Raw genomic sequence first — 72,089 nt, 5'->3', positions numbered from 1 at the left:
CAGGGAGACCTGTATTCTGTAATACCACAAATTTGTCCATAAATCTGTTTACCTCGGTCTGCATGTCTTGGGTCCTTCTCTCCAATGTTTGCACTAAGTTTCTTAGTGTAAGGACCCTTTTTACCAACATAATAGTCTCAGTCCTGTTAGGAATTCCCATGGTTGCTAACTGAGAACTTGTTCTGTTATTGAGCACATTGATCATCCTGGTGGCAATTTCAGGCATATTGCCTAGAGCTGCCCTTGATCTCTGAATCTCCTTCTGTGCCTTTGCAATGAGCTCCAGCTGCTCATGGATTGTGTCAATATACTGCCATTGGTCAGTAATAGACTGGCCAATATTGGCCCATAGCACTGTCTTGATCTCAGCCACCACTTTATCCAGTTGGAGCTCCTTTTCTAGCTCCTTTATCCTGTCTTTGAGGGCTTTTATTTCCCTGCCCTTTTCTGCCACAGTCTACTTGGACTTGTCATATCTTTCATTGACTTTGGCTAGTTTTTCCCTGGCCTCATTCAATTCTGTCATTTGTGCTTCCAAGGCCTGAATCTCATTTCTCAGCTTTTGCATGTCCAGGCTTGGGGCCTGTTCTGTTGTTGCTGGTGGTGCTGAGGTGGATGGTGCTGTCTGTCCTGTTTGTTGAGGAGGAGGAACAGTAGTTGGAGCAGTTTCCTCAAGGTTTATTATTTCAGGAGGAGGCTGGGAGGTCTGACCTTCTTCTTTTTGCTTCAAAGCTGCCTGTAATGCTGCCTGTGCAGCCTCTGATTCTCCCAGCTTTTCTTGAGTCTGGATTAGCTGCTTATATAGAGACACCAGCAAAGCTGTGGCATCTTGATCATGCCTCTGCTGGACAATTTCATCTGTTTGAGGGTGAATTGTGGCTGGAATTTTGATCTTTCTCCTCAAAGCTGCCATGTCTGCATCCCTCAACTTCAATATCTCTTGTATGCCCTTGATATCCTTGGGATCATGCCCAATTTCTATGATTATATCTTCTAAGGACCTAATTCTGTTGTCCTTAGCTTGAGAGGATGCCCTTTCCAACTCAAGTTGGGCAGCTGTATTATGAAGGCTATTCTCTAGCCTATAATTATCCAATGTTTTGTCTGCCAAGGAGGCATACACCATCTCACCCGTTTGTTTGTGTAATTCAATTTTGTCCATAGGGTGGATGTCCTTGGCAAGGACCTCAAGATTGGTCCTTATATAATCTACAGGAGATTGGGGCTGTGCTACAGCTGGCAAAAAATGACTCATGATCATTTTGCCTTCACTAACATCATACGCAGACATCAGTCTTTGCTGGTTAGTGGGAGCCATTTTCAACAGATGATTGTATAGTTGTATCTTTATTGGCTCATTCCTCCTCTTTATGTCTATGAACTGCTGTTTGATGCTCAGTTCACCTTCTCTCTGCTGGCTTGAGGAGCTGACTTCTCCTCCCACTGTTCTGTCCTGTTCCTGTTGGAAGGAACTTGCGGATGCTTCCCTGCTAGGTGGGCCCATGCCCAAAGACTGTCCCATTGGCATTTCCTCCTCAGAGAAAGGATTCATTCTCTGTCTTTTCTCACCATGACTTATTGAGGTGGTCAAGGGAGTTTCTCTGTCTCTTTTCCTGCTAGTATCCTCCTTTTGTGGAGTTTGGAGGATTGATGCTTCAGCTGATGTTTCTTGCCTTGGAGGCACAGTTTGTTGTGGCTGTTGCTCAGTGGATTTTGGGGCTTCCACTGTCTGCTCTTGCTGTACAGGCTGCTCCTGTCTTTGTTCTTCTTGTTGTTGTTGTTGCTGCTGTTGATGTACTTCCTGTTGTTCCACCTCTTTTTCTGTTTGCTCTTCAGTCATGGGAGGTGGCTGCTCTTGTTCCACCTGCTTTTCTTTGCCTTTGCTGGTAGTCTGTTGAGTGTCCATGGCAGCTTGCTGATGTGTTGTTGAAGAAGAGGCAGATGCTCCAAGTTGCCTTTGATATGATAAGGAAACCTGTCCACAAGTTTCCAAGTCAGCCTCTTTTTGCAAATTCCTAGCCTCTTTCTCTAGCATCTGCTCTCTAGTAGTTGGCTCTTCTAGAGTGCCCTCTTTCCAGCTCAAAGAATTTGCATACTGTTCAACATGAGGCAGCCTAACATGTGAATAGTTACCCAATTTGTATTTTATCCTTCTGAGGGAGATAAAATGATTAGGGTCATAAGGTATCCATTTGAAACTGGTTTGCAATTTGAAACCCTCTAAGATCATATCTGCCTCCTTCCATCCCTCCTCTCTTTTATTGTATAGAAAAGGGCCTAGCTGGTTCCTTACCTTCAGCTGCACCTTCTTATTCCTACTTTGGAAATGGAAGCAGTCTGCATTTCCAAACTGCCTGAAGTATTCTAGGGCAAAAAGTCTCATAGGGACATACCTTGGCAGTATGTAAGGGTCCCATTCACAGCCATATATTCTGATTACTGTGTGGTGTTGGTAAAAATACCAATCACCAATGCTGTAGGATTTGGAGAGATGGAGAACTCTCTGCATGTCATCGGTCAACCTTGGAGGAGGGACACCATACAGCAATGTCATAGCTGGGTGAATGAACAGGTCTATAAATTCACAGTATGTGTATGGTGATTGAGAAACATTATGGAAAACTGAAGTCCAAAACACAACTGACCTTGGATTCCCCTGGGCATTAAGTTTCTTGAGGGGAATGGAGAAACTGTCTGGTTGATAAAACAAGAACAGGTGGTAGATGTATGAGGTGTATCTGAACACCCTTTCTCTTTGTAGATTCATTAGCTGTTCATGGATCTTTTCTGCAATATAGGTGGCATAGTCATAGTGTATAGCTGGAGGCTTTCCAGGAGAAAATATGGATAGCATTGCCATTATAGTGTCATCAACATCCTCGATTCCCCTGTACCCCAGAACGTAGCTGATCAAATCCACCAGCATTATGCCCAAGTCATTCAAGTAGTGATATCCAATGGGAGGAGTCCTCATAGTTTCAGAGCTTGGCTATACGAATAACTGATTAATTTTAATGATCTGGGCACTTGACAAATTACTCCCCTTCTTTACTAAGTCCAGCATGGAGAGAGGGGTCAATGGCCTTGCAGAGTGGAAATGCAGCATCTCATTTATGGTTTCTGGGGTGATATGGAATAAGATTGAGCCTGTAGGACTGAGAACAGCTCTTTGGCATGGATCATAGCATTCCTGGCACTTGTGGATCAAGTCTGGAAGGGCATTGACTTGAGGGAGGTTGTAAATGGGCAAATTTGAGTCCCAAATCCCTAAAATATCAGCTCCACCAAGGTTTTTGGCTTTCAATTCATTTAGCATGTGAATATTAAACTTAGAACCCATTGGGAACCAGTCTATCATCTGATAATCTACATCTCCCAGGGCTTTCCATTCTAACTCCCTTTGAGGGGCATTCAGAGGCTGGATATTCAAGGCTATTGGTGTTTCCATGGCTGGTAAGGCTTCTGAATTGTATGTAAACTGTTTTAAGTGAGCAGAAGAACGCAGAGGAGTTTCCTTATAATGTAACTGTGAATTGTAGGGAACGGAGGGTGAATTGAGCAAACAACAATTGAAATACCGTTTATAGGATTGATTAAAACAGTAGCAGGACTGACTAGAGTATCTCTATGGTGAATTTATGTAATGGAGGTTTCTAGTTCACGACTACGCGAACTACCTGTGAATTCAAGTCAATTTTTTCAAATGCAGGCTTGGCAGAAGGTTTATTTCCTTACTAGTCGGAAATGAGTGCAGGTCACTGGATGCTTAATGGTGATTTCGGTGTTTTACACTCTCTTATACAGTTTGCTTGCAGAAATATGGATAAAACTAGGTGCAGGGAACAATTTTGAGAAATACCTTGCGAATTGTCGATAACAGTTGCGAATGCAGGTACGACGGAGGCGCCCACGGTTTCAGAGTCGAATTGTGCAGGTTGGCGCTAAATTGGTCGTAAAATGCATGCAGGAAAATCAATAGTTGTTTTGGAAAAAGTGAGAAAAAACACGCATTTTTGGCTAAAATATGGATTTTTGGCATATTGGCGCGTTTTTGAGATGACGTCAGCATGACGTCATTAGGTGGGGTCAAGGTCGGATGACGTCAGCATGACGTCACCGGGTGAGGTGGCAAGCTGTGATTGGTCCACGGGATAATGAGGTGGCAGACATATCAGCGCAGGGGTGGACCAGAGTGCTGACGCGACGGCGGGGTGGCACTGACGTGGGTCCGACGTGGTGATGACGCAGGCATAACAGAACCGGCGGTAAATGATAAGCGGTAATGGTTTTTCTCGGACCGCCTTAGATACGGTCAGGGTTTTGTCAGAGGGCGACCCGAGAAATTGTGAGGGCGACGCGTGGCAAAGGCCTGACGTCACCCTCTGACAGTTTCTCGGGCGCTAATCTTCGGACGTCGGGCCCAACCCGATATGCATAATGGTCGTCCGATCAAAGGCGCCCGATCGGACGGTTGACGGGTCGCCGAACAGTGCGGACGATATGGCAGCGGGGAGGTAATAAAATAGTATTTTCTTTTGAACAACGTGCCCAGCGGGACTTTGGGTTTCAGCGGGTTTATATGGTTTTTCAATGTAAAATAGCAAAAAGTATTACCGCGCCGATACTTTGGATAAAATGGCAAAGTGGGTTTTTGGGCGCTTTTTGCAAATGAAGCGGGTTATGGGTAAAAAAAGTTTTTTCATATGTTTTTCTTAGCAAATGGAGGTGTAATGGGTCAAAATGGATTCAGAAGGGGGAAGGGGGTTAGGCTTAGGTTTCTCAAACTGACCAGATGTCAATTTGATCCCTGACAGAGAACATATGGCTATAATGCCAAGGGGAGGGATATTTATAGAATGCTTGGGGGTTTATACACCATGGTGTTATAATAGTAGGGAAAGGGTAACATAGGGGAATTATATAATAGAGGTTAGAAATTAATGTGGATGAAAGAGTGGATGAGGGGTGATATTACTAAGTTTATTTGAAAATAACTTAGCTTAGGGAGTAGATCAAAAATGAAAAGAGTTTTAGACAAGAAATGTGGCTTTTAAAGAACTAAGAACCACCATAAAACCACCAATTCTTTCATAAATCTCAACTGATGAGGGGTTGTTAGTGATGAATGGAAAAGGGGAAATTGTGAAGTTAGACATGCTTCTTTGCTTTGCTGCGACCTGATAGAGAAGAAGGACTTCTCAATCCATTGATTTTGCTTTGTGAAACAGGTTAGCACACTTTCAATTGTTAGAAATGACACTTCTGCAACCCCATCTACCTACCCATCTATTTGCCTAGCATTTTTTGTTTCTTCTTGGAGGGTGCACTTAGACTTGCAGACCCTTATTTGCCTTTTCTTTTCTCTGGCTTTTTCCTTTTGATTTTCTATCTAATGCTACCCTTATTGCTTCCAAGGTCCCAGATTAAGCAGTTGGGAGCCTTACTTCTCTACCTAAGCTACTTGTCTGCCAAGATTAAACAGTTTGGACAGACTTCTTTCTCTATTCTACAACTGAAAATTTAAAACATGGCATGATCCAGATTAGGCTGTTGGACCATCCATCAAAATTGAGTCCACATCAAGCTATATACAAACCTTGTCTCCTCATGGAAATATGGGATCTTTGCATCATCAAAGCAGAGCATATTTGGACCTTTCTTTGCCAATCATGAAATATGAAACCTATTGGTATAGGTAGCTAACAGGTTGAACCGATGACTGGTTTTCCTCGCGCTGCCCATACTTTATAAGAGTTATAGAAATCGAAATTCTTTTTGTTTATGTCTATCCAGGCTTGGATTCGGTGGCGCATATACCTCTGTCTATTCCCTGAGTGCTAGCGGTGTATATTTAATGGCTGTAGCGGATTAAGAGTCTATTACCATATGCTCTCAACATCGTGGCTATGATATATACTGGCATAGGAGATTAGGAATCGTTGGTGGCATGCTCTGTTCATAAAACTTGTAGCGAATAGAGGATAGCGTAATAACAAAGGCGAGTTCCAATTTGGAACCGAAACAATATAAAATTGTGTATATATAATTCGGGGGATCCGGCATCGCATGGACAACCAAGTTACCAACTGCATCGAATGCGAATTACGGAACCAGCGAAGTATAGAACCTTGTTTATAGTTGCATCGGGTCCGTTCTAAAGACCTTTGTCCGCAGCGGAACTGGCGAAGTCTTAATCGAGGATCTTAAGTGCATCGGGTCCGTTTCAAGACTTTTGTTTGGGCGATTCCGATTTGTATACGCACCGGTCATAACCCAATATAAAGGCGTAAAGGTATGGCGATATACCTATTGAATCAAACCGTTATGAGGTGCTGAGATTTATAAAGCGACAGTCCGTGGCTTATAAGCCATTGTTTATGGCAAAGGTCAGTTTATAGTTATCGTTGATAGATAAGGAGGTAAGCACTTCCCACGGTTTTATATAACGTAACATATGTCGCGTGGCATATAAACATATGTGTTGTATATGTCGGCCCACCAAAGGAGGTATCGCTCTTAAGCTTTCAGCCACGTTTAATTAATAAAACACGATATTGGGATTTCTGAAATGACCCATCAATGTAATGACTGATGCATTCAATCCTGAAGAAAAGGATATTGACGAAGGCATAGAAGACCTCGCTGACCGATTTGAAAAATTGACTCTAACGCCTGCACCCTCGCCATCAGCGTGCCCCCCTCAGGTTGGTACCCTTTCAACGAACTTCGCAGTCAAATCCATAGTAATAGAGCATATGTTGCGCGCACGGATCACGAACACAATAGTGCTACCGAAAGGGGCACTAGTGACATCAAATGAGGCTGACAAGCCTTCAATTAGTGCACTGAAAGGTCTCGGTGTTAATCTAGATGCCCTCCCGCGCAAGACATTATATGTGTTGCAGGATGGGATAACTGCAGAGCTGCGAGCTAGGGAGAGCCACGTGCTCCAAGTCCTCAGTGAGCAGAAAATAAATATGGAACAACTAAGCTTGCAGTGCGACGAATTGGTGTCGCAAAATCAACAACTGGTACAGGTGATAGATGATGCTTGCCAAAGCATCCCGGAGCTGACCATCCCAGTAGATATACCAGCAGAGGCGTGGATCCACAAGTTAGCAGCAAGGATCTGCGAGGCCAGGGAGGAAATGCTCAAGGTTCAGCTGGAGTTGAATCTTCAGATCGCTGAGGTGCGGTCAAAGGCGTAGCCATCCACTCCCCCAAAAGTCAGAGAATAGTGCGCTAGTGCTATCACAGCAGGAGTGGAGGAAATCGGAGGTGCAGTGTGAGACTGCACCATACATGTTGGAAGAATCACTTGGGGTCCTCACAACTCTGTAGTAGGACCCCAACATCTAGCGCTTAAAGACAGAGGCGTGAGAACTCCAACATCAGTATGATATTGTCCAAGGAACTGCCAGATGATGATCCTCACCCAGAGGCTTGCATGGATGCAATAGGCTAAGGCACTGAAGGAGCAGGTGGATGTAGCATGACATAAGGAAGTAGTCCTAAAAGCGCGCGTCTAGCCTTGGATCGACGAGGCCTTCACCATCACGATAGACATCGAAGGCAAGCTTGCACACATGTAAGGGATGCACAAATTGATGTAGAGAAGCAATCTTGACATAGAGGTCTTGGAATAGCGTATGCAGCAGATCCAGCAAGCAGCAGCTCAATGCGCTACTGACCTCCGCGCAGTTCGAGAACAGTTGGAGGGACTCCGCGCAAAGATCACCGCATTGACAAAGTGACTTGAGGGCGAGTCACGATGTTTGTGTTGGGGGCTCGTTGGGCATGGAATCCCCCTAAGGCATGTTTTGGGGCTCAAAGCCCAAGTTTTGACCGAATCTTATTGTAAAGCTCCGCAAATTGCGGGCGCAGGGCATGAAAGTATGATAGAGTCACAGGGTTGTCCGCCCTAGCTTTGTAATGTAATGTTAGTTGGATAGACCTACCCATGGTCTGGGAACCATGGGATTGTATAAGTAGAGAAGAAAGAAGTAGGAAAAAGTCTAAGTGATTGAGTCACAAGTTGAAGTGTGTATTTGGGTCATAGGGTAGGAGACGGCTCTGCAACTGAGTGCGCAGAGGCCTAGCAGTCTGCATCTGAGTGCATGGACCCCTGCAGCTGAGTGCGCAGGGCGAGTCGAGTCTGTAACCGAGGAAGAAATTAATAAAGAGAAGTTTTGTCATAATTCTGTGTAACTATTCTTTGGTTAATGCATGTTTGATATAATTTGAAAATATATTGTTTATTTACTGCGCACACCTGTATGAATGGTTTATGGTGTTAATTATAACTTAAAGCACAATAGTAGGCTAAGATAATCAACTAACATTGGAGTACCGGTAAGGTCTTGGGTAATAACAAAGAGCGCAGTGTTTAGCCCCTGGGTAGGGCTACGTGAAGGCAGTATATCAGGCTGCGAGGCATGGGAAAGTGCGCAAAGCAACCTACGCGTAGGATCAAACCGCGGACCACTTGAACTCATCAAACATCTCTAGGGTGCGGAAACCTGGTTCTGGCACCCTCCCATACTACTTCGGGTGAGACCTTAGTCCGCGCTCTACAGACTGTTGCCGAAAGGGCCAGTAGTACCAGGATTTGTTTGGCTAACTTAACTCTGAACCTAGGTCAGGCCCCTATAAGCCAAGACCTTATTACCCTTCTTATTTCCAAACCAATTTGGTCTTAGTTCTAGATGAAGTTTCCAACATTTGGCATCAACATGTCATTCCTTTTTGCAATGTGAACATGAATGCTTCACATCTTCTTTCTTCATTGTAGTTGTTTGTTTCATTTTACCCATTTTTGTGTGCTTTCCTTCAACTAGATGAATTGATTTCTTTGATAACTTATCCTTCACATTATTTCCTTTGGCTCAACATGAGTGTCTTGGACACAAACTTCATCAAGATTGGTTGGATTAAACATGAGAATCATTTGTCTCAAATAGCTACACAACCCACCAATATACTTCAAATTAATTTATTGCATACAAAGAGGAATGTCAAATGCTTAAACTCCTGAATGTATCTCTACACATTCTACCCTCTATTTTCCTTAGATTTTACAAATCAATTATTTCTTCTTGTATATACCCTAAATGATAAAATTTATTCTTTAATGTAGTTGTGAATTCATACTAAGAATATATCATTTTACCTTGCTTAAAAATATTTTCTTGTTGATTATTCTCTCACTAGATCAAAGTCTTGCTTCCTAGTTGGAGAGTAGCTAGCTAGACTTTTTGTTCTTCATTCACAATTCTTTGAACCCTACAATATACTTTAATTTTCTCGCTCCAATGATCTAATTTCTATGCATTAATATCTCTATCATACATTGGTGAATCAAATTTCATGTCTAATTTCAACCAAGACTTGGGAAAATTCAAATAAGTTTTCTCTGTTTTTCTTTTCTATGGAAATGAAGAGGAACTTGAACTCTAAGGAGAGGATGGATATGGATGAGGTTTAGAAGGGTCACCACCCCTTCCTTCTCTTTTACTTTAACTTGAGCATTCTTTGTTCATATTTTTGTTCCTTATATAATTCTCCCACTGTGGATTTCAGCTCCAAAGACGCTTTTCAAAACATTACCTTACATGTGAATGGATTTTCTTCCCTGGAAGATTCTATTGCTTTCCCTTGGAATGCATGTATCACACCACTCTCATGATCGTGTTCTTCAATCAAACCTTATCCCACATTGAGGTTAGACCTGGTTATCATTCAACACCGATATTTTTTCAAATTCAAATAAACATATTCCTAATCAACAACTTTGACACCAAACTTGATCCAAAATTAGTTTTATAGGATTTATTAAAAAAAGAACTCACTATTTCATATTCTTGTAATTAGCATCTCAATTTCCCACTATTGTGTTTAAAATTGGCTTAATTTATTGTCAATTGGGTTTATTTTGGATGGTTGAGAGGAATGATTATTATCTTCACCATCCAAGTTTAATTCCTACAATTGACATGATGGGATTTATTGCAATGGCTTCAAGTCGTTTTATCGAGTCTAAGCAATCCCTCAATGACTTAACCATGTATATTCCTCATATGGAATATAAATATATTTCTCATGAAAAATGGCTTAATTCGTTAAAAATTACCATTTATAAATTGAAAACACAAGAAATACTCAATATATAGATAATAGAGTCCACCCATATGGGCTATGTCTATGGGTTCACTTTAATTGATGCTCTGATTAATTAAAAAGATGAAAAGTACAATTTTACATGAGAAAATGGCCTCAATTTGAAAACTCTCTAATGTTCTCTATATTATGGAATTAAAGAAGATCACTAGCTTTGATGACTTTGGTGAAGATTTCTTAGTCAATCCTTCTTACAACACCAACTTGACTTCATCCTCAATTCTTGGTTCACACCATTTTCAACATTGTGTCCATCCACTTCTAATTTTTTTGTTTGTATGGCTCCATTCAACCATGTCTATAGATAGAGAATCATGGCCAAGGGCTTTGAGGATGTCATGGGTAGGAAATCAATTGTCGATGGTGATAACTTGTCTATTCACAACTCCAGGATTTCAGTTGATGTGTGGGGAAGAGAGACCGAGGCTCCAAGGAACTCGATTAAGAATCTCACCATGTTTTCTCTCAGTATGCAACGATGATTATCGTTGGACGCCTTGGATTATTCCCTATTATCATTGAATATGGGTTTGAGCAATTTACTATTGGAAAAAATTGAACATCTCTTATTCATGTCTCTAAAAAACATTTTGAAAAGATCAAAGAGAAGAATCAATTACCTATGGTGTGCTTTGCTTGATCTTCTTTAACATGGATTCCACAATTTCATGGTCGAAAAGACAACACATCCCTTCTAATTCGATAATAGATTAGTTCCCGACTATCTCCTTCTCATCCAGCGAATCGACTTTCAAGAGACCAAATTATTTGGATGCTTTTGGAACCCAATTATTGTAGCAATTTCTGATTTAAAATTGATCTAGGCATTGATTTTGTTGCAAATATTGAGGTGATTAGATTGGTGGAGATCCTCTTGGAATAGGTGCTTTGTTGGGATATATTAAATGGGTTTCTTTTTTATTGTAGTCTTTATCATTGTAAAATATTATATTGTCAATTAAATATATAGATTTTATGCATTATTACAAATAAATAGAAGTTCAATTGACTATTTTATTTATTTAAATGATAAAATACATTAACAAAATGATTATCAAAACATATAATTTGAAATATTAAAAATCAATATTATCGAATAAAGAATGTATTTGATTTATTTGATAAATTGAAATTTTATAAAATTATAAAAAAATGTTGCATTCATTTAAATGTAACGATGTGTCTTATACAAGGGGTGAAGGAGACGCGGTGCTCTGCAACTCGTATTAGGGTTTCATAAAATACCTGCTATGGCAGGTCCTCCTGACAGCGCTCACCATTTGCAGAACGCGGAAGAGAAGTAGGTATCAATCTGTGGGTTTTGGCCGACGGAAATCATGAACCCCCCTCAGGGGGAAGGAGGGGCGCCTCCTCCAACAAACGACAACCAGCAGAGACATATCGAGGACTCAGACAGGGAAAAGGGGCACAAGGACGAAAATGCAGACAGAAGCCAGCAGACGCATACTGAACAAGCACAGAAAGATAAGCCTAAAGTCAGCTCTTCCACATGCAAGCCAGTCGCCACGCATAGGCCAAAAGTAGAGCTACCAAGCCATCGCATCAATGCCAGAATTCAGTACATGAGAGATCATGCCCTCATAGGCAAATTCATTGGAATATGGCCAAATGAGAAAGCGCTGAGAGCCTGGATAAATGTTAAATGGCATCCAAAAGGACACATCACCTTGCATCTGGGGCCTAAGGGGTTTTTTACTGCAGTCTTCAACTGTCTGGAGGACAGAAACAGAGTTTTAGATGGAGGGCCTTATTTCTTTAACTCTGCCGAACTATTTCTCAAAGAATGGATCAAACGTTTTAATCCCGATAAGGAAGATCTAAGTTGCGCACCGGTATGGATCAGGCTGTACTCTCTGCCATTGGAATACTGGGAAGAGGAGTCTCTCAAGGCGATTGGTAATGTTCTGGGCGACTTCGTCAAGGTAGCAGAAGAAACAAAGACGCATAGATACACCTCATATGCATGGATCTGTGTCTACATGGACCTTAAACAAGCTCTGCCTGATACGGTAAGTCTCTTTCATGAAGATGTTGAATGGATACAGTTGATTGATTATGACCATGTACCCTTTAGGTGCAGGAAATGTCATGATTTAGGACATCTCTATAGAGACTGCCCGTTGAATAGCACACCCTCGGTTCAAACAGATCCGGAAAACCCAACGCCGGATGGCTTCACTAAGGTGCTAAATCGCAGAAGAGGAAATAAAAAATCAGCAGTCTCTACAAAGATTCCTCCAGCGGATCAATCAAAACCCTCGACAAGCAATAGCTTTGAAGCTTTAGCCAATGAAGACATGCAGGATCCAGACAATACACCCTCCAATGAAAAAGGAATCAGTCAGGAAAAGATTGAAGGATCTCAATCGAAAACAGGGGAAAAGGGTGTAGAACAAGAGGGCAATCATCTCAAGACTGCTTCAAACACTTGGAGCTTCCCTGAGATGGATATAGATGGTACCAATCCCAACAGAGAAGACGAGAAGGAAAGCGAGGGAAGCTATCAAGAACCTCAAATCAGGGAGGAGGACACGGAATCTATAGATATTGACGAGCTGGATATTTTAGGCTTAGAACAGGCTTGTAAAACAGGAAACTTCGACAAAATACCTGATCGACAAGTGGATAATCTAGTGGCAGTCCTCAACAAAGCCCAAAAAAAATACTCATTGGGGGTTCAAATTGGTAGCCAATGGGATGGGAAATTCATCACCAAAGATAGCAAAAAACGAGGAAGGAAAACCACTCTGGAGAGAACCATCAAGATAGGAGAAGTATTGGTAGAATCAGGCAGATATGCTAAGTTAACCAGGTATTTCAATGCCAACCCCAAACCTTCCCAATAAAGTTGATCTCATGGAATATCAGAGGGCTCAATAGCCCAAGGAAAGGAAGACTACTAAAAAATATGCTAATGGAGGAAAAACCCACAATTCTCTTTTTGCAAGAAACAAAATGTAATTCGACAGTCTTGGAAAAAATAGCAGCAAAGGCCTGGCCAAGAGGGTTAGTAACAATTGTTGATGCTCAGGGAGCGTCAGGAGGACTTGCAGTGCTCTGGGATGCACGAATAATTCAACTAAACAACATACATGCAAATAAAAATTTCATTCAAGCCATCTTTCACATAATTGGCACCAATATCTATGGTCATATGACAAATGTGTATTTTCCTCAAGAAACCCAGCACAAAGTTGAAATCCTGGATGCCTTGACGCAGCTCAATACAGAAAGGATGTACCCGTTATGGATATCTGGAGGAGACTACAACATGATCGCAACAATGGAGGAAAAAAAGGGAGGCCGTTGCAGAATAAATAGAGATGGATCCATATTAAAAGACTTCATTCATAATAATTGGCTGATAGATCTCCCTTCAAATAACGGCCTATTCACTTGGAACAACAAAAGGGCAGAACCAATGCAAATAGCCTCTCGTCTTGATCGATTTTTGATCTCAGATAATGCAGTTCATCTAGGAGGAGAATTCATTTCATCTATCCTTCTTATCTCAGGCTCTGATCATTGGCCAATCGCCATCCATTGGAATCGTCCTGGTTGCAATATTAGGTGACCCTTCCGGTTTGAGGCTTTCTGGTTATCTCATCCGGACTTCTATGAATTTGTTAGAGAATCTTGGTTAAAATTTAATCCAACGGATGACACTAAAATGTCCATATTCCAAAGGAAGTTGAAATATCTCAAGGGGGAAATTAAGTGCTGGAATCAATCCATCTTCGGCAACATCTTCAAAGCTAAGGAAACCCTCAATCAAGAAATGAAAACCATTCAGCAAAGAATGATCACTGAAGGACGCTCTGAAGAGCTAGCCAAGAAAGAGCAGTCCATAGAAAATCAAATCCTTGAAAGAGACTTACAGGAGGAAACTCTCTGGAGGCAAAAATCAAGAGTTAGATGGATGAAGGATGGTGAAAAGAATACGAAATTCTTTCACAAAACTACAGTGCAAAGAAGAATGAACAATCAAATCTCCCATATTAACAATGAGCAAGGAAGCAAAATTGAAACCCATGAAGGTATTGAACAAGAATTCCTCAATTATTTCAAAAAGATGAATCAAGAACCCAACATAAATAGAACAGAGGCTATTGATAAAGTCATCAGACATATTCCCAGATTAATCACTGAAGATCATAATCTTCTCCTTCTCAAGCCCATAAGCCTTCAAGAGGTTGAGACTGCTGTGCATCAGCTAAAAGCAGGGAAAGCGCCAGGACCAGACGGATTCACCTCAAACTTTTTTCAGCATTTCTGGGATCTAGTTAAATGGGAAGTCTGGCAGGTCGTGGAAGAATCGCGTACTTTAAGATGGATGTATCCAGGTCTGAACGCAACATTCATTGCACTAATCCCCAAAGCAGAGGAATCCAACACTCTGGACAAATACAGACCGATTGCTTTGTGCAACATTATATACAAAATTGTCTCCAAGGTTATAGTTTCCAGATTGAAGCCTTTGCTTCCCGTCATTATCTCTCCAGAACAATCTGGATATGTAGAAGGAAGGCAGATCACGGATGGAATTATTTTAACCCATGAAATAATCCACTCTCTCAAGCATTCAAAAAAACTAGGTATGCTGCTCAAAATTGACTTATCTAAGGCTTTTGATAGTATAAGTTGGAACTATATGCAAAAAATCCTTAACACATTTGGGTTCGCCCCTTCCTGGATCAGATGGGTTAGTAATCTCTTATCCTCCTCGTTCTTCTCTATTCTCATTAATGGCATCCCGTCACCCACATTCCGTCCTTCTAGGGGTATCAGACAGGGTGACCCACTCTCGCCCTTTCTGTTTGTCATCTTAGCTGAAGGGCTAGGCCGCAGCATCAAATCGGCTATCCTCTCTCAAAGCCTAAAAGGTCTAGCATTCCACCATGCTCCCTCCTTTTCTCACCAGCAATTCGTAGACGATAATATGTTATTCGGTCATCCATCTGTTCAAGAAGCTCGATCTTTCAAATCAATACTTGCAAACTTCTCGGATGCTTCAGGAGCTCTCATTAACAAAGTTAAATCTCAGATATTCTTCTTTAATACGCCTCCCACCACCCAAAGAGCCATTGCCCGTATCCTAGGCTTCACCATTGCTTCCCTTCCTTCTAAATATTTGGGTGCGCCTTTAATTGCCTCGGCTCTCAAGCATTCCTCCTGGAAAGACCTTTTAGAAAAACTTGAAGCCAGATTGTTCCTATGGACCCACAGAGCTCTTAATATGGCTAGTAGGTTAGTGCTAATTAAAGCGGTTCTACAGTCCATGCCTCTTTACCTTTTTTCCATATTGGCAGCACCTAAGTGGGTTCTCAAAGCAATAAAACAGCTTCAGCGCAATTTCTTATGGGGAAATTCGGGTCCAAACCGAAAGTGGGCTCTTGTTAAATGGGAGAAGGTATGTCTACCAAAAAAAGCTGGAGGCATTGGGCTAAGAGACCCAAAACATAGCAATATGGTAATGGGAGCCAAAATCTGGTGGAGATGGCTCTCAAATCCCAACACTCCTTGGGCCTCCCTATGGACAGCGAAATATGCAAGAAATACGCCCATAGAGGAGAGAATTAGAATGTCAGAAGTTAGTAAAGGATCAGTCATCTGGAACTCGGCCATTCAACATCGAAATCTAATACAACAGCATAGCTTTTGGGATGTGAAGGATGGCCACACAGCACGGTTTTGGGAAGACTCATGGCAGCAGCTTCCAAACCTCAGAGACATTATCCCGGACCTCCCAGATCAAGATATAAATCAGTATGATAAGGTGAGTCAATTTTGGGACTCACAAACTGCTCAAGAACACAGAAAGTGGAAAGAAGCTAGCCATATAATAACTCACAACCCGGAGCAAACTCAACTTTCTCTTTCCTCAGAACTTCAGAAAAGAAAAATCCTATCTTCGGCAGGTATGGACATTCTTAGGTGGGGATACGAGGAAAAGGGCACTTTCACCACCAGAGAAGCTTACAAAATCATCATCAAAGACAGGGTAATCAGAGATAATTTATGGGATAAGATATGGAATTCTTCTATATGGCTGAAGGTTTCTACTTTTTTGTGGCTTCTGTCTCACAACAGGATTCTCACATGGGACAACCTCAGGAAAAGGAACTTCTCTGGGCCATCCATATGTCCCAACTGCAAACAGGAAGAGGAATCAACATTACATCTTATGCAAACCTGTCAGCTAGGAAGGAAATTGTGGGAAAAGGTCACATTCCGCTGTCAAAAGGAAGGCAGAGTGTATGGGGACATTAAAGGCACCCTTCACACCTGGAGCCAAGAGCCATATCAAAGCAAACTTTTAAACACACTATGGCAACTCATACCGGGACTACTAATGTGGAATATATGGAAGGAGAGAAACAGAAGGATCTTTAAAGATCAATCACTGTCGATTGAGCAGATATGGACTGGATTGCACCAAAATATTAAAGAAACTTTGTCTATCAAAGCTTGGTCCCAAGAGGATTTCCCATCAATCCCGCAGGAACAAACTATATGGGACAACTGGCAGATTCAATTAATGCATCCGCTCTCTTCCAATTATAACTCCTCAAAGCATCAGGATCCTCCAGCAAGATGGACTCCACCGCCAATCAATGTGTTTCAACTTAACTTTGACGGAGCTTCGAGGGGTAATCCTGGGAAAACAGGATTTGGTGGAGCCATCAGAAATTACCAGGGTACTCCCCTTCAAACTTTTTTTGGCTCAATTGGATGGAACACCAACAATGCAGCGGAACTGGAAGGATTATGGAGAGGGCTTAATCTGGCGCAAGAACGAGGTTTCTTTCCTCTTATTGTGGAAGGGGACTCCCAAATTATCATCACTATGGCCTCAAAACTTATGCAGGGATCCCCCATTCACAAGGTCAGCAGCAGCTGGAGAATGGCTCCACGACTTGAGCTTCTCAATCAATGGCTTTCTCATCACCAAGCAATTTCCTTCAAACACATCAGGAGGGAAGGGAACAAGCTGGCAGACTTTCTTGCTAATTTAGGAGTGGACATTGGAATGGAATTCTTTGAAGGCTCTCTATCTAGCATAGCTTCTGAGAACCAACTCTCTAACTTCCATACCATCGTAACAAATGATATGCAGTCGGAGGAAGATTCACACCCGGATGCGGGTGCATTAATACCGTGTTAATGGCACTGCATGCGACTTGGGCAGCTGTCATTCTACTTAGCTGGCTCTGGCAGTTCGTGGTATGTGATCTACAGGCATTTATGGATCATTGGGCTCGAGGTCTGCAGGTAAGGGATTTTATTATGGCGCGCCTTAATCACGGTTCATTTGCTCTGAGTTCTTCAGGTATTGGCATTTTGGTTCTCCTTTGTTGGTTATGCTCTCTGTGCCCCTGCGCAGCTCAGGGAATTTGGAAGCCCCCCTGGCTTCATAACCGGTCTCATTCTGCCTGCTTCTGGTATATGGTTCTGATTTTCTCCGCCGGTGTCTGGTGTACTGAGTTGGTCTTCTCCGCCTGCGTCCGGTCTACTGATTTCATCTTGCCCGTCTGTGTATGGTGTATCGATTCGGTCTTTTCTGTAAGTGTCTGGTTTGTGCATTGGGTTTATGCTGTCTTTGCCTGGTTTTTTCTTTTGGTCTATTCCAGCTATTGCGAGCTTTGCATTGGGGTCTACTGTACAGAGGTCTGGTCCTTGAATTGGGTTCAATTAGCCTGTGTCTGGCCGCTTCACTCCCACCTTCAGTCTCCCTGCTCATTCAAGCTGTCGATTCATTCTGTAATGGCCAGTCGTCGCGGCATCCCCAGGCGTGGTAGTAATACAGGTTCTCGTGGAGGTTCTCGGGGTCGTGGTGGCTCTGCCCCTCAACGCATAACTCCGTTAGCCTCTGCCTCTCCATCCTCTCCGCCCTCTGACCATTCTAGACCCACCCTGAACAGCTCCTTTCAAACGACCCGGTTCAAGTTCAGAAGTAGGCTCAATAAGCCTCTCATCTCAGCCACTATAACTGTTATCTTCTCGGAGGAGGAAGATGAGCTTACAAGCTCGGATGAAACCTCCAGGGCACCGTCTCAATCTCAAAATTCAAGTGATTTTCAGGGTGAATTGGCTGGAGTCGTCCTCAATGACTCTGCCGTGCTGCACGAGGAGGGCCATCAGGAAGACATTCAACCCCAGCCAGCTTCACCTCAAGAGAAAATTATTGCTTGTGAGCCTGCGCGCCTCTCTGGAAGTGTTCTGAATCTTGTTCTTCCTCCAGGTGTGAGTATGATGGAAGTTGAAGACAATGTGATGGTAACCTGGGTTAGCTCCCCCACCCAGGCAAACGAGAACGCGACAGGCTCTCCTCCGCAGGTTTAATCACTCCTGGCTCTAGCGTCATGACAACAAGTTATCTTCTGATCTCTGGTATTTGTGTGAAGTTCCCACTGTGCATGGCTTCTTTTCATATCAGCATGAATTTCTACAGTCTCCAGGACATAATTTTGGTTTCCAATCTTTTTGTAATGGCGATTGTAAAGGACAACATTTTTGTAAAGGATCAGCTTCCTCTGAAGCTTCGATCTCATATACCTCAGTTTAGTTTTGGGTCTCTCAAGCTTACCATATTTCTCACTTCTATGATTCTCATTTTTGTAAAAGGAAGGCAGTGTGCTACCTGCAACAGTCTTTTTGGTAGAGGGCATGCTACAGCCCCCTCAGAGGTTCAAACCTCTTTGTAAATATTTTTTCCTTTTATCTTTTAGTAGAATAGTCTTTATACAAAAAAAACCAAAAAAAAAAAACAAAAAAACAAAAAAAACGATGTGTATAAATTTATGCACTAGCAAGTTTCAATAATCGTTACATATTTTATGCAATATAGATGTAAAAATACAATATTAGTAATAATGATAATAAAAGAACCAATACTTTGTAAATGAAAAAATAATACACCCATCTTTTTATGATGCCATTACCATGGTCATTAATGTTATCATTATCAAGTCTTCACAATGCACAAAGACTTATAGAGGTCGATGCTCAATCATATATAACACACAATGGTGCTTTAAAAGAATAATACACCAGTGCTTTCAGAATATATAATATGCATAAGCGCATATTAAATATGTGTGCATTGATATAGTGAACATCTCTTAAAACTTTTGCAGTCAATAACAAAGGTAGGCAATTGTAGAACATCCCCTAAAACTGTTGGAGTTAATAACAAAGGTAGTTTTGATATTCTTGCCCATCTTGTAACACAAAACCTCCGATTAGTAAGTGGCGTTTTATTCGCAGTGATTTTTTTGGGGACTTCTCACCTTACCCCCCATGCTATAAGTGAGAGTTTATTGTTTATGGTTTATAAAAAGTCTCTATTAATAATTAGTTTATAAAAAGTCAGTGTCACGAACAAAATTTTAAACTTTAGTGAAACAATAATAATTTATTTTTTCACGCACTTAAGTCATAAAAAGATTAGATTGGAGTTTTGGTGTTTGGAATGGCAGTAGTCTCATTCATGTTAAACTAATTAATTAAATATTAATTAATGATATTTAATTAATTAATATAAATTGATTGATATTTAAATAATTAATATAAATTGATTTAAAATTTTGATATTCATTATTGAATATCATTAAAATTAATAATATTTTTAATTAAAAAATTAAATAAAAAATCAAGATTATTTTATTTTTGATATAAATTAATTTTTAACTATTAATTTAACAAATTCAGATAAATAATTATCAATTCTAAATTAAGTATAATTAATATCATTATAATTATATATTCTCTTAATATTCCACTCTAAATTTATATATTTATTTTATTTCTTATCATACACAATATCAATGATTAATATATTTGAAAGTATAATTATTATAATGTTAATATATTTGAAAGTATAATTATTATAATGTAAAATAATATTAATATAAATATATAATTGTTTTCATATGTGTAATGTAATTTTTATTATAAATTTGATATGTAAAATTTGATAAATATTAATAATAATAATAAAAATTCAATGTAAATTACATATAGAATATTTCAATATATTAAATAAAGTAATATTAATTTATTTAGAAAAAATAGTTATAACAAAGAAATATTTATTGTGGTCAATGTGATTTACAAATAAAATATTTCAATGTTTATGTCAAAAAAATTTTTTAGTGAATTCAATGTATATTATATGTGGTTAATATAGCTTCAAGGATTAGCTCAATTGGTAGAGTTCTAGTTATAATTAAAATATTTAAAGTAATTTTACTATTCTATATAGTGGGTCAATTTTTAAGTTATGTAGTTTACACAATCAAGTGGCTAAGAAGATATAAGAGATTGAATCCATTTATGGATTAACAATTGCATTTTAGACAATAAAGATTTAACAAGTATTGAGAGAGATCATTAAATCTCTGGAGATTGTATATATGTGTGTGTGTGAGTGAGATAACAACTTCTTAGATCTATGGTTAAAATAACCTATATTTATACATTTTTTCATCAGTTGCACAATATCAATAGTTAGTTTATATAAAATAATATAAATACATTTAATTATTAATATATAATATTATTATATCTATATTATAGTTCTTTTCAATTTAATAATCACGGCTTTGTATTTAAGTTTCAATTCTCTTTATCAATAATATAAATATAAAATTTTGGTATATTAATAAAAAATGATAAATAATTTTAATTTTAATATTTATTGTATTTTAATATTAATAATTTTAATATTTTAAATTAACAAAAAAATGTTTTTAGTCATAACATTTATTTAAAATTAAAACACAATTAAAAAAATATCACATAATCAATAATGATAATCTAGTAATATCCTCTAAAATTAATAAACTCTTCTATGATAATATATTAATTTTTTTTATTGCTCAATCATATATTAAATTAAGCCTCATTAGATTTGTTACAAGTTTTTAGGGTTTACTTTTTAGTATAGTTTGTCTAAAATTTGATAAGAGATTTGTTGGAATTACAAGTTTGAATTGTGAAGATTATAATTCTAATTCATGTATATAGTCAAAAACCCAATTTAAATAACACAAATTAAGATGTGACCAAAAACATTTTCACCACATTCGAACCAAAAACTCTAAAACATCTCATCTTTAAACAACCCTTTAAATTAATTCTTTTATCTAACAGGGATTCTCTCATTTGTTTCCATCAATTCCCTATTAAACCTTAGACTGCACAAAGAAAAATTGTAAAAAAAAATATTTGCATGCTCATAAAACTACTTGCAAATAGATTCTAAACACCAAAACTCCAAACGATATTTTTCATTATTCTTTATCTCTCATACTGCTGCAAAAATAATGGAGATCATGGAAATACAGCCTCCCCCAACAAAACTCAGATGCTTGAGTTCATGGAATCGACTGCGAGTTATTAAACATTCACCATCAAACCTAAGCAAAACAAGTTAAAATCCCTGTGGGAATACGTCATATAGTATTACAATGGGCAATGTTTTCAAGGCCTGAAATCTACAAATTCAAAAATCCTTCAACCTTTGTTCAAGTCTCGTTTGAATTTCATTTGAGGGCAGCTTCATAATAGAAGAAGAGCCCCAGTAGCCATAGCTAAAGCCATAATAACATCAATAAATTGTTGGGCACTTAGAAATATTGTAGCAGAGGAAGCATGGGCTGATGAAGGAGAAGAAGCACTAGTCCCTTCGAGAGACAAGTTATCAACTGCTTCAGGAGCAAGGGCTGGAAAAGGACTTAGAAGACCAAATATGTCTTCAGGCAGTAGAACTTTCCCCATAGTGTAAACTGCTACACGATCTGTAACACGCACACTGCCAGTGATTGGTGAGCTCACATAACTAGAGGACACAGTCATAGCCCCATTCTTTGCAGTGATATTCAGATTGTATTTCCCACCATTGCTACCAATTTCCATTGTGTTGGTGTTAAGTGTGAAACCAAATTCACGCAAGATTCTAGATCCTTCTAGATCAGATCTTTCTAGATCTCTAGGATTCTAGATCTTTCTACACCGCCATTAGTTTCTAGATCATTCCAGATCTCCATCTGAATCACATATAGGATTCTAGATCCTTCTTCTGCCTCTATAAATTTGTAATTTCTCTGGCCAAGGAATGCAAGCCAAGGCCCAAGCCTGTTATGTAATGCAAAGTGATTTCTGTTCTCCAGTGATTGTTTTATCTATTCCACTGTTTTTGACTGAGTAATCTTGTTGTTTCTCCATTTGTCTGTCTCTGTGAATTATTCTTTGCTATTGCCATCTAAGTCTCTAAGTATAAATCCGTTGTGTGTTATGTATGCTCTAGTCTAATAATTGGTATCAAAGCTAGGGTCAAATATCCACTATGCAAGCCGCTTAGTGCCATCGCCTTACTTTGGCAGCGTTCATTAAAATGTTGGTTGTTACCCCTGGAGCTGTTGAAGGATCTGTCCAGGAGATAGTTGAGGAACGTTGGAACTAAAATACAGTTGCTGCAAGAAAAATAAGGTCGTGGATCTATGTTGAAACGTGTTGCTGGAGTTTGAAATGCAGAGATCCGTGGAGTTTGGAGTTGAAACGTGGTGTTCGTAAAAAAAAAATTCACATCAAGCTTGCACGTATACGTCAAGTTTTTTCTCAAACCAACATATGTATGTGTGAAATGTGAAAAGGTTAAAACATTATATATGTTTTTATATTTATTATGAAACATATATAATTATATGTTGGAATTTTGAAAAGTATATTTTGAAAAGGAGCAAGAATTTTGAAAAGGGTATTTTAAAAGGAGGAAGGTCATTATTACTAAATTTTAAAGAGTAATAATTAAAGTTTTATTTTTAAGTGGAGTTTTTGTGTTTTGGGGCATGAATTTGATTGAAAATGGAGACAACAGTTACAAATATGGAGAAGTTGAGCGGGGCTAATTTTTCCCTATGAAAATCACAGATGGAGGATACACTGATTTTAAAGGATCAGTATTTTCTGATTGAGGGAACAACAAAGAAACCCTCATCGATGACAAATGAAGAGTGGAATAAGCTAGATAGAAAGGCGATTGCAACAATCTGCCAATATTTAGCAAAGAATTTTTATTTCAATGTGTCCGGAGAAAAGACGGCTGAAGGATTATGGAAGAAGCTCCATGATCTATATGAGAAGAACACGACATCAAACAAAGTGTTCTTCATGAAGAAGCTTTATAATCTCAAAATGAAGGAGGGTGCTTTAGTTGCCGAGTAGTTGAATGCATTTAATATTATTACTAATCAACTTGCCTCTATTAAAATCATTTTAAATGATGAAATTAGAGCTATTTTACTAATGTGTTCTATGCCAGACAGCTGGGAAAATTTAATTGTAGCTACGAGCACTTCAACAACTACAGGGACCCTGAAGTTTGATGTCAGTAGAAGTTTAATGAATGAGGAGCTGCAACGCAAGTCAATTGCAGAAAACTAGGGAGGAGAGGCTCTAGCTCTAGCTGATCGTGGTAGGAGAATGGATCGAGGTCGGCAAGGGCAATCAAGATCGAGAGGCCAATCAAAATCAATGAGAGGTAGAATCATCTGCTTTCATTGTGGCAAACCCGGGCACATGAAGAAAGAATGTCGATTCTGGAAGAAAGGACGAAAGGATCAGAGACCGTCCAGTACAAATCACAAGTCATCCAGCACAAATGAAGGTGAGACTACTGTTGTAGCCACAGATGGTGATGTGTTATTTACTGTTTCAGTAAAGGATGCATGTGTATATACATCTAGTAGTAGCTTTGATTTGATCCTTGACTCTGGAGCATCTCACCATGTAACCCCATGCAAAGATAGTTTTGTTTCATATAATCCTAGTGATTATGGTAGAGTGCATTTGGGGAATAATCATTTTTGCAGTATTGTTGGAATGGGATATGTCCAAATCAAGATGAAAGATGGAAAATATATATTTTTGAAACAGATCAGGTATGTACCAGAAATGTGCATGAGTTTAATCTCTATGGGATGACTGGATGATGAAGGCTATTCGACAAGCTTTGGAAAAGGAGGCTGGAAAATTAGCAAAGGTGCATTGGTCATGGCCAAAGGACCCAAGACAGGAACATTATACACATTGCAGACACTGATAGAAAAATCAAATTTGGATGTTGTCACAAAAGAAGGAAATTCAGCAGATCTGTGGCATAAGCATTTGGGTCACATGAGCGAGAAGGGCTTAAAAATCCTTGTTGGTAAAAATTTATTGCCAAGTTTGAAATCCTACAATCTTTATCTTTGTGAGCATTGTATATATGGTGGACAAAGAAGGGTTTCATTCCTTAGAGGTGGCCATGATAGAAAGAAAAATGTGTTAGAATTGGTACACTCAGATGTGTTTGGCCCTGTTAACATCAAATCATTAGGATGAGCATCATATTTTGTAACATTTATAGATGATGCATCCAGGAATGTTTGGGCATATCCTATGAAAAATAAAAGTGAAGTATTCGGAATATTTCAAAAATTCCATGTTGTTGTTGAAAGAAAGACTAACAAATTGCTAAAGTGTTTAAGAACAGATAATGGTGGAGAATATTGTTCAACTGCATTTAAGGAATATTGTAACAGGTTTGGCATAAAGCATGAGAACACTGTGCCTAGTACTTCTCAACAGAATGGTGTCGCAAAAAGGATGAATCGCACCATTATGGAAAAGGTGTGAAGTATGTTGTCCAATTCTGGTTTGGAGAAGAATTTTTGGGTTAAAGCAGTCAAGATCGCTTTCTACCTCATAAATAGATCTCCAACTACAGCCTTGGATGGCAGTATCCCTAAAGACGTTTGGACTGGTAAGAATTTGAATTATTCTCACTTGAAAATCTTTGGATGTGAAGCATTCGTACATATTCCCAAAGAAAATAGAACTAAGCTAGATGATAAATCTATGAAATGCATTTTTTTGGGATATGCAGATGAAGATTTTGGTTATCGTCTATGGGATCCAGTCAAACATAAAATTACTAGAAGCAGGGATGTTATATTTAATGAGTCAGAAATGTTCAAGAGGACTGTAGGTGAGTTGGAGGTGAAGAAGGTTATTGACAAGTTTGAAGAGCAGCAGGAAAACATACCACCAATACAAGAAAATGAACAGCAAATTCAAGAGCATGAAGAACAACAAGTGGAAAATGATGAACAACAACAAGAAGGAATCTTGCAGGAACCTTTATAGGATATTCAACCTGACAATGCACCACCATAGTTGGTTCACAGATCTTCTAGGCCTCATAAGCCTTCACAAAGGTATCCTCCCTCAAACTATATTATGTTGACTGATGAAGGTGAATCTAATTGTTTTCAAGAAGCTTGAAAAGTCGAGCACAATAAAGAATGGAAGAAAGCAATGGAAGAAGAAATGAACTCTTTGCAGGAAAACAAAACTTAGGAGTTGGTAAACCTTCCAAAAGGTAGAAAATCTCTACAAAACAAATGGGTGTACAAGATTAAGCATGAAGGTGACGAAAAGAATGAGAGTTATAAAGCAAGGTTGGTGGTGAAAGGTTTTGCCCAAAAAGAAGGTATTGACTTCACTGAAATTTTCTCACCTGTTGTTAAAATGTCATCCATTAGAGTCATTCTTAGTCTAGTTGTTGCTTTAGACCTAGAATGTGAACAATTAGATGTAAAAACTGCATTCCTTCATGGTGAATTGGAGGCAAAAATTTATATGGAGCAGCCAGAAGGCTTCATAGAAAAAGGCAAAGAAGGCCTTGTTTGTAGGTTGAAGAAGAGTCTCTATGGGTTGAAACATGCACCTCAAAAAAGGTACAAGTAATTTGATTCATTCATGATGGAACATGGTTTTTAGAGGTTGGAAGCTGACCATTGTGTCTATATCAAGAGGTATGATCAAGGAAAGTGTATCATATTATTGTTATATGTGGATGACATGTTGATTGTTGGGCATGATAAGAATAAGATCAATAGGTTGAAGAAAGATTTGGGTAGCAAATTTGCAATGAAGGATTTGGGACCAGCACAATAGATATTGGGCATGTGGATTATGCATGACAGGAAAAACAAAAGGTTGTGGCTGTCACAAGAAAAATATATCAAGAAGGTGCTTGACAGGTTTAATATGAAGGATGCCAAGCTAGTTGGCACACCCCTTGCAGCGCACTTCAAGCTGAGTACTGAATTATGTCCTAGTGATGACAAGGAGAAAGAAGAGATGAGCAAGATTCCTTATGCTTCAGCAGTTGGCAGTTTGATGTATGCCATGATATGCACATGACCAAACATTGCATATTCAGTGGGAGTAGTGAGTAGGTTCCTTGCCAATCCAGGCAAACAACATTGGCAAGCAATAATTAAATGGATTTTGAGGTATGTCAAGGGTACTAGTCATTATGTTTTGGTCATGATGAGACTGTGCTTGAAGGATTTATAGATGCAGATATGCTTGGATATATGGATACCAGAAAGTCCACTACAGGTTATTTGTATACATTTGCAGGTGCAGCAGTATCTTCGGTGTCAAGGCTACAAAGAATAGTAACCCTCTCTACAATAGAAGCATAGTACATAGCTACAACAGAAGCTTGTAAAGAGATGTTGTGGATGCAGTGATTCCTAGGAGAGATAGGAATAAAGCAGGACAAGTATGTGTTATATTGTGATAGTCAGAGTGCCATTCACTTGGCGAAAAACCCAGTGTTTCATTCAAAAACCAAGCACATTGACTTAAGGTACCTTTGGATCCGGCATGTGTTGGAGGAAGAACAATTATCCTTGGAAAAGATCCATATAGATAGGAACCCTGCTGATATGCTCACTAAGATTCTACCACGAAATAAACATGAGTTATGTAGAGGCATGGTAGGACTCGGTTTGACTTGATGACTCTTATTTGGCTTCAAGTGAGAGAATGTTAAGTGTGAAGCCAAATTCACGCAGGATTCTAGATCCTTCTAGATCAGATCTTTCTAGATCTCCGAGATTCTAGATCTTTCTACACCGCCATGAGTTTCTAGATCATTCTAGATCTCCATCTGAATCACATATAGGATTCTAGATCCTTCTTCTGCCTTTATAAATTTGTAATTTCTCTGGCCAAGGAATGCAAGCCAAGGCCCAAGCCCGTTATGTAATGCAAAGTGATTTATGTTCTCCAGTGATTGTTTTATCTTTCCATTGTTTCTGACTAAGTAATCTTGTTGTTTCTCCATTTGTCTGTCTCTGTGAATTATTCTCTGCTATTGCTATCTAAGTCTTTGATTATAAATCCACTGTGTGTTATGTATGCTCTGGTCTAACAGTTGGCAGGGTTGCTGAAGTTCTGGAAACCTAACAATGTGTAGAACTTGGGAATGCAATGGGCCAACAACACTTCTTTCTTCTGATCAACTGTCAGATTGGACAGCATTTTCTTTGGGAGTGAAGATAATGCAGCATCATATGGTGAAACTTTGTGTTGTTTGCCTGTGTTTGTAGAGTGGTGAGCAGGTTGCTAGATTCCAAAAGACTCAACAGAGTCTTGAATGGCCCAGCTAATGATAGCAGATCTTTCAGATTGGTGAAGACTGGCGTTGGTGGAGGTGCAGGTGTTGGCGCCGGCGTTGAGGTTGGGATTAATTTGGGTGTTCTTTTAGCTGCCAGAACTACCATGCTTGCATTCTGATGACTATGGCTACTACTTTCAACTATTCCTACCATAACAATGAAACAAGCCAGGTTCTGGATAACAGCAGCACAGTTCTGATTAGATCTGCTACACCACCTGATTACACAATGAAATTAAGTTAGATTCAATAAAGCCTATTCATACTATTGCGGATTTTAAAATATTCTCAAATGTCAGCGATTTCATATTAATTCTATTTTTCAAGCCTTCCCATACATTATTGTACTCTACTGTATTGGCTATTTCGAACCGATCAAACCCACTAAAACACGATACTTTAATCACCAAAAACAGGAGCACCCATCTCATCAATGTTAGTCACATGTGTCTAGGAATGAATCAGAAGCAAATTCCTCACCAGAGAACCTAAAAGCAATTGAAGTTCTAGTGTCAAATAAAATTTGAAACAGATACATGCATAAATATGGAAAATTGCAAAGATGAAATGTATTTATCACCCAGAAAAATTTGATAGGCTGCTGCAATACTTGGAACAATGGAGCAACTGAGAACCCTAATTCCTCACAGATGGATTCGATTTGACAATGGAAAGTTGAGACTAATTTATATTCAGACCACACTAACCAAGTTTTGCAGGATTACGATGTTGTTGCTGGGTGGCGTGCATGGTTGGGCTGTACCTAGCAACTAATTCTTGGTAAAGTAATGTATAATTTTCAGTCACTTGGTAAGGTCAAATTTAGCTATTCAAAATGGAAGGTGTCACATGACACGTCATCAACATTGGCATTATTTTGTTTACTTTTATTGCATTTTCGAGATGTCTGTGGGGGATCATATATTTTATGACGACCGCCATTAATTGGGATCTCAGGTGAGATCACAGTGATAGATTAGTTGATATTACCCACATATTTGTTTGATGGTGTTTACTCTTCCTTTGGTGTTGGTACTGTGGCCAGACAGCAAGCCATCCCATGCTTCTAGATCACGCCACGCTTATATCAGTTGTTTGCTTTTCCGCATTTTCATTGTTATTGGTTGGAAATGAAAATATTTTCATTTCCAAGCCAACATCATTATAGAAAGTCCCGGAAGAAATAAAAGGCTGGGAGAGCGACATTGAGAAAAAGAAAAAGTTCAAAAAATGTGTTGTCAATGGACAACGACCAGGGCAGTGAATTTTAGGTATCCATTTGGTTTTTTTTATGTTACTCTGGAATTAAAATGACGTTTGGAATATTTTAAAATTATGGTTGATTGGTAAGACTATTTAGTCAAATTTTTTGCTTTACAGGGTGTAGCCTAGTTATCTTTATAATTTTGTAACCTACAGATTAATATTTAGTGTTTTTATAACTTCATCAACTATGAATAATATGAGATTTTCCTTTTTATGATAATAGAGTTCGTGAACTGCCCCTTGTATAGGTTTAGATGTATAAATGGGGATTCTGGATTTGGAAATCATGTTGGTATATATACATATATATATAAGTTATAGTTTTTGTTTTTATTTGAGTTTTTTAATTTGTTTTTTGGGATTATTTAGGTTAATTTGTCATTTTTTTTTCCTCTACGTCTATCTTCCTATGTCTTTGTTTTTCCTCTCTTCCCTACCAACCTCCCTCTCTCTATCTGCCCCATCACTCTTTCACTTTCTCTTTCTCTTTCTCTCTCCCCACCTTCCATCTTTGTCACTATATCTCTCCCTCTTTCTCCCCCCTCTCTTCCCTTCACTTTGTTTGCTATCATCATTTGGATCCTTAGTTAAGATAGATCTATGTTGGTTTTTACTAATATTTGCTTCACATAAATTTCACATCTTTAAATATAAAAGTATTCTCATTTTTAATTTTATTAAAGCTTTAATTTAATTTATATGGGAATATTTTTAATAGTCCTGAGGATAGAGGGTTTATATATATCTCAAAACTAATTATCACCCTTATCCTATTAGCTTCAAATAAAAAATGTTATAAAATTAAATTAAAATAAAATATTTTTATTGTGAAATTAGTTATGGTTTTTTGGCATGTGGTATTGATAAACCATGGTATTGTGACAAAGCCTATTTACAAGTTAATAATATCCATGGTCAAGGGAGGGTGAATATCCTTGGTTAAGAATCTTGTCATATTGTTATAAAATATTTATTGTGAAATAAGATATGATTTTTTGGCATGTGGTATTGATAAGCCATGGTATTAGCCCATGCTATTGTAACAAAGCTTATTCACAAGTTCGCAATATCAATGACAAAGGGGTGAATATCCATGATTAAGAACATGTCATATTGTTATAAAATATTTTGATTTTGAAATAAGTTATGTTTTTGGGCATGTGGCATTGATAAGCCATGGTATTGTAACAAAGTCTATTTACAAGTTAATAATATCTATTGTAAAGTTGGGATGAATATCCATGGTTAAGAATATTTTCATATTGTTATAAAATATTTTGATTGTGTGTCATGTCCCTTCTCAAACACATTTGTAACAGGGTGATGCTACACAATTTTGCACAATTTTGGCTAAGGAAGAGAACCCATCACTGACTTAGGGACTTAGCAAGCAATTCAACTTAATTTGGTTGCTAGTAGAATGTGGGGGCCACCCACATGGCAATTCGAATTGACCCATTTGAATAACTTGAAGGAAAAGTCGAATAGGTGGATGGAGGGGCCCACATGAGGCAAGGGAGGCCCAAGGATTTATAAGGAGGGAGAAACTCTCATTTTGGCATTCATTCATACCTCTTGCAAACAAAATCACTTGATTGTTCACTCTGTTGTTTAGTTGAGTCAACCGGCTATTAGCCATGAATCTCTCAAGTGGGAGATTCAACCTCTACTTTGGGGGACCATCTGTGCCCGCCTTAGAAAGGCAGTTTTATAAGGATTTCAGGAGTTCCGGGGAAGTGGCATAGCACCACCAACCAGCGCAAAGCAGAGAGTGCGTATTTCTAGGCAGCCAAAGAACACATAGAGGGAGATAAAGGCCATCAAAGATCAGATTGTTTGCCAGAGAGTTAGAGAGCTGAGATAGCAACAATAGGCCAACATTCTTGTTGAGTTTTATAGCCACCAGAGCCAACATTCTAGTAGTTAGAATTATTGGGCTAGGGGACAGTGCAGAAGCCACTCAACAGGTTTTTGTGGAGCTTAGGAGTAGGTTTCTTACGCCAATATTTCACCTAGGAAGTCACGGATTTGATAGCAAGGGTCAGCCCAACAGCCAAGTGGTCTAACAAAAAGTAAAACAAGTAACTAAAATAAGATAAGAGAAAATAATGTATATAGAAGGTAACAAAACTAATGTGTGGAAAGGGATGTGCAGTAGATAAGTGGTATTGAGACAGGCAAGGGAAACTAGACGGCGGGTAAGGAATTGATCCATCAGTTCCTTAAAAGAGAAGAAGGGTAATTCAATGGGTGGGCAACCCTCCATCGTTCTAGGATGAAAGGGAGAAATAAAGGTAAGGGTAAGGTAAATGCCATCCCTAAAAGAGAAGACATAGGCAGTTGATCGCCCAGTAGCATAGGCACAATACTATCGTAGCTATTAGTAGCAGAGGCAAAGGTATGAGTTGATGAACCTTTTGATCCACCATATCTAGGCGCAAAGCCAATAATAGACCCTGCAGCATCTCTTCATGTCTCGGCACATTGAAAATCACCCCATTTTGCATCATGGGGAACCAACCCACCAGCTAGCAATATAGTCCCACCATGGCTATGCCTAGATTTCATTTGATGGCAAGCCTCAACTAGTAGTAAGATAGCCCACCACGGCTACGCTTAGATTTCATTATATTTCCATATACAACAAAGAAAAAAATTCTATAAGCAATGGACCACCCTTACAACAGAATTGGTTCTTAATAGAATCTACTGTTTCCTCTAAATATATAGAAACTGGCCAAGAGTATATTGATATAAGGGCCTGGGTCGCCGGTCCCTCGAAGAGTCCTTACTGTGGAAGGGGAAACCCTTAAAATAGAATGCCCTTAAAGGGAGACTTAAATACCTTATTTGGTTGGTCCAGAACTTGCTTACTCCGTGCCTTCCTTCGCTATGCTCTTTGAGGGGAATAAATATAGGGAGGGCTAGAACCTTATCTTCTAGCTAGCGATTTGAGGTAGAGAAATATACGGGCCTTAACTTCAAAGGGGGCCTTATTATTCAAGTAGGTTTGCCTATAACGTTACAGGACCTTTTTAATTGAGGGGAAGAAAGGAGCGGAGCCTTTTCTAGCTATTTATTAAATGAAATGTGCTCCTTCGCTCACTTTACCGTAGGGAGGATGAGGTTAATCATTGAATATATTAAATGAATTTGGGGGATAGCTTTTATGTGGTCAGGATTTATCCCTAGGCATTTGGGGGTGTTAGAGAACTTGTCCTTCCAACTTGTCCTGATTAACACAAATTGGCCTTTTGAGGCAAGCAAAAAAAGAATATAATCCGGTTCTAGGTATAGCCCTAACTGGTCTGCTTCCTGTGAAGCAAGCAGGGTGCCGGGCCTGCTGAGAACCTCAATCAAAAGGAATCAGTTGGCTGGCTTGCTTTTAGTCAGGTAGGTACGCTCGCCCTTATATACCAAATTATACCCTTCCAGCTCTGCTTTCATGCTTGTAAGATTACCAGTTCTTCTATTCTCTTATCTGGGGCATTAAGGATCCGACCTTCCTTTAGTGCCTTTTTAGACGATGCATGTTCATGCCATTCGATACACCTCACACATGGGAATGCCAAGCCTATTTCTCACTGCTTTTATTATTAGAACCAGTAAAGCCAGATACTTGCCACGGAGGAACCGATTAAGTTAGACCTGCCAGATACGAGCCAGCCATATTCGCATTCCAGGAATAAGGTAGACCACCTAGACCGAAGTGGAGACCATTGCCACTGGGTCATTGTCAATCTCTAGAATTGATGGAAGCTATAGTAAGTGCAGCTAGTATGTAAGCTAGTCTGTGCCAGTCTCATTTACATAAGGTCATTGGGAAGAGATGTTAGTCTTTGCCAGTTTCATTTAAGCCTTAAGGTATTCGGACGTGAGAGTGTGGAATGCGAAAGTAAGGCCCGGAAAAGGCGGCTCACACAGGCAGGTCGGAGGGTAACGAAAAGATGATATCTCCAGCCAGCCAGAATAGTCTATTAGCAGGCTCCCAGCGGGTCCTCATCTCGAGTCCTTTCCTCGCTCCAGTGGGATAAACCTACCTTCCTTAGGAAAGATGCTGCTGAGATAGATCGAGATCAAAGCGAAGCCAGAAACCAGATGCTTGAGTTTAGCCCCAATATCACAATATAAGGAGTCACTTTATGAGAGAAAGAAGTAGTCCTCTGCCTCTATCCACATCAAGCGATGAGATCCCCTTCCTTCTCGTATCGGCGTGATGTGGCTGCTTCTGGAAAGGCCCTTAAGCAAGCCAAGCACGGAAGAGGCCAAATTATAGGGTAAAATTGAATACCCGGAAATGGGCGTGGGGGATCCCCAATAAACCAACCAATAGATCTTTTCTAAAATTTGGGGGCATTTCCAAGAGAATTTACAAGTAGTTTCCAGCAGGCAGAGTTTTGTAGTTGCAACTAAGTTTGGGTTCAAAGGGGTTCAAATTTCAAAAGTATAAACCAGCTAAAATCGTTTTTGGGTTTTTGACAAGGAATCAAAATATAAAGTTTCATAATTTTCTGAGCACCGGAGGTGGGGTTTTAATTCGTATCTTTGCAGCAGACAGTGTAGAATTGTTGGGGATTGAATAGTGCCTTTGGGGGTCGATTTTGGGAAGTCCAAATTGGGCCAAACAATTTATGGGTTTTTGTGGGTTTTAGCCAAGGCATTTGTGGCTGAAGTTTCATCATTTTCTGAGCACCAGAGGAGGAGTTTCTTGCAATCCCTTTCCAGGCAGCAATGAAGTTTTTTAGTCAATGCGGAGCATTAGAGGAGCAACCATTTCCAGCATTTGAGATCATTGTATTATCACCTGGGTTCTGTCACGCTTGCCATTGAGGCAAGCCCAGGTGCATTCCTCCATACTATTGTACTTACTCCATTTATTAATAAAATGGCTCAACTAGTTCCTAATTCCAGAGTTTTTATGAGCATTTGCTTATTGTTTAAAATTTTTGTGTTGTAAATCATTTTTTCTTTGCATATCACTATTTATTTAAGTTTGGAGCATTACAGTGGTATCAGAGCGTGATCTTGGCCCAACTGTGGGAAATTAGCCAGAAGATCATGGAAGCTTTGGGTATGAGTGCACAGTGACGGGTTAAACTGGAGACAAACCCATGGCTCACAGGAAATTCAATATGCAAAAATTATGGGGTAAAATTCATTGGGACGATGAGAGGTTGGCCCAATTGAGGAGGGTGACAGACCAAACCCATCCTAAGCCTTACAAAAAAGACGTTAAACGTGAGCAAGCCATGGGGTGCAGCCATCTACATTGTGTGGAGAAAGTTGACCAGATCAGGGCACCAGATCTCCTAAAAAGGAGTAGACAAGACAAAGACGATTAGAGGGTGAGACTAGGGGGAATTTTTGCTAGTGGAGACCAGGCTTTAGATATCAGGAACCTGAGGAGGAGGTTGAGCATGATGCTGAGAGCCCATAAGATGGTGACGAGCACATCGATATACCCATGTGGCGCACAAGTGACATTTATTAGAGACCTCTTTGATAGCTCCAGCTGACACCCTGGTAGAGAGGATAGAGCCTACTCGCATAGAGCAATTTCTTGAGGGGGTGCCATCCTTGGAGTAGATGCCAACAATTGTTGAGTTATCTGGAGCTGTGATTGACTTTACAGGTGATAGATGCCCATGGCAGTTCCATCATTTTCAGGGCGACCTTCTAGCATTAAAAAGGAAGGTTGCGTTAGTGCGAGAGGCGATTCTGCAGCAGAACGAGGAGCTAGAGGGCATGAGAACGGTTTGTGCCGAGCCCATGACCAAATTGACTCAGGTTGGGGAGCAGTTGGATTCCCTATTGGTGCAACTAGAGTGCACATTGGACAGAGGGAGACAGAGCTACCTAGTCAGATTGTATGTATTGACCAGGATAGGGAGATGAGACGACCTGAACAGTCGGTTGACTCAGATAAAAAACATAGTGAACAGTCAAGTGATTTTGTTTGCAAGATGTATGAATGAATCCCAAAATGAGAGTTGCTCCCTCCTTATAACTCCATGGGTCTCTCTTGCCTCATGTGGGCCCCTCCATCTACCTATTCGAATTTCCCTCCAAGGTATTTTAATCGGCCAATTCGAATTCTCATATGGGTGGCCCCCACATTCCACTAGCAACCAAATTAAGTTGAATTGCCTCCTAATTCCCTAAGTCGAAAATGATGGGTTCTCTTCCTTAGCCAAAATTGTGCAAAATTATGCAGCAGCACCCTGTTACAAATGTGTTTGAGAAGGGGCATGACAGTCCTCCACTCCCAAATGTTGCTTTCCCTCAAGCAGCCTCAAAGATGGGTTCTCCAATATGTGCTCACCCTCCTAGGTGGCATCCTCATTCGACAAGTTCTTCCAACACTCCCAAAACCGCTTGTCCCCAAGAAATCCTTGAACGAGCATCCTCTCTAACTATTGCTCATTGTTGTCACTACAACATGTGCCAAGGTCCCAAATGTGCCACTGAATCGTTCGTGACCTTAGCATTGTCCTGATATGAAAGAATCCTTCGATACCAGGGTCTCACGCCATCTTGTCCAACATGAAGCTCCCCTCACTCCACTCACTATCCTGCCCAGTGCAAGTACCAAAATACCCTTGCTCCATCAGTGACTCGCTAAATCCCAATGGAAGATATGTATGATCTCCCCCTGCAGTAGCAGGTGCATCCTTAAAGGTTATTGAGCTGTGAAGAGTTGTGATGCCCCAATTCCCTACTAGTCCCAGAGTGGTGCCACCATGCTGATGTTGCGCTACTCTGACTATGTCACACTCCCCATCATGTGCAGACAATATCCTCCTCTCCTGGAACTCGATGGTGGAATACTGAAAGAGGCAAGACACGTCTTACCTAGGTATATCCATGGCACCAAGGCCTACCCATCCAAATCTAATTCTATATCTATGCAACAATAGAGAATGTCTGCCTCCCCATATGATGAAACATTCTGTGAACCCCCATGTCTCATCCCAAGAGCAAACTATATCACTTTCTGCCGCAAATCCGCTCATCACGAGTGATCAACCAATCAACTAAATCCTTGCATCCCGTAGGAAGAACTGTTGTGGCATAGCCCTAACAACAGATGGAATCCATTTGGCCCCCATCTCTAGTCCCTGCAGGCCACCCATATATAGGCTCCATATATCATGAACTAATCTCAGGCATGCTAAATTGTCTAGTGCCTACCACTGTGTAGTACTGATGACCACTGGAAACCACGTGTGCCAAATAACTACCCCATGAATGCAACGAATATATGGGTATCTAGTACGCGCATGATCTGGATTTAAACAGGAACACAACAAATTATAGAGATAACCATAAGCACAGAGATGCAGTGAAAATAATACATCATTTCATTAATGTAAAATACTGAAATATGCTTACAAACGGAAATGGAAATACACCAGCTAGGGCGATGGTAGCTTATCTATGAGAAAAGATGTGGTGGCTACATGCCTCTGAATTGTGTTACAATGAGGCTCGAAGGCCTATTTATTGTTGAGAAACAATGGAAAACCCTTAACATCCCAAAACCTAACCCTAGAAGATGAAACGCCAAATTGTGGGCCTCGTTTTGGGTAAGTTGGTACATCAACTTCCCGGGGTCGTAACTTTGGCACCCGATCTTCATTTGACGCATACAATATCTTGTTAAAAATATCTATCCCAGCACTACAACTTTGGGAAGAGCAACACTGGCCCATGGACCCATGTTGCTCCCAGATTTCCCAAAAAACGTTGTTTAGGGCCTCAAAACAGCTCTAGAAGTTCAACACCCGAAAAAACTGCTAGAAATAGTAAATTGTGCTACAATTACGGAAATTGAAAATTTGAAAGAGATAGTTGTTGGGGTCCAAGTGGGATAGGTGGGTGGCCACTAACATCCACCTAGATCAGCGGAATCAACTCAGTGTATGCGGATCCATCCTGCTCCTGCCAACCATCGCCATTGGTTTGGCTACTTGCCCCCTGGAGAATGTGTCAATACAATGTCGGGAACCCAAATACATACTAGCCCAACTATCTCAGCCGTACATGGTATCCTCTACTCATGCATGGTCCAGACATGCCCTGTGGAAATAGTGAAAAATGTCTCCCCTATGACCAACTCCCTAGGCATAGGATCAGTGATGAATGATATCCCATCCCTATCAATGATCACCTCATCCCTCGACCTGTGGATGTCAACTCGCACACTGACTTGATGCCCCTGCCAAGAAGTCTCCTCTCTATCGCACTAAGTGTAATCCAAATATCTTGAGTGAGCTCCCCATCCTCTGTTGCTTGTGCCCAAAGTGTCAAAGGACAACAACTAGATCTCCCATTCCTATAAGTGACGTAGAAGAGGGTCAGGAGTGTGAGTCCCTGCATATAACATCAAGTATCACTCTTCTATGTCCCCATCCATCCTGGGTGAACTACACCCAAAGGTATGACTGATATCTCTATCCACGAGTCTCCCTGGAGGCAACACTCCAAGACCTTGTTGTGCAGCACCATACGCCTCCGCATACCCCCAGTCATCCCAATACTCCTGGACACGCCACTGTACACAGCGACCTACCCCTGCTTCTTACCTGTGCCATTGCACCTGCCACTCCTTGCATGTACTCACTGCGATGTGAGGCACCCTCACTCCACAACGCAGTCCAACACACTACAACACACCACCATGCATCTCCATGCCCACCTGTAGACCACTACTCAACGCTATATGCTCCCACGCATCCTTAGATATGATGGCCTAGAGCTATGTCTCTACATGTGAAGCCACACTCGATCAGTATCCTCACCTCCACCATCGCATCATTATCCCCACCGATGAATGGATCTTCCCTCCAAATCCCCCTTGAGGGATCCGACAAGTGACTCTCCCTCTGTGTCAGCAGTGATGCCACCACTTCTTCACTCCTTTGTGTCCTCTATGCCCCGTAAAAATGTCAAGAGCCCCTAGCTCCATGCAAGGCACTTTCCGGTGGCCTGCCAATGCCATCTCCTCCAACAAACTCCTGCCAGAGTATGTTGATCACCTAGTGATCCCCTGTACAAATGCCATACCAAGAAAAACAAAAGAGTCTATCCATAAATTGGTCAGCAACTGGTGCTAACCAAGACTCCCCTAGTGAATGTGCATCCTCAACTGCTAGGTCAACTACACCATCCCGGTTGTAGTTAACTAACATACATGAGAAATGATAGGTCGTCCCTCCTGGATCCCAATGCCAGTCGAGGCTTCCAGCATCCCCCTACCTGGAAATTCTTTCTGAGCTCCACCTAGGTCCACTACATCTCCATGGTCCACTCCATCGGGTACCAACTCAAAATATCTCACCACCCAACCCCAAGAGAGGGATCGAATGCACAAACTCCCACACATAGAATAACCCCACATGTGGGTGTTGCACCCTGTGTAGCTCAGGTCATATCATCTCGTTATCTTGGTCAATACATATAATATGACTAGGTAGATCTGTTTCCCTCTCTCCAATGGGCCAAGGTAACCTAACAGTGCTACCAGCCCCATCTATGTATGCCCGAAGAGGGCTACTCTCATGCTCCAATGTGCACTCTAGTTGCACTAGTAGGGAATCCAACTGCTCCCCAATGTGAGTCAATTTGGTCGTGGGCTCGACACAAACTGCTCTCATGCCCTCCAGCGCCTCGTTCTGCTGCAGAATCACCTCTCGCACTAATGCAACTTTCCTTTTTAATGCTAGAAGGTTGGCCTGAAACTATGAAAATGCCATGGGCATCTATCACCTATAAACTCGATCACGGCTCCAGATAACTCAACAATTTTTGGCATCTCGTCTAAGGATGGCACCCCCTCAATAAATGGCTCTATGCCAGTAGGCTCTATTCTCTCCACTAGGATGTCAGATGGAGCTATCAAAGAGGTCTCTAATAAAGGTGACTCCTACACCACATGGGGTATATCGATGTGCTCCTCACCATCCTGTGGGCTCTCAGCATCATGCTCAACCTCCTCCTCAGGTTCCTCATATCTAAAGCTAGGTCTCCACCAACAAAAACGCCCCCCAGTCTCACCCTCTAACTTTCTTTGTCTTTGTCTTGTATACTCCTTTTCAAGAGATCTGGTGCCTTAATCTGGTCGACTTTTCCCACATGATGTAGATGGCTGCACCCCCACAGCCTGCTCACCTATAACGTCTTTTTTGTTAGGGTGAAGATGGGTTTGGTCTGTCACCCTCCTCAACTGGGCCAACCTCTCATCGTCCCAATGAATTTTACCCTAGAAATTCTGCATACCAGATTTCCCTTGAGCCATGGGTTTGTCTCCAGTTTCACCCATCACTATGCACTCATACCCAAAGCTTCCATGATCTTCTGGCTAATTTCACACAGTTGGGCCAAGATCACGCTCTGATACCACTGTAATGCTACAAACTTCAATAAATAGTGATATGCAAAGAAAAAATGATTTACAACACAAAAATTTTAAACAATCAACAATGCTCATAAAAACTCTGGAATTAAGAATGAGTTGAGCCATTTTACTAATAAATGGAGTAAGTACAATAGTATGGAGGAATGCACCTAGGCTTGCCTCAATGGCAAGTGTGACGGAACCCAGGTGATAATATAATGATCTCAAGTGTTGGAAATGACTACTCCTCTAATGCTCTGCGCTGCCTAGAAAACTTCACTACTGCTTGGAAAGGAACTGCAAGAAAATCCTCCTCTGGTGCTTAGGAAATGATGAAACTTCAGCCACAAACGCCTTGGCCAAAACCCACAAAAACCCAGAAATTGTTTGGCACAATTTGGACTTCCCAAAATAAACCTCCAAAGGCACTATTCAATCCCCAGCAATTCTACACTATCTACTGCAAAGATATGGATTAAAACCCCACCTCTAGTGCTCATAAAAGTATGAAACTTTATATTTTGATTCCTTGTCAAAAACACAGAAAGGATTTTAGTTGGTTTAGACTTCTGAAATTCGACCCCCTTGGAGCCCAACCTCAGTTACAACTGCAAAACTCGACCTGCTGGAAACTACCTGTAAATTCTCCTGGAAATGCCCCCAAAGTGTTGGGCTGACCCTTTCTATCCAATCCTCGACTTCCCAGGTGAACTCTTGGTATAAGACACCTGCTCCTAAGCTCCACGAAAAACTACTGGGTCACCTCTACACTATCCCCTAGCCCAATAATTCAAACTACTAGAATGTTGGCTCTGTTGGCTATAAAACTCAGCAAGAATGCTGAGCTATTGTTGCTATCTCAGCTCTCTAACTCTCTGGCAAACAATCTGATCTTTTTTGGCCTTTATCTCCCTCTACGTATTCTCTCGCTGCCTAGAAATACACAGTCCCTGCTCTGCGCTGGTTGGTGGTGCTATGTCACTTCCCGGGAACTCCTGAAATCCTTGTAAAACTGTCTCTCTAGGGTGGGCATGGATGGTCCCCCAAAGTAGAGTTTGAATCTCCCGCTTGAGAGATTCGTGGCTAAACAACCGGTTGACTCAGCTAAACAACAGAGTGAACATTCAAGTGATTTTGTTTGCAAGAGGTGTGAATGAATCCCAAAATGAGAGTTGCTCCCTCTTTATAACTCCTTGGGCCTCCCTTACCTCATGTGGGCCCCTCCATCCACCTATTCAACTTTCTCTCCAAGCTATTCGAATGGGCCAATGTGAATTCCCATGTGGGTGGCCCCCACATTCCACTAGCAGCCAAATTAAGTTGAATTGCCTGCTAAGTCCTTAAGTCAATGATGGGTTCTCTTCCTTAGCCAAAATTGTGCAAAATTGTGTAGCATCACCTTGTTACAAATGTGTTTGAGAAGGGACATGACACACAATCAAAATATTTTATAACAATATGAAAATATTCTTAACTATGGATATTCATCTCAACTTTACCATTGATATTATTAACTTGTAAATAGACTTTATTACAATACCATTAGCCAATACCATGGCTTATCAATACCACATGCTCAAAAACATAACTTATTTCAAAATCAAAATATTTTATAACAATATGACATATTCTGAATGATGTATATTCACAGCTGCTTTGTCATTGATATTATGAACTTTGAATAAGCTTTGTTACAGTATGATGGGCTAATACCATGGCTTATCAATACCACATGCCAAAAAATCATATCTTATTTCACAATCTAAATATTTTATAACAATATGACAAGATTCTTAACCATCCATATTCACCCTCATTTTACCATGGATATTATTAACTTGTAAATAGACTTTGTTACAATACCATGGGCCAATACCATGTCTTATCAATATCATGTGCCAAAAAACCATAACTTATTTCACAATAAAAATATTTTATTTTAATTTTATTTTATAACATTTTTTACTTGAAGCTAATAGGAAAAGGGTTATAATTAGTTTTGAGATATATATAAACCCTCTATCCTCATGACTATTAAAAATATTCCCATATAAATTAAATTAAAGATTTAATAAAATTAAAAACGAGAATACTTTTATATTTAAATATGTGAAATTTATGTGAAGCAAATATTAATAAGAACCAACATAGATCTATCTTAACTAAGGATCATCCAAATGATGATAGCAAACAAAGCGAAGGGTAGGGAGGGGAGGGAGAAATAGGGAGAGATATGGTGACAAAGATGGAGGGTGGAGAGAGAAAGAGAAAGAGAAACCCAGAGAGTGATGGGGGAGACATAGAGAGGGGAAGGTGAGTAAGGGAAAGAGAACAAAAACATAAAAAAATAAAGGATTAACCTAAATAATCCAAAAAAAAAACAAATTAAAAAACTCAAATAAAAACAAAAATTATAACTTCAAAATTTTAAAAATAAAAATAAAATAAAAAAATACGCGATTTCCAAACCCAGAATCCCCATGTATGCATGGGCAGTGCACGGAGTCTATTATCATAAGGAGGAAAATCTCGTATTATTCATAGTTGATGAAAGTTATAAAAACACTAAATATTAATCTGTATGTTACAAAATTATACAGATAACTAGGCAACAAACTGTAAAGCAAAAAATTAAATAAAATAGATTTTGACTAAATAGTTTTGCTAATCCACCATAATTTTAAAATATTCCAAAAATCATTTTAATTCCAGAGTAACGTAAAAAAAACCAGATACCGAAAATTCACTGCCTGTGTCGCTGTCCATTGACAACTCATTTTTTGAATTTTTTTTTTTCTCAATGTCGCTCTCCCAGGCTTTTATTTCCTCTAGGACTTTCTATAATGGTGTTGGCTTGGAAATGAAAATATTTTCATTTCCATCCAATAACAATGAAAATGCAGAAAAGCAAACAACTGATATAAGTGTGACGTGATCTAGAAGCATGGGATGGTTTGCTGTCTGGCCACAGTACCAACACCAAAGGAAGAGTAAACACCACCAAACAAATATATGGGGAATACCAACTAATCTGTCACTGTGATCTCACCTGAGATCCCAATTATTGGTGGTCGTCATAAAATATATGATGCCCCACAGACATCTCGAAAATGCAATAAAAGGAAAACATAATAATGCCAATATTGATGACGTGTCATGTGACACCTACCCTAATCTCGGAGCTGGCTTTCCCTTCCATTTTGAATAGTTAAATTTGACCTTACCAAGCGACTGAAAATTATACATTACTTTACCTAGAATTAGTTGCTAGGTACACCCCAACCATGCACAACTAATAATCAGTTGCTCAGTACAGCCCAACCATGCACGCCACCTACCAACTACATCGTAATCATGCAAAACTTGGTTAGTGTGGTCTGAGTATAAATTAGTCTCAACTTTCCATTGTCAAATCGAATCCATCTGCGAGGAATTAGGGTTCTTAGTTGCTCCATCGTTCCAAGGATTGCAGCAGCCTATCAAATTATCAAAAATTTCTGGGTGACAAATCCATTTCAACTTTGCAATTTTCCGATATTTATGCATGTATCTGTTTCTAATTTGCTTTGACTCTAGAACTTCAACTGTTTTTAGCTTCCCTTGTGAGGAATTTGCTTCTGATTCATTCCTAGACATAATGTGACTAACCTTGATGAGATGGGTGATCCTGGTTTTTGTAATTAATGTAGCGTGTTTTAGTGGGTTTGATTGGTTAGAAATAGCCAATATAGTAGATTACAGTGATGTGTGGGAAAATTTGAGAAATAGAACTAATATGAAGTGACTTATATCTATCCGATTTTCAGAATATTCTAAAATCGGCAATGACATGAATAAGCTTCATTAGATCTAACATTATTTCATTGTGTGATCTTCATTAGATCTAACTTAATTTCATTGTGTGATCAGGTAGTGTGGCAGATCTAATCAGAGTGACAATGAAAAACTGTGCTTCCGTTCTCCAGATCCTGGCTTATTTGATTGTTATGGTGGGAATAGTTGAAGGTGGTAGTCATAGTCATCAGAATGCAAGCATGGTAGTTCTGGCAGCTAAAAGAACACCCCAATTAACCCAAACCCCAGCGCCAGCGCCAGCACCAGCACCAGCACCAGCACCAGTCTTCACCAATCTGAAAGATCTGCTATCATTAGCTGGGCCATTCAAGACTCTATTGAGTCTTTTGGAATCTAGCAACCTGCTCACCACTCTACAAACACAGGCAAACAACACAGAGCAAGGTATCACAATATTTGCACCATCTGATGCTGCATTCTCTTCTCTCCCAAAGAAAAGGCTGGCCAATCTGACAGTGGGTCAGAAGAAAGAAGTGCTGCTGGCCCATTGCATTCCCAAGTTCTACACATTGTCAGATTTCCAGAACTTCAGCAACCCTGCCAACACAATGGCAACTGGTAGCAATGGTGGGAAATACAATCTGAATATCACTGCAAAGAATGGGGCTGTGACTGTGTCCTCTGGTTATGTGAGCTCACCAATCACTGGCAGTGTGCGTGTTACAGATCCTGTAGCAGTTTACACTATGGGGAAAGTTCTGCTGCCTGAAGACATATTTGGTCTTCCAAGTCCTTCTCCAGCCCCTGCTCCTGAAGCAGCTGACAACTTGTCCCCTGAAGGGACCCATGCCTCTTCTCCTTCATCAGCCCATGCTTCCTCTGCTGCATCATTTCTAAGTGCCCAACAATATATTGATGTTATTCTGGCTTTAGCTATGGCTACTGGGGCTCTTCTGCTATTGTGAAGCTGTCCTCAAATGACATTCAAATGAGACGTGAACAAAGCTTGAAGGGATTTTCGAATTTGCAGATTTCAGTCCTTGAAAACATTGCCCATTGTAGGACTATATGAAATATTCCCTCAGCGATTTTAATTTGTATTGCTTAGGTTTGATGGTGAATGTTTAATAACTCGCAGTCGATTCCATGAACTCAGGCATCTGAGTTTTGTTGAGGGAGGCTGTATTTCCACGATCTCCATTATTTGCAGTAGCAGGAGCGTGAGAGATAAAAAAAAAAAAAATTTCCAGAGTTAAAATAATGAAAGATATTGTTTAAGAGTTTTGATGTTTGGTTTGATGTTTGGAATTGATTTGTAAGTAGTTTTATTTATATTTATGTAAATATTTTGTAAAATTTTATTTGTACAATTTAAAGTTTAATAGGGAATGGATGGAAACAAATGACAGAGTAGCTGTTAGATACAAGAATTAATTTAAGGGGTTGTTTAAACATGAGGTGTTTTGGAATTTTTGGTTCCAATATAGTGAAAATGTTTTTGTTACATCTTAATATGTGTTATTTAAATTGGGTTTTTGACTGTATATAGTGTTATTTAAATTAGGTTTTTGACTGTATATATGAATTTAGTAACTAAAAACTTTTGGAGACTTAAATTCTAGAGTCTTCACAATTCAAACTTTTAATTTTAACACGTTTCTATCAAATTTTAGACAAACTAAACCAAAAATAAACCCCAAAAACCTGTAACAAATCTACTAAGGCTTAATTTAATCCCTGATTGAGCAATAAAAAAATAATTTAATATATTATCGTAGAAGAGGATATTAATTTTAGAGGATATGACTAAATTATCATTATTGATTTTGTGATATTGTTTTAATTGTGTTTTAATTTTAAATAAATGTTGTGATTATAAAAAAAAAATTGTTAATTTAAAATATTAAAATTATTAATGTTAATATTAAAATATAATTAATATTAATATTAATATTATTTATCATTTTTTTATTAATATAGTAAACTTCTATTTTTATATTATTGATAAAGAGAACTGAAACTTAAATACAAAGTTGTGATTATTAAATTGAAAAAAAATTATAATATAGATATAATAATATTATATATTAATAATTAAATGTATTTATATTATTTTATATATACTAACTATTGATAGTGTGCAACTGATGAGAAAAGGTATAAATATAGGTTCATTTTAACGATGGATCTAACAAGTTGTTTTATATATATATATATATATATATATAAAATCTCGAGAGATTTAGTGATCCCTCATTGTCTAAAATGCAATTGTTAACCCATAAATGGATTCAATCCCTTAAATCTTCTTAGCCACTTAATTGTGTAAACTGCATAACTTAAAAATTGACCCACTATATAGAATAGTAAAATTACTTTAAATATTCTAATTATAATTGGAACTCAACCGAACTCAACCAATTGAGCTAACTCTTGAGGTTATATTAACCATATATAATATACACTTAATTTATTAAAATATTTTATTTGACATAACCATTGAAATATTTTATTTGTAAATCACATTTTCCACACTAAATATTTCTTTGTTATAATTATTTTTTCTAAATAAATTAATATTAATTAATTTTATATATTAAAATATTCTATATATAATTTACATTGATTTTTTTATTATTATTAATATTTATCAAATTTTACATATCAATTTTATAATAAAAATTACATTATTGATGATGATGATGATGATGATGATGATGATGATGTTAACGTCCACTGAGACCAAATTGGTCTATTAGACCTACAATTTTCTTAGTTTTTAGTTATCTGGCTCCTCATCTTTCTTGGGGAGATTGGTGCTGTAGCTTTCTTTTTTTTCTCTACGGTCTTCCAACTTCTTTTATCATGCATCTCCTTCATCTCTTTTGGTTCTTGGGACATTGGTGTCTTAGCTTCACGATCTATTGTGTTTGTCCTTTTGAAGATAGTCGGAGAAGAAGTTTGGCCTAGGAGATCTGCTTTGCTGTTAAATGAAGATTTATTTTGTGCGGTACTCGAATCCTCATAACTGTTGATTTGTTGAGCGGGGCTTTCTCCTTGCTTGTCTTGAGAGTTGTTTCTTTCTTGCCTGATTTCTTGTGATTCAGAGTTTTCTCTAGATTATTCTTCTTTGATGACAGTGTAGTGTTTTTTTTGTGCTCCTTCCCACCATGTAGATCTGTGGTGGTTTTTTCTAGCAGAATTTTTTTGGGAGGCTTTTGGGCAATTTTTGGCTAGATGGCCTGTCTCAAAGTAGGATCGACATCTAAAGAGGACACTTTCATAATCGAGTTTCTAGTTCCACACATAGTCTTTACTTGTTAGGTTTATTTTAGCTGGGAATCCGGTGCTGAAGTCCATTTCCACACAAATGCGTGCATACGTGATTCTGGCATATTCCTCTGTTTCTGGGCACCTGCAGTAAAATTTCCCAATTGCATTTCCAATGGCCTTTAGCGAGGAGAGATTCCAGAGATGCAAGGGTAGGCTTGGCAATCTCACCCAAACTGGTGCTGAGGTTATGACTGCTATAGAGGGATCGAATGATGGGTTCCATGGCTTTATGAATAGGCCTGATTTTTCCCAAAACCAAGGGCCGGAATCTAGAATACATTGTCTACTTTCAAGATTTTCAAAATCTACTATAAAGAAACCCCTAGCACAGGGGTAGATATTAATTTCATCAGAAATGATAAGCTTCCATACCTCCGAGATCCAATTGTGGAGAGCTGTCAGCCGCGGCCAAAAACCATTGAACCGAGAGATTAGGGCACTTTCGGAAAACTTCAAAGCCTCATCAAGTGAGGCCTGGACCACCTGGACAGTTGGAGTTGGGGCTTCACTGATGATATGGGCAGGAGCTTGCCCTCCAGAAGCAGATGAGCCAGCAGCTATTTTCGCGAAGCTGAGAGCCATATTTTACTTGCCCATAGACCCCACCCGCAGAGAAATAAGGCAGAAGATAAGATTAGATCTAGATCTAGTCGCAGAAAATTAGATCTAGAACCTAGCCGCCTAGATCTAGATCTAGCCGCAAAAGATTAGATCTAGAAAAAAATTATATATTTATATTAATATTATTTTACATAATAATAGTTATACTTTCAACTAGTTGAAGTCACCCAACCAAAATTAGCCTCGATTTTTGCGACTTAAAAACTAGGAATTGGCGGAGTGTGACAGAGGGTTTTAGGGTTCAACAAAGAGAGTGACAAAGGGTAACAGGTACCCATGGAAGCACAGGGAGGAGGGAGCTCCACTCCCTCCTATAGTGATGTGGTTTCAAACAGAGGAAGAGGATGGAATAAGAACAAGCCTCCACAACACTTGGAGGTCAAGACAAAAAACACTAAAACTCAAAAAGTGGAAGGCAGCAAAACCCATGCAGAACAAGGGACCCACGAAGAAGACCAACAGGAGGAGAAAGCGGAAGACAGAGGTCAGGGAACAAAGAATAGAACCAAGATGGGGCCTTGTAAACCTAAGACCATAACTAAACCTTGGGTTATTCTGAATGATCCAGCTCTGCAAGTGCACAGGGATCACATGGAAAACTATACCATCATATGCAAATTTATGGGAATCTGGTTGTCAGAGAAAGCATTGTACACTTGGATAAAATACAACTGGAAACCAAAGGGGGAGTTAAATATACATCTTGGATCCAAAGGTTTTTTTTATAGTGGTGTTCACGAAAATGGAAGATAGAGATAAGATTTTTGAAGGAGGACCATACTTCTTTGCAGTTGTTGGTCTCTATATGCAGCCATGGGCGATGAACTTTGTGCCAAAATGAGAAACCTTCACTTGGTACCGGTATGGATTAGACTCTACTCCTTACCTTTAGATTACTGGATTCCAAAGTCTTTAAAAGTTATAGGAAATAAATTAGGTCATTTCTTAAATATTTTAGAGGCAACTCTATAGGGAAAATATACCTCCTATGCCCATATATGTGTGGAGATGGACCTATCAGGATCCCTTCCAAATGAGGTCATTCTAGAAGTCTATGATGAGGAATGGGTTCAAACAGTTGACTATGAACATATCTCGTTCAGATGTCACAAGTGTCATGAGCATGGGCACCTATCTAGAGATTGTCCTCTTAATAGAAGGGAGGAATACCTAAACACCAGCAAAGGGAAAGATCAGACAGGTTTCACCAAAGTAGGAGGAAAAGGAAAAGGAGGGGGAAGGAAGACACAAAAGAACCCTACTAAGAATGATAACAAAACAAGAAGTTACAACAGTTTCGAGATCTTAGGAGAAAAAGAAGTAAATGAAGGTGATCAAGAGAGTACAAAGAATCAGTCAGCAAGGGGGAAAGGAAAAGAGACCAGCATGGAGTTCACTCAAGAACAGAATGAACACATGATGGACCCTTTGAGTACCATGGAAATAGAAAAAGACCAAGAAATGACTCAAAGTGAAAGTGGTACAGAGGACCAAGACTTACAGGAGATCCTGGAAAGGGAGAACCTAGAGCTGGAAAAGTTTCTAGAACAAGGAGGAAACTTGGAATAAACTCCATACCTCAGGAGGATGTGGACAAGGTACAATAGATATTCCTTAACAAGTCACATCAAACAGATGCAGGAGTCAAAAGAGGACATGATAACTAGGAAAATAAAGGGACTTCCTCAATAGAATTAATAACAGGAAAATTAACAAAAAATCCAGGCAAGAGGAGGGGAAGAAAAGGACAGAAAAAACTACTGCTGGAGTGTGGAAAAGTCATGATTGACTAATGAAGGATGAAATACCTTTCCAGTTACTCCTTTAAAACCCCACCTCAATGAAAATCACAACCTAGAACATTAGAGGACTAGGGAGTAGAAGAAAACAAAGGAATCTAGGTAACAGGATCAGAGAGGAAAAACCTGACATAGTATTCATACAGGAAACAAAATGCTCAGTGGAGAAGATCTGCGAAAAACATAGCAAATGGTTAAATAGATATGAATACCTTGAAGTTAAGGCAAATAAATCTGCTGGTGGCATTCTCACTCTATGGGATCCACAAAAATTTGGTGTGATTGATGCGGAGGCATCTAGACATCACCTTTCTCTGATTTTCCAACCAGTGGGTGATAGGCAATGTTACATGATCACCAATGTCTATGGTCCACAGCCAATGGAGGACAAACTTCGACTCCTCACAACACTGGAGGATATGAAGAAGAGATACCCAGCTCTACCCTGGATTCTTGGAGGTGATTTTAACATGACAAAATCACTCACGGAGAAGAAAGGAGGAACTAGAACACTTGGTAGGGATTCAGTTGCCTTCCAGAACTTCATCACCAATATGAAATTGGTTGATATGGAAACCAGCAATGGAATCTTCACTTGGAATAACAAAAGAGGGGGCCCTACCCAAGTAGCCTCAAAATTAGACAGATTTATTATTTCAGAGGAACTTCTTCTCATGGGAAGCAGCATGAATGCGCTCATCCTACCTTTTGGAGGTTCAGATCACTGGACTATTCAATTGGAAGCTTCTCTATTTGGTAAACCAAGGAACTCCCCCTTCAGGTTTGAGAACGCTTGGCTCACACATTTAGATTTCCTCACAAAAACTGAAAAATGGTGGAAGGAAGAGCTACACCTTCAAGGTACAAAGATGTTCCTTCTACACTGCAAGCTCAAACACATTAAAGGCAGACTCAAAGAGTGGAATAAAAAGGAATTTGGCAATATCTTCAAAGCTAAAGGAGATGTGGAAAAGAAACTAAAGGAAATAAAACATATTCTTATCACAGAAGGCTATACAGATGAAAGGAAAGAGATGGCAGAGTCACTCCAGCATGAATGGGAAAACAGATGTCTATGGGAAGAAATATTCTGGAGACAGAAATCCAGAGTACAATGGATTAAGGAAGGGGAGAGAAACACCAAATTCTTTCACAGATCCACCATAGCTCACAAAAACAACAACAGAATTGTGAAACTTACAGATCAACATGGAATAGAAAGAAACACTCATGAAGAGATGGAAAAGGTTCTAGTCCAACATTTTCAAAAAATTGCTGAGGAAACCTTGGAAGACAGATATCATTTTACGAAAATATTTACTCAGTACATTCCTAAATTGGTTTCTAGAGAAGATAATTACAATCTCAACAGACCAGTAATAGAGGAAGAAATTGAGAAAGTCATTAAAGAGATGCACAATGGGAAAGCACCAGGCCCGAATGGCTTCAATGTGGACTTTTTCAAAACATGTTGGAGGATAGTAAAATAGGATATCCTGGAAGTAGTGGAAGACTCTCGAATATTTAAGATAGTCTTGAAGGTGCTCAATGAATCTTTCATAGCCTTAATCCCCAAACAGGAAAAGCCACCTCTCTAGACAGATTTAGACGTATAGCATTATGCAATGTGGTATACAAAATAATATCCAAAGTAATTGCCAACCGTCTCAAAACACTCCTCCCAACCCTAGTGTCAGAGGAGAAAATGGGCTATGTTGAAGGAAGACAAATTCTTAATAACATAATTCAAGCACATGAAGTGGTTCATTCACTCATTACCAATAAACAAGCAGGGATGATAATTTAGCTAGACATAGCGAAGGCCTATGACAAACTTAGCTGGTCATACATAAGAGCAGTATTAAAAGCCTATGGCTTTGATTACAATTGGATTAAATGGGTCATGGCGCTAGTTACCACCGCCAGCTGTTCAATTCTTCTCAATGGCTCTCCCTCCAAAACCTTCAAGCCTACTAGAGGTCTCAGGCAAGTGATCCTCTTTCTCCTTTCCTTTTCATTTTAATGATGGAAGGGTTAGGGAGAGCAATCAAAGCTGCTAAGGAGGAAGGGAGAATTCAGGGTCTGAGACTCACTCAAGGTGGGGACACGGTGACACATCAGCAATTTATGGATGATACTATGCTTCAAGGCACACCCACTGTCAAGGAAGCCAAAGCATTTAAGCAGATTCTGAGTGAGTTTGCTATGGCAGTAGGCACAGAGGTAAGTCTTACTAAATCAAAGATTTTCTTTTTCAATACAGATATTTCAATACAAAGAAATCTTTCTAGAATTTTGGGCTTTCAAAGAGTCATTGCCCGCAGAGTACCTGGGAGTTCCCCTCACCGACAAACCGCTACACAAGGAAATCTGGGAGCCTGTTCTAAATAAGCTAAAAGATAAGATTAGCAAATGGAAAAATAGAGCCCTAAATCTAGCAGGGAGGTTGATTCTAACTAAGGCTATCCTCCAAAGTATCCCTATCTATATGCTATTAGCCATTCCGGCACCAACTGGTGTAATTACTAATATAAGAAACATTCAGAGAGACTTTCTCTGGGGGAAAGGTGAAGAAAAGAAGAAATGGGCCCTAGTGGCATGGGACAGGGTAGTCCCATGGTGGCTTGGGTCTTCATGACCCAGGAATTCTTAACAGAGTTCTTGGAGCCAAAATCTGGTGGAGATGGCTAAAGGAAATACAAGCCCCCTGGGAAAAACTATGGAAGCAAAAGTATGCAAGAGATTGGCAAGAGAAGAACCTCATAAGAATGACAGGACAATGAAAAGGTTCTGCAATTTGGAATAGGGCATGGGAGAATAGGGCCCTAGTCCAAAATCACAGTTTCTGGGAGATCAGAAATGGAAATCTGGCCTGGTTCTGGGAGCATAATTGGCAGCAGGAGGACAATCTCCATAGTGAATAATTAGCAAACATTCACACTGATACCATCAACAAAGGATTAAGGAGGGTACGTGACTATTGGGACCAATCAAGGAACAATGGGAAATGGAGAATATGGAAACTTCCAGATTACAGTGGAATGGGCATGTTGCATACTCAAGCTATAGCCCTTAAAGGTCTTTTAGAAAAGAGGCAAATCTTAAACTCAACCTTGGACGATCAATTAAGATGGGGAAAGAACAAGGCAGGTCTCTTCACCCTTAAGGAGGCCAAAAGGATAGATTCAGGGCTTAACTTTCCAAACACTGATAAGACGTGGAAAGAACTCTGGGATAATCCTCATTGGATGAAAGTCAAACTGTTCAAGTGGCTGGTTCAACAGGGCAAGATTCTGACATGGGATAACCTAAGAAAAAGAGGCTTTGTTGGCCCCTCAAGATGTCACCTATGTGGACAACAAGAAGAAACTACTAATCATCTCCTGAATAGATGCACTTTCACTACAATACTTTGGAATTGGGTTGGAGATGTCTTCGAGCAGACAAACAGACATGTAAATGACATCATTGCTACTTTGAAAAAATGGCAGAATTTTTTTCGGATAATGAGATCATTAACTCCACCTGGGCGCTGACCCCAAGGTTCATAATTTGGAATGTTTGGAAGGAGCGCAACAACAGGATTTTCAAGGATAAGGCGAGCCCGGTGAGCAGCATCCTAAAGCTAATCCTTAAACAACTCAAAGAGACTGTTCATATCCTGGGAGGTGTAGCTACTGGTAAACCCATAGGACAAAGAGAGGCCAGAATACTGGAGAAGTTAGAGCTCAAGGTTCATCTCCCTCAGTGTTCTATGCAGATCAACAAGAATACCTCAGCAGAAAAGGCTTCCTAGCATCCCCCTTCACATGGCTTTTTAAAATTTAACATAGATGGGGACTTAAAAGGGAATCCGGGAGAAGCAGGTTATGGAGGGGTCATGAGGGATGAGGAAGGAGACATACAAGTCATCTTCCACAGTTATCTAGGAAAAGCAACCAACAATATGGCTGAGCCCCTGGCGATGGAATTATGCTTGGAAATACTGCTCAAGTACAACATTCATAATGTCATCATGGAGGCTGACTCGGAATTAGTCATTAATTCGATGAAGAGGACAAATGTTGGCACTACACCAGAGAAAATCTCAGGAAATTGGCGGCTTCTGCAAGTCTACCAAAGAATCCAAGCACACCTAAGAATGCTAAGAACTCCTAGGTTGGTGCATGTCTGCAAGGAAGCCAACAAAGTTCCAGACTGGCTTGCTAATGAGGGGGTTCGAAATAAGCATATCGACTTATGCTACTGGTGGGAGGAGGTAACGGATGACAGGTTGAAGGAGGAATGCTCATCCCGGGCCCTCAGTGACAGACAACAGTATTAGGAAAAATCAAGAGAAAGAATTTTACTTCATGACAACGATGAATAAGTTCACTTCAGATGGCTTATCAGAGGATATGCACTATTAGTTTTCTAAGGGCGTTTCTAGAAACAAAGGCAATAATCGAGACAGAAGATATTTGATCACAGGAGGAGTGATTCCATAGGAGACGAATGCCACAAAGGCCACCCTTCTAGCTATGTCTTCCTTGGGCAATGCATGGGAGGTCAAAGGAAGAGATTACTGGGGTCAAAAACTACTCGAGACATACCACCTGCTTCGGGCACCCTCTAACCCGGGAGAGGTTTTCTCGGAGGACAAGTGATGCCATTCAAAAAGCGATGCATGGAGGTGGATGGACAGTGATTACCACCTTCATCGTTGGGTATCCGCGAGCAGATGTGCGGTCCGATTTGGTTTGTGGTCGTCAGATTCGGAGAGGGAAGATCAACGGCCACCTTTTGGTGTGCAAGTTGGTGGGGCCGAAAGGATAAAACCACTAATGGTTTACCACCTTCATCGGGCGCCTTCCAAACCAAAGACGGTTTTAATGAAAAGCCAATGATTCCACTCAGGAAGCAACATGTGGCGGAGGACCAAAAAAGCAAACCACCTTCATCGTGCGGTATTCAGCGGGCTTTTAAGCCGCGCGATATGGACACCAGCCGTTGGATCAGAAGGAAAAGATCAACGGTCAGCGTTGATCGTGCAACTTAAGGGTTTTTCTGCGGGCTTCGCCTCCGCGTGGGTTGAATTTTGACCGCCGAATTGTTAGAAGACAAATCAGCAGACTTTGGACCACTTGCCCGCTTTTGGTTCCAGGGCAGTGTAGGCCTTGTTTCTGTTTGATTTTTGGAGGGTTTTATGGGTACTTTGGGTATTTTCACTCTCCCTTTGTGGGAGTTTGTGCCTCTGTGCATCTGTTGTAACCTGTGTAAAATATTTTTTACCTAAGTTAATAGAAGGACTGTCTCTTGCTTAAGCGAAACAAAAAAAATAGTTATACTTTCAATTATATTAATTATTGATATTGTATATGATAAGAGATAAAATAAATATCAAATTTAGAGTGAAATATTAAGAGAATATATAATTATAACTATACTAATTATATTTAACTTACAATTGATAATTATTTATTTAAATTGGTTAAATTAATGATTAAAAATTTATTTATATTAATATATATATATATATATATATATATATATATTTTTAATTGTAAATATAATTAATTTTAATAATATTCAATAATGAATATCAAAATTTTAAATCAATTTATATTAAATAGTTAAATATCACTAGTTAGTTTAACTGAATTTCCCCAATCTAATCTTTTTATGACTTAAGTGCGTGAGAGGATAAGTTATTATTGTTTCACGGAGGTTTAAAATTTTGTCTGCGACACTGAGTTTTTATAAAGTAATTATTAATTGAGACTTTTTATGAACCATAAACAATAAACTCTCACTTATAGCATGGAAGGTAAGGTGAGAAGCCCAAAAAACGAAAAATCACTACGAAGAAAACACCACTTACTAATTGGAGGTTTTGTGTTACAAGATTGGGCAAGAATATCAAAACTACCTTTGTTATTGACTACAAAAGTTTTAAGGGGATGTTCTACAATTACCTACCATTGTTATTGACTATAAAAGTTTTAAGGGATGTTCACTATAACTACAAATTTTGGGCAGCATGTACCAATGCACACATATTTAATATGCGCTTATGCATATTATATATTCTGAAAGCACTGGTGCATTATTCTTTTAAAGCACCATTGTGTGTTATATATGATTGAGCATCAACCTGTATAAGACATTGTGCATTGTGAAGACTTGATAATGATAACATTAATGACCATAGTAATGGCATCATAAAAAAGATGGGTGTATTACTATTTTATTTACAAAGTATTAGTTCTCTCATTACCATTATTAGTAATATTGTATTTTTACATCTATATTGCATCAATATGTAACAGTTATTGAAACATGTTAGTGCACAAATGTGTATAAGACACATCATTACATTTAAATGAATGTAATGCAACAATATGTTTTAGTATTGAATTTTTTCACATTACAGGTCTATAAATGCAACATTCTTTTAATAATTTTATAAATTTTTTATTTATCAAACAAATCAAATATATTTTTTATTCGATAATATTGACTTTTTATATTTTAAATTATGTGTTTTGATAATCATTTTGTTAATGTATTTTATCACTTAAATAAATATTATAGTCAATTGAACTTCTATTTATTTGTAATAATGCATAAAATCTATATATTTAATTGACAACATAATATTTTACAATGATAAAGACTACAAGAAAAAAGAACCCCGTTTAATATATACCAACAAAGCGCTTAATCCAGAAGGATCTCCACCAATCTAATCGCCTCAATATTTGCAACAAAATCAACACCTAGATCAATTTTAAATCAGAAATTGCTACAATAATTAGGTTCCAAAAGCATCCAAATAATTTGGTCGCTTGAAAGTTGATTTGTTGGATGAGAAGGAGATAGTTGGGAACTAATCTATCAGCAAATTAGAAGGGATGTGTGGTCTTTTCGACCATGAAATTGTGGAATCCATGGTAAAGAAGATCAAGTGAAGCACACCATAGGCAAGTGATTCTTCTCTTTGAGCTCTTCAAAATGTATTTTAGAGACACGAGTAAGAGATGTTCTATTTTTCCAATAGTAAATGGCTCAAACCCATATTCAATGATAATAGGGAATAATCCAAGGCGTCCAACGATAATCATCGTTGCATATTGAGAGAAAACATGGTGAGATTCTTAATCGAGTTCCTTGGAGCCTCGGTCTCTCTTCCCCACACATCAATTGAAATCATGGAGTCGTGAATAGACAAGTTATCACCATCAACAATTGATTTCCTATGCATGACATCCTCAAAGCCCTTGGCCATGATTCTCTATCTATAAACAAGGTTGAATGGAGCCATAAAAACAGAAAAATTAGAAGTGGATGGACACAATGTTGAAAAAGGTGTGAACCGAGAAATGAGGATGAAGTCAAGCTGGTGTTGTAAGAAGGTTTGACTAAGAAATCCTCACCAAGGTCATCAAAGCTAGTGATCTTCTCTAATTCCATAATCTAGAGAACATTAGAGAATTTTCAAATTGAGGCCATTTTCTCATGTAAAATTGTACTTTTCATATTTTTAATGGATCAGAGCATCAATTGAAGTGAACCCATAGACATAGCCCATATGGGTGAACTTTATTAGGAACCCATAGACATAGCCCATATGGGCGAACTATATTATCTATATATTGAGTATTTCTTGTGTTTTCAATTTATAAATGGTAATTTTTAATGAATTAAGTAATTTTTTCATGAGAAATATATTTATATTCCATATGAGGAATATACATGGTTAAGTCATTTAGGGATTTCTTAGACTCGATAAAATGACTTGAACCCATTGCAATAAATCCCATCATGTCACTTGTAGGAATTAAACTTGGATGGTGAAGATAATAATCATTCCTCTCAACCATCCAAAATATGCCCAACTGACACTAAATTAAGCCAATTTTAAACACTATAACTTGGGAAATTGAGACGCTAATTATAAGAATCTGAAATAGTGAGTTATTTTTTTAATAAATCCTGTAACACTAATTTTGGATCAAGTTTGGTGTCAAAGTTGTTGATTAGGAACATGTTTATTTGGATTTGAAAAAATATTGGTGTTGAATGCTAACCAGGTCTAACCTCAATGTGGGATAAGGTTTGATTGAAGAATACAATCATGAGAGTGGTATGATACATGCATTCCAAGGGAAAGCAATAGAATATTCCAGGGAAGAAAATCCATTCACATATAAGGTAATGTTTTGAAAAGCCTCTTTGGTGTTGAAATCCATGGTGGGAGAATTATATAAGGAGAAAAAATAGGAACAAAGAAGGCTCAAGTTAAAGTAAAAGAGAAGGAAGTGGCGGGACCCTCCTAAACCTCCTCCATATCCATCCTCTCCGTAGAGTTCAAGTTCCTCTTAATTTCCATAGAAAAGAAAAACAGAGAAAACTTATTTGAATTTTCCCAAGTCTTGGTTGAAATTAGTCATGAAATTTGATTCACCAATGTATGATAGATATCTTAATGCATAGAAATTAGATAATTGGATCAAGAAAATTAAAGTATATTGTAGGTTTCAAAGAATTGTGAATGAAGAACAAAAAGTCTAGCTAGATACTCTCCAACCAGGGAGCAAGATTTTGATCTAGTGAGAGAGTAATAAACAAGAAAATATTTTTAAGGTAAAATGATATATTCTTAGTATGAATTCACAAATACATTAAAGAAGCAATTTTATCATTTAGGGTATATGCAAGAAGAAATAATTGATTTGTAAAATCTAAGGAAAAATAGAGGGTAGGATGTGTAGGGATACATTTAGGCATTTAAGCATTTGACATTTTTCTTTGTATGCAATAAATTGCTTTGAAGTATATTGGTGGGTTGTGTAGCTATTTGAGACAAATGATTCTCATGTTTAATCCAACCAATCTTGATGAAGTTTGTGTCCAAGACACTCATGCTGAGTCAAAGGAAAGAATGTGAAGGATAAGTTATCAAATAAATCAATTCATCTAGTTGAAGGAAAGCACACAAAAATGTGTAAAATTAAACAAACAACTACAGTGAAGAAAGAAGATGTGAAACCTTCATGTTCACATTGCAAAAAGGAATGACATGTTGATGCCAAGTGTTGGAAAATTCTTCTAGAACTAAGACCAAAGTGGTTTGGAAATAAGAAGGGTAATAAGGAGATCACAATTATAATCCAACAAGATCTTAGATCAAATTCAGGTGATAAAAGCAAGATCACAACCATGGGAATACTAGGTACATCTTCTTTTAGTAGTTCTAGCACTAACACTCGTTATTTAAAATCTAAAAGTAAGAAAGATGAAAGGAAAATAAGTAAGTTGTTCCATATTAAAGTTATTTCAAAACATGCTAAGATTGATACACTCTTTGATAGTGGTTTGCAATCTAATCTCATTTATGAAGAAATTGTTAAGTCCCTGGTATTTGTAACTAAGTGACATCCAAAAACATATAATTTAGGATGGGTATGTGAAGATGCTAAGTTGTAGGTATTCAAACAATAGAATCGCAGATTTGCAATCACCTCTAAGTTCATAGATGAGGTAGAGTTAGATGTCATACCACTTGATATTTGTGGAATTGTTTTAGGAAGATCCTATTTGTATTATGGGAAGACTATCCTCTACAGAGGTTCTATAAAATCCCATCTTGTGAAGACTAAATTGCATCCTGTTACTATAGAACAAATGAAAAAGGCTTGTAATGAAAGGAATAATTGCATACTCATGATTTCAGAAGCTAAGGATGACGAAAAATAAAAAAACTTTGAAAGGGTGTGATCTTAACCATAAATATGAATTAGTTAAGAGTATTTTGAACTATGATGAAGTGTTTTAGGACTGAAACAATTTCCTCTAAGGAGAGAGATACACCATGAGGTTCAATTGCAAGAAAATGCACCTCTTCCTAACATTGGAATGTATAGTTTATCATGATTTAGAATGAAGAAATAAAGAAGCAGGTTTGGAATTTTCCCGAGAAATGGGTCATCTGACCAAGTACTTCTCCATGTGGATCACCCATAGTGTTAATATCAAAGCAAGATGGTACATGGAGAATGCATGGAGTTTTTAGCATGGAATAAAATTATGCTAAAGAATTGTTAATTTTTTCCTCATAATGATGATTTGTTGGATCAATTGAAAAATGAACCTTATTTCATTAAGTTATACTTAAGAAGTGGTTGTCATAAGTCAAGATTTTTTGAGGATGATATTTGGAAAATGGCTTTGAAAACAAAACATATTTATTTCAATGGGTGGTTATGCCTTTTTGTATTGTAATGTTGTTGCTATTAATTTTTATGGAGGTTATGAATGACACATTTAGGCTAGTCATATATTTTTTAATGTCTTACTTAGATGATATATTGATTTTTAGGAAAAAGTAGGAAGTTCATGTAAAGCATGTCAAGAAAGCCTTATCTATTTTTAAAAAGGAGATTTTTTTCTTAAATATGAAAAAATATGAATTTTGGAGAACACGTTTAGTTTATTTGGGCTATATTTTATAGGGGCTAACCAATTGAAATTTGATCCCTCGAAATTTGAAGCCATTGTGAAGTAACCTAAACCTAATAATGTAACAAAAGTTAAAATCTTCCTAGGGTAGTTCAATATTAGAGGAATTTCATTGTTAAATTTTTATTTATTATATCTCCTTTACATACTTTTATAAGTAGTAAGTAGGTCTTTCATTGGGGAGGTAAACAATAACAATCCTTTAAGACCTTGAGAGTCAAGATACTATAATCCCAATTACAACATTGCAATATTTACAAATTGCGCTTGAGATTGAAACCAATGCAAGTAATTACATTATGGGAGCAATGTTAATACAAAAGAGGAAACTAGTTTGCTACCATTCTATAAACTTCAACAGTGTAGTAAGAAATTATCCTACTTATGACAAATAATGGTATGTTTTGGTTTAGAGTGTGAAGGAGTGGAAACATTATTTGATTGATAAAGAGACAATCATCAATACATATCATTATCCTTGGTTGAGCCGAGAGGCTCATTCTACAACCCATTATGAGGGTGATGTGTAATTATGTTAGTGCTCAATTTGGAGTTGACATGTGTCCTTGAAAAAAAATACTTTAAATAAAAAAAAGGTCTGCTATAGCAAAAAACTTAAATGATTATACACATTTATTAGTTTTAATTAAAAACATTATAAAACATCAATAATCTCATTCTCATTTCTCACTTGGCTCAGCGTTGATATTACAATCTAGTATGAAAAAGATGTGGTAAAAATATTTCACTTTCACTTTTGGAGTTATAAAAAAAATATCTCCATGTCTATGTTAAATAATATAAATTTATCTAAATTTAGAGAGATAAGGTAATTAAAATTTTAGAAAAACTTATATTTCTTTTATAAATATTTCAATATAAAGCTTAAATAAAATGTTTGAATATCCATATTAACTATATATATATAGAGAGAGAAAGAGAGAGAGAGAGTTAATGTTGACCTTCGTAAAATATTTCAGTACTCAAAACTAAAGAGTAATTAAAGGGAAAATAATTTGTTTACTTAATAAGAGAGACATGTAATTCAATCAATTTTTAATATAAATATCATAATAATAAATTATTCAAAAATACAATTTTAACAATGAAAAATTAAATTGATCTATATATAGAGAGACACAAAAAACCACTATAGATTCATCTAAATCACAAATTTATCAAGCACTCAAAAGGATTAAATCTCTTGACATGTAAATATTTTTTCAAGTTTTGCATTCTAAAAATAGGTTTGTATATAATAAGATTTTAATATCTCCAATCACAAACCAAGCTACAACAGTCACATCCTTTCCAATCAATGGGATTCTTGCAACAATTCCATTTGGACATCAAGCACAGGAGGTATACAAAAAATATGGTAATATGTTATCTAGAACTTATGTTAATGCATCCTTTTTTTATAGCTTAGCTCATTAGCTCAAGAAATTTGTACTAAACAATATGCTAGAAATAAATACTTTAAGGATGTTTATGAAATAGCAATCCATGGCACGAAAGTGGGAGAATTAGATTATCATGTACATGACAAATTGATAGTATATTGTGTATTGCATGAGATTAAAGAGTAAATGTAATCAAAGAAGCACATACTTCAATCACATGAGATGAAAGAGTACATGTAATCAAAGAAGCACATACTTCTCTCATTTATGGTAATTTGGTGTAGGAAAAATAGTAGATTAGTTACAATGCTATTGTTATTGGCCTCGAAGGTATGAAACTATATCCGAATGTATCAAAGGATATGTGAAATGTGCCACTAGTAAACTAAGTAACAAAAAAATAGGTTTGCATATTGCACTTCCTATACCTTCTCATCCATGGGAAAATGTGTCTATGGATTTTGTATGGGTTTTCCTATGTCCAAGAAAAGTCATGATTATCTATATGTTTTTGTGGAAAGATTTAGTAAAATATAATATGTTTAGGTGCCTTGTAAGAAATAGGTGACACAAGAAATGAGTTCAAAAAGAAAAAAAATCTATCCAAAAAAAATGCAATTGGTTATTCAAAGCTATATAGGAATAATTGGAAAAGATTCATGAAAAATATATAGCTAGACATGACAAGCAATGAGTTAACCATCACTTCTAAGTTGGTGATCATGTTTGGATACACATTAGCAAATAATGCCTGAAAGGTGAAGGTAAAAAGATCAATCCATTTAGGTACAGTCCATTTAAAATTTTGTAAAGATATATGGTCATGCTTTCTAGTTGGAGTTACTTCCATATATGAAAATATATTCCATGTTAAAAGTTGAAAACTGGAAAGTATATGAACCTCCTAAAATCATGGATCAAGGAAAGATTGTTTAGGTTGCTTCTATTGAAAATTTTACTCTTGAATATCTTAATGAGTTGTAGGAAGATGTTATTATGATAAAAATGTCAGAAATTCATGAAGAAGTGGTGTGGAATATCTTCATGTGGGTCTAAAAGGAATGAATCCAAGTAAAGCAGAATGGATGGAAAATGGAAAATGGAAAAGTGAAGGAAATATATCCTCATTTTATGACTAAAACTAGACTTTTGGTGGTCCAAAAATTTCTCAATGGCGAGGAGTGACCCAAGAGAATCCCCACCAATATGATGAGCATGATGTTTGAAATAAAATTAGTACCTATATCAATTTTAAATCAGAACTTTCCACAAAAAATGGGTTCTAGATGCATTTAGATTGTTTGGTCTCTATAAGGGAAATTTTCTAGATGAAAGTGAGACATCTTGGAGAAGAAGATAGTTGGGCATAGATCTGTTAATGAACTAGAAAGGATGTACATTGCCATTTCATCCATGAAATTGTGGAAGTTGTGCCAAATAATATTGGGTAGAGAACACCATGAGAAATAGATTCCCCTTTAAGCTCTTCAAAATGATTTCTATATAGGCGTGAAAGAGATGTTCCTTTTTTTGTAAATGGTGAGTAGCGCAAACCCCTATTCAATGATATTATAAAATTTTCCAATGCATCTAGTGAGAAACAATGTTGCATATTAAGAGAAAACATCGTGATATTCTTGATCGGGTGCCTTGGAGCCTTGACATACCTTCCCCTCACATTGGTCGAAACTATGGATCCATGAATAGACAAGTTCTCACTATCAATAGCCAATTGTCTTCCCATGATGTCCACAACACCCTACTCTATGACCCTCCAACAATAGACATGGTTGAATGGAGCCATGACAATAAATAAATTGGAAGTGGATAGACGTAGTGTCGAAGTTGGTATGGAATGGGAAATAAAAAAAGGTCAAGCTAGTATCGTAAGAAGGGATGAGTGAGAGAGCCTGACCAAAGTCATCAAAACTAGTGACATTCTCTGCTACCATAGTTTAGAGAACATCAGAGATAGATTTTATCAATTGAGGCCATTTTATGATGTAAAATTGTACTTTGTGGCTTTTTAATGGATTGGATTGTCAACTAAGGTGGACCTAGTAATTTAGCCCATATGGGTGAAGTCTTTATCAATTTGTTGTTCTTGTTTTTTAATTTCCTTTTTTTAATGTTGATTTGAATTGATTAAGCCAATTCTAAATGCAATAATAGGAAATTGAGAAGTTTATTATAGGAATTTAAAATAATTGGATGTTTAGAAATTGAATACTTTAGCACTTATTTTGGATTAGGACCCTTCATCATACAAAATGTGACATTGTAGAGGTACACAATAATCAAAATATCAATAAAGAATTGCTACAATTATTATTAACCCAAAGACATAGCAATTGAGACAATGGTGATGATGATGAGAATAGTTAACATTGTTGAGACCAAATTTGGTTTGTCAAAGCTTAATAAGGGTAAGGAATTAATTGATTTACTTTAGAAGTTTTTCTTGTGCTCAAAAATCTTTAATAGAAGTGTTTTTGTAAAATTGAGCTAGATTTTACAAATAAACATTCTAAAGTATAAAACTTGTAACATTCAGTTATATATATATATATATATATATATATATATATATATATATATATATATATATATATATATATATATATATATATATACAAGGTCGGATAGTTTATATATTACCAAAAGCTTTGATGGAGCAACCTCCTATTACAGAGACTAAATCATGAAAAACCTCTAAGCCATGAGATAGGAACGCAGTCTCTTCTCCTAGGTTTGTATTCAAGACTTCATGAGTTTTTATGTGAATTCTAGTGTACTGTCTAACAAACTGACCTACTAAAAAAAAAAATTTACAAGTCATGAGCTCTGTGACAGATATTCAAGGCCTAAAGACTGACTGCTTCTAATTTGACTAGTTCCTCTTGTCAAAATTGTCCAAGTTCTCTTCTTCGTTGTTTGAAGAGTTTTCTCCTTTATTGGGTTGGATTCCATGAGATTTGTATGCTTGTTCTTCCCATGTCTCTGCTTTCTGCTCCAGATTTTGCTGCATATCTTTGATTTTGTGTTGCCTGAGATGCTTCTTCTTTTGTTGTTGATGTCCACTTTCCTTTTTTCATAAATGGGGACCATTGGATGAGTCAACGAACAAGGTTTTCAGAAGATTAGCAGCCAAGGTTAAATCGCAGAGGTTGGTATTAGAGGCCATGCGGAGGGAATAAACAAGGGGAACTGATGGAAGAAGAGGCTAGAGGATTCGTCGCAACCGTCGATGGCTGAGATTGACAGTCATCGAGCATGAACAAGTCCGCAAGTTAATCGAGAAAAAGGGTGGGTTTAAAAGTGGAGGTGGTATATCGGGCAGGTTAAAGACCATAAGTGGTAAAAGGGAAAGGTCACCCAATTCCATTGATCGGGCGACACGTAGCAATAGAGGAGAGAGAGAATACCACTTTTTGGGCGGGTAATCTCCATGCTTGATTACCTCCCGAAATCGATGAGAGTCATCCGATCTTATGTGTACAGATCAATGGTGTGGGTGGTTCATGCAGATTTGGATAGTCGAGCTAAACAACAACTGTTGGATTGAGCTCCCGATCAATGGTTTTGATTTGTTCGGAAAGGGGGGAGCAGCACTACGGAAAAGGTTTTGGAGTGCGGGCTTGACAGTATTAATAGATGCAAATGAAAGAGTTTTTGAAGTCTAGATGAGGCGCGGGTAAATAGAAGGGTGGGGGCTTAAGATAAAGTCTGGACGCTGTGAAGAGAAAACACTGTTTGCAATTAGATAGGATAGGGGGAATCTTGGAGACCAAAGAATCACTATAATAGCATGAAAAATGGGGATTTCCTCGCTGAGATTTTTGTTGCAGTTTTTTTGAATGTACCCTCTTTTCTTATTGTGCTTTATCTTAGCCCGAGACCTACCTTCGATGAGATAGATTGCAATGTAGTTCTTGTGACTTGGATCCGTGCCTTCATTCCTATTGTTGCTTGTGCAAGAGCCTGGAGTTTCATGCTTTTTCCTTTGCTTTCCCATGTTTTCCTATCTGTTGCTGCAGTGTTGAGTCCTTTGTTGATTTGTAACTGTTTTTTTTTTTTATTGCTTTTCTCATTGAGGTTTTCCTTTGGATTTGGTTAGATTTAAACATAAGGCTTTTGCTGGTTATTAAGGAACTGAGCAATGGTATTCCTCCTAGTTTTCATGAACAAGCCCTTCATTTTTTTTTACTGCTTGGTTTGCAAAGTAATCTGCTTGTTGATTGTGGATTCTCAAGACATGTCTGTAGATTACATCGCCAGAGCCTTCCAAGTTCTTCCTGATTCTTCTAAAGATTCTTTTCATGTGCTCATTGCTTGGTTTTTTGTTTCTTGCCATTGCCTCTATTATTATGGATGAATCTCCTACTATGATGGGATTTTGGATTTTTCTTTTTTTAATTATTCTTGTTCCCAACAACAAACTGTATGCTTCTACCTTGTTATTTGAAATTTGTCCCAAGCCCATTCATAAGTGACATTTTCTTTCCCATCAGGATTGATGATCATTCCTCCTACCCCTACCTTTCCCAGATTATGCTTTGAAGCCCCATCAAAGTATAGACAGTACCTATTCTTGTTTTTCCTCTAGTTTGTCAGTTCCTCTTCACTCATTCTTATTTTCCATATACCTCCTATGCTTGTCTTCCTCTGTCCTCTTTGCCTATTATTATTTATTATGGATTTTCTTAGCCAATCCCACTCTTCATGTTGAAGGATTTGATTGTCTGTTGGAGTTGTTCCTTTGACATTGAGAATTTTAGAGGTTAGACCCCAAGTTTTTGAAAGGGTGTTCCCTATCCTTGGAGTTTGATTTTTGAAAATGCACTTGTTTCTTGTCAACCAATTTTCCAACATAGAACCACTGGAATACATTTCCATATCCTCTGAAATTGTGGCTTTTTTCTTTGTTGTGTATGGGTAGGCTTTCTCAAAGGTCTGAAGAAAATCCGGCAAGGGCTTTTCGAAATTTATTCTTATTTCCAAAGGACTTATCAGCTGCTGCCAACATTCTTTGGAGAAGATACATTCTTGGAAGAGATGCTAAATATTTTCTTAAGCCTGCATGCATAATGGGCATCGTGTTGGACCTTGAAAGCCTTTTTTTTCTTCAGTTTTCACTTTTCAATATTCTCCCTTTTAATAGAGTCTAGATGAACATTTTTATCTTAGGCAAGATTTCTGATTTCCATGCTATTTTCCAAGAATACCACTCTTGTTGATTTGGTTGTTCTTGAAGGATATTGTATCTAGTCTTAACTATATAATGTCCACCGCTTGTGTCCCAGAGATATTCATCTTCCTCATCATGATGGATTGGTGCTGCCCCTTTTAGGAGCTTGCCTAATTTTGCTCCATTTCCCTTCCAGGTCTGCCAGAATTGCTGAGATTTTCCAGTCTTGCCACTCCTTTTGGTTCCATAAAGAGATTGAGTGTAAAGTGTTAAAACATTTACCTTTCATCCACTCTTATATGTCTTCAATTTCTGTATGGGTCTAAAGTCGTTCTTATCCCATGATTCTGTCCTAGATTGAAATTGCTTTTCCATTGCCTGGGATTTTAGAAATGTATCTTCTCATTAATGGAATTGTTTTTTTAACTAGCTTCCAAACTGGGGTACACTATCTTATTGGGATATTTCCCTTAAGCAATCTTTCCCTCTTGCCATCCATATATTTTGATAAAAGAGTCTTTTTCCACCAGCTCTCTTTTCCTGTAATTAGTCTCCATATTATTTTCATTCGCAGTGCTACATTCATAAGCCCAAGTATCCGTATTGATAGTCCTCCTTGTTCATAAGGAAGAACTACTTGCTCCCACCTAACCAGGCTTAATTTTTTGTTTTCTTGCTTTCCCCCTTGCCACAAGAAACTTCTTAAGATTAACTCCATTTGTTTGTGTGCACTTGCTGGAGCCATGATTATTGCATATTGCTAGATAGGTAGTGTTGCAAGGAGTGCTTTGATTAGTATTACCCTTCCTGCCATATTCAACCACATCATACCCCAGCTTTGTATTTTGTTTTTCATTTTTCAATTTGTTTAGTCAATATTTCTGTCTTCATGTTCTCTTTTGAGATTGGAAGTCCCAGATAGAAAAAGTGTGTCAATTTTTCCTATACAAGGATGTCTAAGATTTGTGAGATCCTTTGCATAGTTCTTGGAGGGGTATTCCATCCATATATCCTACATTTTGCATTGTTTAATAGCCCACTTGATACCTGTAAGAAATCATCCAGAACTTTTTTGAACCTCCATGTTATTATTGTTGAAGCCCCTCCCTGCAGCAATGTATCATCAACAAAAAGTGAGTGGTTTATTATTTTAACTCCTTTTGCTATTCTGATCCCTGTGATGCTTCTTTCCTTTCATTGGTTTTCCAAAACTCTACTTAAAGTTTCTGCCATTATAATATATAGGAAGGGAGAGAGGGGACAACCTTGCCTAAGGCCTCTTGTGCTTTGGAAGAAGTCATTGGGCCTTCCATTTATAAGGGGGGAAATCCAAGGAGTAGAAATTCATGCCTCTATGACTTCCCTTATTTCTCTTGAGAAACCTAGTTTCTGGAGAACAACCATTAGATATGGATGACTGACCCTGTCAAAAGCATTAGCCATATCTAGCTTGATTATGAGGCCTTTCTCTTGCCTTAGCATACTAGAGTGAACAGCTTCCTGTACAATAATGACATTATCTATGATTTTCCTGTTGGGCACGAAACCTCCTTGGTTTTCAGATATGATTATTGGGAGTACTTCCTTGATTCTATTTGCAATTATTTTTGTTATTATCTTGTAAGAAGAATTACAAAGAGAGATAGGGCGAAACCTGTTGAAAGTTGAGGGGTTTGCTTCCTTTGGGATTAGAGCAAGATAGGATGATTTTGTGTTGCATCCTTTTTTTTTTTTGAAGACATTATTCACCATTCTTAAGAAATCCTTTCTGATGGTATGCCAGTGAGATTTGTAGAATGCTATTGTGAAGCCATTTGGCCCGAGGGCTTTGTCTGGATGCAAGCTCCATATAGCCGCCACTACCTCTTCTTCTTTGGGATCCTTGCACATTGCAGCATTTTGTTCTTTTTTAATTATTTTTTTGTGTGTTTTAAGAAATCTTCACTCTCAGCCATTTCTCTGCTGGCTGATGGTAAGTTTTTAAAGTGTTTATAGGTAGCTTTTTTTAGTTCCTCCGTACCTCTGACCTCTTGGCTTTCGACTTGATTTTTTTCTATTTGGTTTCTTTCCCTTCTTATTTTCATTGTGTTGTGGAAAAAGGATGTGTTTTTGTCCCCTGCCTTGAGCCACAAACTTCTGGATTTCAGTCTTGCCTCTTCTTCTTCTTTCCTATTTTCCCTATATATTTCCTAGAAATTTCCTTCTCTCTAAGGTAATCTTGCTTGCCTTCTTCTTTGTTTTCTTTTTTAGTTTGCATGCTTTCCATTTTCTGCTGTAACTCTTTTTTCTTTTCTTTTCTTTTTTTTTTAATTTCATTTGCTCTTGCCCATTCCTTTAATTTGGTTCTTGCAGTTCTTAATTTTGTTTCCCTGATATATTGTGGTGATCCTATTACTCTTGGCTCCCATGCTTCCTTGACTATTTCACTGATTTCTAGGTTGCTGTCCCAAATTGAGTTGTATCTAAACAGGAGCAGTCCCAGGTTTTCCATTTTGCCCATGACTATTGTCACCGATTTATGGTCAGATGTTGTGGTGTGTATAATTTTTTATTTTATGGAGCTATGCATTGCTACTATGTTTTCTTGTATCATAATTCTATCCAGCCTCTCTTTTATGTTGCTTTTGCCCACTCTTTTATTGCTCCAAGTGTATTTCCCATTGCTGGGCAAGATGACTATTAAACTATGTTGTTCCATTATTTCTTCTAGAATATCCTTGGATGGGTCAGTATGGTATGTTCCTCCAAACTTTTCTTCTATACTTCTTACCAAATTTAAATCTCCCCCTAGAATTATTTTCCCAGCTTGTATTTCTTTTAGTGCTTCTTTTATAGTGGCCCAACATTGCTCTTTTTCCTTGTAGTGATTTGGGGCATATATATTTATAACATTGTACCTCTCTTTTGTGTTGGTTTTCATTAGATCCGTTTGGATCCAATGCTAGTCTTTTTTGTATTTTATTAACTCTCATGTTTCTTTTTTCCATATCGTGCAAATACCTTCAAACACTCCTGTTGCCTGTATTTCTTCCCCTTCATAATTTCTGATTTTTTTTTTTTTTTTAGTTTCTTGATTGTTTGTTTTTGTCTCCTGAATCATAAGGATATCTGGGTTTTGTTTTGCCAGAATGTCTCTTGTGGCATTTTCTTTGATGGATGATCCCATTCCTTTGCAATTCCAGGAGACCACCATCATTATTTACTTGTTGGGTGGTGCATGGCTCCTTTCCGTCTTTGTTGACTCTTTTCGTTGTTTCTCGTACTCCTTCCTAAGAAGATTTCCATAGGTTGCTACATTCCTAATGTCATTTCCTTTGCTACCACTTCATCCCTGAGTTCTTTATTTGTCTTTCTTCCTGCTTTTTTTTTCTATTCTATGTTTGGGGGTGCTTCCTTTGACTGTTTTCTGGTTAGAATTATGTCTACTGAGGGAGTGGGAGGGGTATGAGAGTTTGATGCCAGGGGGGATGAGGTGGGGTTGGGGGTATGTTGTGGGGATCTGGATCTGGATCGTGGTCCAGGGGACGGGGGGGTTGAAGGATATAGAGGCTCAAAAGGATTAAGGCTGGAAAGAGGATTATTATCTTCTTTGGGTGATGTGGGATGGATATCAGAGGATGTGGGGGGTTGCGAGAAAGATAGATTTGTTTGTTTGTTGACTATATTCTTTCTTTTGACCTGTTCCCATTTGTTTTCTGGTTCTTCACTCTTTTCATTTTCATTTTCTTTTTTTTTGTACATCTATTTGCAAAATGACCATATTCGTGACATACCTTGCATTTGAAAGGAATTTGTTCATAATCTAGTTGTTGTATGTGCGTCCACTGGTCCACTTTGATTTTGATAGCTTCTAGTAGCCCTTTCCCCAGATCCACTTCTACACATATTCTGGCACATGCATGCATATTTTCCTTTGGCTTGCATCTGTCTATATATTTTCCAACTGCATTTCCTATGGCTTTGACTGAATCATCCCCCCAACAATGAAGGGGAAGGTGTGGCAATCTAACCCAGACGAGGATGGCGTTGGGGACATCCATTTCTAGGTCAAAATCCAGCGTCCATCTATTTAGATACAAACCCCTTGTATCCATAAAATAAGGTCCATTCCTGAAAATCAGATCTCGATCCTCCTTGGTTTCAAAGTGAAAGGTGTAATATCCTCTTACAGAAAACCTGATTGAGATTTTTTCATCTATTGATGCGGTACAATTCCTTTCTACCCATTTTTGCACAGTTTTTGGTAATGACCATAACCCCGTGAACTGCCCTACTAATCCTCGCTCTGCCAGAGAAAGTGCTGCTCTGTGGGGGAGGGCAGGAGGAAGTGAGATTTTAGGAATGTCTTCCAATATTTTAACAAACTTTGTGACTGATGGTCTGTTCTTTGTTGGGCCCATTGCGGACATGAGAGGGGCAAAATCTTTTACTGTTCCTTCATTTTCTTGCTATTGATCTGATAGAATCTCCATCCTCTGGTGTGTCCATGGTACTCAAGCCCCAATAGCAGGGGGCTGCTGAGGAGCAGCTGCAAGCTTCTTGCGTCGTTCTCTGGCTAGGGTTTCGTTGCTCCTTCAACAAGCAACCCCCACTCTTGTGAGATGTTTTTATGACTAGAAAATTTTGTAACATTCAGTTATATTAATCATCATTCATCTCTTGAATTGATGTCAATGTGAGAACTTCTTTGCATGACTCATTTCTTTATCACTTGTAGGGGATATCCTATTTGTTTTATTTACAATGTTTTGTTAATTCACTTGATTTTGCTATGATTCTTCATATATCACGTATTAACATAGAAATCAAATGTACTGAATATATCTACATTTATAATATAATATACATGATTGTGTAAATAAAAAATATGATAAACAAATGATTCATAAAAAAAACACTTCTTTCAAAGCCATTCTTCATGTCATATTTAAATATATCTTTTGTTGGATCCATATTGTACTTTTTACAATATGAATCTTATACACTAAGAAAAAGCATAGATATAATTAAAAGATTCTTCTTATTCCATTAATTATAAAATAAGCAAAATAAAACATTATAAATAATTACAAATTGCATAAATAACTCTTATATATAATCACAATTAATACATAATCCAATATTAATAAAATATTTAGATAACTCTTCTTTATATATTAAACCCTATATATAATTAATTGTGAATTAACTAAAATATAAAATTCACAACAAATATGAAAGGCTAATGCTAATGACGAAAAATGCAAGCAGCACCAAATTTGAGATCAAATCCTTTTTCCCTTGTTCTCCTCTCTTATGTGCTAAATGGGAAATGCAATGATTTTAACTCTCATTACGTAACATAGAAACAATCAATGATTACATATGTTTAAAGCAGCTTGCTTTAAGTCAACTCGTCCTGTGATTGAATTATTCTTAAATTTCTTTATATTTCTCCACGTATATTATTGTGAACATCCCCATCTATATTTTTCAAATATTATTTTATTCAACGTTTTTAATTTTCTTGCACATACATATTATAGAAAAACAAGTTGATTAATAATATTTTTTAAATAATTTTTTTGAGTGAAAATATGAAAATACATAATAAGTTTGCTAGTTTTAAAAGAAAGAAAATATAAAAATTTTAATTTCTTGATCTTCAACTTCAACTTCAACCCTTCTCACTTTTATTATTATTATTATTATTAAATTTCACTTTAAAATAAAATCAATATTGGAAAAGGATTGTATTACTTCCACACTCCTATGTAATTTATTTTTGAGCTTTTTCATGATAATAACAATAATCCAACAATAACTTTTTCTATTATTATTTGTTTTAATGGAGATATAGTGGCATAAACATGATTTTTATTATTTGTTTTAATGGAGATATAGTGGAATAAACATGGTTTTTATTATTTTTTTTAATGGAGATATAGTGGAATAAACATGATTTTTATTGATGGTATATACTTTAAACTTTTAGGTAAAAATAATGGGTAAGATATATGGGTATGTGGTTTTTTTATATATGAAAAATAATGTTTATAAAATATATATAGCATTAGTTTTTTTACATATGAAA

The 72,089-nt window shown here is 38.0% G+C and overlaps 1 protein-coding gene and 1 pseudogene across 1 annotated transcript; one reads left to right on the top strand and one right to left on the bottom strand.

Moving 5' to 3' along the window:
• Positions 1 to 21,759: 21,759 nt before the first annotated feature.
• On the bottom strand, positions 21,760 to 28,146 carry LOC149205043 (fasciclin-like arabinogalactan protein 7; annotated as a pseudogene).
• A 15,169-nt stretch (positions 28,147 to 43,315) lies between these two features.
• On the top strand, positions 43,316 to 44,137 carry LOC149205042 (fasciclin-like arabinogalactan protein 7). The gene has a single exon (XM_089393408.1). The coding sequence runs from the start codon at positions 43,316 to 43,318 to the stop codon at positions 44,135 to 44,137; it is 822 nt and encodes a 273-aa protein (XP_089249534.1).
• Positions 44,138 to 72,089: the final 27,952 nt, after the last annotated feature.

Source organism: Pinus tabuliformis, chromosome 1_2 (assembly GCF_031772625.1).
Source record: "Pinus tabuliformis cultivar Carrire ecotype Pingquan chromosome 1_2, CPIR1, whole genome shotgun sequence".
Lineage (NCBI taxonomy): Eukaryota > Viridiplantae > Streptophyta > Pinopsida > Pinales > Pinaceae > Pinus > Pinus tabuliformis.
The sequence above is the reverse complement of the archived record's forward strand: the minus strand, read 5'-3'. Positions and strand labels throughout refer to the sequence as shown.

Bases quoted from the DNA above. Each gene is read 5' to 3' on its own strand.
- LOC149205042 (XM_089393408.1), top strand. From the start codon at position 43,316: ATGAAAAACTGTGCTTCCGTTCTCCAGATCCTGGCTTATTTGATTGTT.